Here is a 72,089-nt window from a genome sequence, read left to right on the forward strand (position 1 = left end):
GAAAACTAGTGCCACTTAATCTTAGTATATAAAGATCTACAGTAGATCAGAGCTGCTCCTCCTGTGTATGTGGTATTCTACAGTAAGTCTGTCTCTTTCAATGAGTCCTCTGCAACTCAACTCGATTGAGAAAAAACTATCATAAAACCCTGCACAGGCCACAATATGTCTGCCAGTAACTCATTGCAAAGAAGCCATTAATAGTGCTCTGTTTTATGCAAATAAGTGAGGCTGGCATCTGGTATTAGTATCCTTCATTGAACTTTTGTATTGTAATCCTCCTCTAAGTATTTAGGTTATCACTTTGATTTTGAATAAACAATGGAGACTTCTGTGAAGCAACATTCTGACCTGTTAAAGGGCCATCCTATTGAGTTGCCAGATGTATTTGTCATGTCACACTGTGTGTAGCCAGGTATTTACCTCTCCTCTCTATAACTTTCCCATCATTCCACCATACTGCCTAATCAGCCTTGATTGCCTTTAATTAGCATCTAGTAATTAATTTTGTTTTCTGCAAATTATTTGTATGACTGCTCCCAGTGGGTGGCCTGTTCATCTCGTTAGGGCCAATTAGCTGCAATTAACAAACACTAATGACATGGCTTTTTTCATTCCAAAACAAACAGTGCAGTGCACCCTGCCAGATTCCAGTGCTTGCACGGAGACCTCTTGTGTGTTGGAGTGGTGCAGGGGAGGGGGGGCAAGCTTACTGGGATAGGCACTCTAATCAACACCTCACATGGAGATAGGAGAAGACACTCATCCGTCCAACTCGCACTTTAGGATGCCAAGAAGATCATTGCTTTCCCCTCTGGCCTTTTGCGACAGTCATTTACGTCAATGAGGTGTAATACCTTCAAGCACACTTTCCAATGGCAAGAGATACAAAAAGAAAACAATACATGTTTTAATATAATACTTTTCCCTGGCAGAGATGTACTGTTGCTGATGCCACTGTTTATAGTTTGTATGAAGTTGGGTGTGGATGAGTAAAATAAAATGTTTAACTCAATTTTAAATAGAAGATGCAATATCACATCATTGTATGACATTGTTTTTCCTGTCAATGTCATCATGTTTTGCCAATACCATTCATCTATGCACTGTTAACATTCTAGAGTGCATTGAGGTGCTGGCTATTGTGATTACATAACATGTTCAAACTATTCAAACCAAGCTTGTGGTGCATTTTCAAACAACATGTTGGTGATATAGGACTTTATCAACCAGCTGGTAATTATACATTTAATAAGAAATGTGTATCCAATAAATACAAATAGTTTGCAAATCTGTATAAATTGTATTTATCCAAACTGAGTACTTAGGTATTTCGCTTTATGCAAGCATTATGCTCAGTTTTGCAACGTTGGCCAGTTGACAAATACATTGCTATTTTTCAATGAGACCCCTTTTATTGGAAAATTCAAGAAAAAATTACTACTGTTCATGTTCACATCAATAGGAGAAAATTAGGGAGATTTTCAGATGGGAGGTTCAATGAATCCCTTATCGCCCTTCCATATTTCTGTTTGTTTTTCTTATTATTTAATTAATTAGGGGCCAACTATTAGGGGCATGCACACACATTGTAACCAATCATCAACACAGCGCACTCTTTTTTTTATCCACTCTTCTAAATGGGTTTCCAGAGAATGTGCCTATAGGCTACCAGAACATCTAATGGTGTCTAGAGTTGATTTCGTGATGTGGCCTGACAAAAAATAAAATCTGACGTAAGATTTGATAGCGTCGGGGAGCTTAGATATCAGGGATTTAGAGAGCATGGGAGCCTGCATATGGAAATGCGCTGCTATCTCCCTCCCCAGTGCGCCAACACGGTGCGATAACATCTAGGAGAGACGGCCCTATCGCCACAGATTATAACCATTAGTGTTCCTTGTCCTTACAAACGGAATGAGGAATAATGCCGGAGCACAACATTAATCTATGTGAAAAAAGCTAGTGTTGGGCATGTTCATCTGTCCTCTCCCCATATAGGCTACTGCAAGGAGAGGCCTGCTACTGATAATTCGTCAGCTGCCACATACAGTCCTATTCTATATAGCCAACACAAGCTGGACTTCTGTAAAAAGGAAATCATTTATTCATATGGAATCATTATTGACCCTCAAGCAAGCTATATAATTGAGAGCAAGGCTGGCTGATCCTGCGAAAAGAGAAAAAAAATAAAACAATTAATATTGTAATGAGGTTGGTGGAGGGTGAATTTCTTCCTATTCGTACAATATTGTTATATATTCACAGTTAGGACATGTTGTCACGCTGAACAACTATTCAGGGCTGTTTTCCAGAATCACAATCATGAGAAATATTGAGATAAACAAGCTTTTTTATTTATTTATTTTTATTTTGCAATAACTTAAACTAAAAGTCTGTTTTTACATGATTAATTTAGTTGAAACATTAAAGTTATTCTACTATGTTTCTCTTCTTTTTTTTGTTTAAAGTAAAGAGGGTTAAAACTATTCTATGCGAATCCTACAGGCTTAGGCTTACTCCGTTTTGCATCTTTGCACTAATTACACTTATTATTGTTATTTTATTATACTATTGTCATTTTATTTTAGGATATTTTATGTATTTTTATTTCATAAACATAGTATTTTCCTTTTTCTTTACATAACACTGGAGTACATGTGGTGTTGGAGAGAAATGAAGAGGCATGCTCATAGGTCCCTCGTGGAGCTGACGTCACGGGCTCCTTAATAGCCAATAGGCTGCGCTTAAAGAGGTGCGCTCATTACGGCGTTTGTCTCAGACTGGAGAGCTCATCATAGGGAAAATGGGACACAAATGACAAGGCTCATCGGTATTTTTCCTCCACTTTACGCAGCACTCAGGATGTATCGTTCGCCACTGAATTGATGTGTATAGCCCCTTAAGAGTTGGCACATTTATTTTCTTCGGTGCCTACCCCACAACATCGCACACTAAAGGATCATCTTGAAGAGCCGGCTGTCATCTCCCAGTCTATCATTTTCTGCCAGACATGTTGTGTGTTCTTTTAGGAGCTGTGGTAGACAGATGTGGATTGTTGTCTCGTGGAAGAGAAGAGCTGCCTTCAGTCTCCCGGATGCTGATGTAGGCTAATTTGTTCAGATTAATCTGGATATATTTTTGGATTTCCTGGATACCATACCGCAGCAAGCCAATAACGCAGAGGAAGAGTTTGTTTGTATCCCAAGCACTGGGGCTAAGGAATAACTGCGGACAATGCTTCACTGCTCCAACTGTGAAAAGCCTATTATCGATAGGTTCTTGCTCAAAGTTCTGGACAGACCGTGGCACATCAAATGTGTCCAGTGCTGCGAATGCAAATGCTCTTTGACAGAGAAGTGTTTCTCACGAGAAGGGAAGCTGTATTGTAAGAATGACTTTTTCAGGTGAGCATCCAACGTGTTTGTGGTTTGGTATTTAGCCTTCGATAGAACATATTAAACTGTTGTCAAATGTTTAGGCCTATTCCTTTTTTTCCTTCCAAAAGGGAATTTGCCAGTCCAAGGCAAGTTCCAAAAAAGGCAAAGGCTCGACAAATGGATGCTGACCACCGATGCGGATGGGGCCTATAATAAAACTATAGTGGACCATGTTCTGTCAGGGGTTCAATACACCTTCTTTGTTTACAACGTGGGCGCTGCCAACAATTCTGTGCAAATGTCTCAGCAGTCAGTTTTTTATGTCTTATTATGTCTATATTTTTTTTTGTGTCACTTTTTTTCCTGAATTAAATCTAAATCCAAACAAAATAGTGGGAAAAAGATTTATTCAATTATTCGTTAGAAAACAGCCCAATGTTCCTATAGCAGAAAAGCAGCTACACCACAAACAAGGCCACTGCACGTGTGATTGCTATGATGTAGACTGCTTGCACTCCTAGTGACATTACATATTGTGATACTTTATACTTTATTTGTTTCACTTTTAGCCTGCCATTACATTTTTCTTTAGGTTATGCTATTAGACATTCGATATTAGGCCTATGTCTGCACAGCAGCTTTGAACAAATGTTTTTAATTATTTGATTTTGACAATGTTAATTGTAAGAGCCTACTAGCCTGAGGTATGCGAACCCATCACAAATGTACGTATCTACAGTATCAATCTAAAAAAGGCATCATCATGCTACATATGCACTACTTCTGCACTTTGCCCTGACTGTCACTCTCCTTCTTCAACAGGAGATTTGGGACCAAGTGCGACGGCTGCGACCAGGGGATTCTACCCAGTGATCTAGTGCGCAGGGCCAAGAGCAAAGTCTTTCACCTCAACTGCTTCACCTGCGTGATGTGCAACAAGAAGCTGTCCACCGGGGAGGAACTGTACATCCTGGACGAATTCAAGTTCGTCTGTAAAGAGGACTATCAGAACAACAACGGCAAAGACACGATCCTCCTCTCAGGTGATTATAGCTTCATCAGACACATTTACACAAAGTGTGTTTGCTATTTAAAAGAAGTATAACATTATTAATACCTTTAACTTTAAGGTATTAATAATTGTTTAAAGGTAAAGGAGCCTATATTATAAAAATAATAATAATGATGAAGACTATTATTATTATTATTATTATTATTATTATTATTATTATTATTATTATTATTATTATTATTATTATTATTATTATTATTATTATTATTATTATTATTATTATTATTATTATTATTATTAGTATTGTTGTTATATATAAATCATATCAAATTTAGTTTTTATTTCATTTTATTTTCAAAAATAACCATTTGCGTCAGTGGGCTTCAAACACTTTGCCAAAGTGCACTCCCAACCCAGCCTAGGCCTGCATATTTGTATAGCACAAATTTGCAATTGTAGCCTATTTGGGATTCAAGTGTACTATTCAGAATATCAACAATACATTTCTGACATAAATGTGCCTTTATAATTATATTAATATCTTGCTTTCAAAAAGTATTGATATTTTTTAAAGGAGTTTTGCCGGTTTGATTTGAAATGTGTTAATACGCGCCACGTGTATGCTATAACAATAATCACGTCTTTATTCACTGGACAGTGACGACGTGCAGCGACCCCAGTCTGTCTCCGGACTCTGTGGACCCGCAGGACGACGGGAAGGACTCGGAGACGGGACACCTGTCGGACAAGGATGCGGGAAGCAACGAGAACGAGGAGCAGAGCACCGTGGGCAAACGGCGCGGCCCTCGGACCACCATCAAAGCCAAGCAGCTGGAGGTCCTGAAGGCGGCTTTCACGGCCACGCCGAAGCCCACCAGACACATCCGGGAGCAGCTGTCAGGGGACACCGGCCTCAGCATGCGAGTCATCCAGGTAAAAAGGCAAAAAAAAATTGGTCGAAGAAAACGTAAAATAAATAAAAAAGGAGAAAAACAGGTCAGGGAAAGGAGTGAGGAGAGCCGATTATTTGCTTCCTAAAAGACTTGAAAAGCTTTCATATGGAAAGAAAAAAAAATTGTGTCTGTGGACTCTAGCATTTTGGACATCCTTCGGGAATATATCCTTAATGCTCTGCTTATTTAAAAAAATATATTATCATATTGTTATTCAGATAAGGTTTCTCCCCCATAATCTTTTCTCCCATTGCGCTCCTAAAAGCCTTAAAAGCAGGACCCACTTAGCACTGACGTCCTGATGTACATTTCTTTTCTTAAAAAGCTCCCCTGGTGAAAACATTTCCTGGTGGATTGACGCATCGTTTCCGAATTCGAAATGCATTAGAAGTAGCTAAATAGTGTCTCGGTGGGCTCATTAGTCATCCCTTCACTTTAAATGGCCAACATTAGCCTTTTTACGCATTTGCAAAAAATCCTTATTCCAACTTCCTGACAGTCTATTTCTATTTTTCTATTTTTGTAGCAAGTGTAATCGACAAAATAACCTTCTTACAGTGATTTTACATAATTTAGGCCTACCTCTTATTTAGCTCTTTATCGACATATTCCATTTTTACGCATCAGAAATGTTGCAGTGATAGCATGACCATGTGCGTCATGCAGGTGTAGCATGACGTCTTTGCTTGTGGTGTGTCTGCACTGCATTTAGTATCGTGTCATTCTTATCTGCTCAGTTTTGATTTATTTGAATTATTAATATTTTTAGGTTTGGTTCCAAAACCGGAGGTCTAAAGAGAGACGCATGAAGCAGCTGAGCACGCTGGGCGGCCGGAGACACGTGTTTTTCCGCGGGCCGAGGAGGATGAGAGCGCTGGAGGAGAGACTGGAAGCAGAAGAGCTGGGACACTTCTCCTATTATGGAGGTGAGATGCATTGTCTTTCAGTATAGGGGCTGCTGCTTTTTTCTAAATATTCACAGTACATAGGCCTATCTCTTTGATGAAGTGGCTTATTTGTGTAAAGTAAATATGCCATTTCTGGTTGATGTGTACACTATATATATATTAAAATGTATTTCCCATGTATTGAGTTGGTTTCTAAATGTGTTGATATGACTCCATAGAGAAAAAAAAACCTCAAAAACAAAATGAAATTCTTACTTTTTTTCCTACATATTTTTCCATTGACTTGTGTGTGTGAATTGTTCTTTGATCTGTGCATTTACCAAGCTATTGTCTTATGAATGCAGAGTATCCCAGTGAATACTACGGCTCAGGAGGGAACTATGAGTACTACCAGGGCCCTCCCCCATCGTCCCATGCCCAGCAGACTCCAGCAGACTTGGGTTACGTGCCCTCTTCTATGGACCACAACAACCACCATCATCCAGGGCACCACTGTCCAGGAGAGGTGCAGTGTTTCCCTGACTCTCACCCCCATCACCACCATTCAAACTCTCCCAGTCCGGAGCCCAACACAATGCACAGCAGCATCTCCAGTGAGATGTGTGGCCCAGGGACGCCCTACAACACTGACAACGGATACACAAACCAACTGTCACAACCCAGCTCCGAAATGAGCGAAGGCACTGTCTGGTAAATCCAGCCCACACATAACACCCAACTACTAAGGCACACTTGGATTTTGGAAGGCAAAATGCTGGTTTATTTGATTTATTTTTTTAATTTTCAAATGTACATTTATTTATTTATGTATGTATGTATGTATTTATGTATGTATGTATTTATTTATTTATTTGCTTGCACTTCTGTTCATCTTTATTTAACTATTTATAAATCTCTATATTTGTAAAATTGTTTGGTATAATTGTTTATTATTATTGACTAGCCAATCAATAGATTGTTTTAAATAGTCCATGTGAACTTTGACTCATGAATACAATTCACACAATGCTGGGCCTCACCGATCAAGCAATAAACAAACACATTTATAGGCTGTTTTTTTAAGTGTTTACAAAACCTTCTCTGCCCCATGTTCAAAATAATTGTCTCTTAAGTATTAATGTGAAGGTGCATGATAGCATTTAAAAAGAAAAATGATTGGTTTACACATACACACACACTACACGCTCATGCGTTATCCAAGATTTGTATCATTTAATAACATATTATGATTGTGAAGTTCAATACATTTGACCAAAAACCTCTCTCAGGATCGCGGACACATTGTTTCTGTTTGTTTTTATTGGTCAAATTTTTTTTTTCTTTTTGATGATTAATTTATTGCCAACACTTATTTGCCTTCAAAAGGATATCTTTATAAATCGGAAAATTTTATATGTGACAGAAAAAAGGATTTTAAGTTCAACATGAGTCCAACCGTATATATATATATATATATAAATAGTAAATAATGGACAACTGTACAGAACAGTCGACTGTTTACATAAAAGCTCCAGTATTCAGGGGTTTGAATATCAGCATTCATACCGTTTCACGCAAAACAAACCAAACTTTTGTAGCTGTTCTATTTATGTGGTCACTCACTGTGCTCATTTGTACGATGTTCCCATTAAAAAGAGAAAAAAAATACCAATAAACTGTTTGCCAAATGAATGCACAGCAAAATCCTGCACCTTTTCCGCTGTCAGACGCAGCATTTACTGAAGTGTTCATTGGTCGTGGTCATTTTGCAGCTCAGTACACAAACTGGTTTCGTCTGTAGAATTATTTACATTGATGGGTCCATACAATGCCAGCAGCGACAGCAATGTTTTATTCAGAGATATATACTGATTGTTCCAATTAGGTTCACACTACTGACGTTAACGACAATTCACTGTATAATAAAATACATAGTGATCAATACTATTTATTATCACTTGGCAAAAGGAAACACATGTGTATTTCAACAGCAATGCACCATTTGACAGTGTTGTTGGTTCCATATACCTACTCAAATGTCATCCTCCTCCAAACTGATAACAATTTACAAGGGATATCTAAATAAATAGACATACCGGGAATACCTACCTTTACTTATGTTTAATTAAACTAAACCTACATACTGTACCTAACTATCCTACATTCATTGAGTGTAACAGAAACTTAAATTTGTCATGTCTTGTATTTTGCTCCATAGACTAATAGTATTTGTCAGTAGGCTACTCTGCAACTGCACGGTGGAGCTTTGACTATACATATAATCATAATGACAGCTTGATATTGATAGATTTAGTTGACTATAATTGGTTGTTGTTTAGAATAGGGGGTTTTATATACTCACTATCTTGTTTCCAAAAATATTTTGAAGCTATATATTTCTGGATTGAAGACGGCCCTTCATCTGGTAACTCTCACACCACAAACATCTTGACAAGGAGATTTAAGGCTTTTACAATGCCGTTTTATGGAGAGGTTTTGCAGGCTCTCTTTTTTCTCTTTTAAAAAAAAAAAAAAGGTTTCTGGCTATCTGTCTACTGCAGCAGCACAGTCAACAAAACCAGGGCAGCTCATTGCGGTTGTATACTGACAGTGTTGGCTTAAACCAGACAAAACATCTCGCCAGGCAATCAATACACTTTCAGATCCAGGGGCAATTGGTCAGCATTCTTTTTCGGATCACTCTGCAAATGATAGTGATCAGTTGAGTTAATTAACTGGCCGTACTGTATGTCTGCTCAGTGGTGTGACGCCACCACTGAATTTTAAGAACCAAAATGCAATTTAAAATGTATCCCCCTTGTTTTTTCTGTTGACCTCCAAATGAGTTCATGGGAATGTTCTCCAGACACTGGTGCAAAACCAAAACAAACTAATACTATTACCGGAGGCATTTCAGAGACATGTTGTTTAATTGGAAAGTTATCAATGCATATAATATACTGATCGGTGTGTGTGTGTGTGTGTGTGTGTGTGTGTGTGTGTGTGTTTATGTAATGCAAAGGGACTTCTTGTCTGTTTGGTAATTGTTCATTTGCTGGGTATTCTCAAAATAACTGCAGCAGGGACACAATTGGACGTGTTAAAGGTAGAGTCAGCGATTCTGGAGAATGCCTGTTCGTCAAAATCAGTGAATATCTCCTCAAGATCCGCTGCCTGTCCGTGCTGAAAAAAAATCTGGTGTTGATACACAGTCTAGGCTCTGTAAACAGGCATGTTGCTAGCTACATTGGGCCCGCTTTATTTACATACCCTTTGTTTACATCCCTGTATACAGAGCTTAGGCTTACATTAACACTGGATTTTTTTAAGCATCGTACAGGTAGCGGATCGTGATATTCACTGATTTTGAAACAAAGTGATTTTGACAACAAGCCTTCTCCAGAATCGCTGACTCCACCTTTAATCGGTTTGTTAATTGTTCATTTGCACACAATTGGATGTGTTAATAATACGCTTGAGGCTGAAATTTTAGTCAAATATTTTGAGTCTGCTCCGTGGGTATAGTGAAGAAGAAAACGAAAAAGACAGAGTCGGGGAAAGGTGAGAGTATAGCACAAAGGAGGGCAGGACAAACGCTGAATATCGAACTAGCGAAGCAGTGAAGCGGGAGGCTGAGGGAGCAGATCAGTACTGGAGCTGTTTGGGGGGAGGGGCAGCAGGGACAAGGAGGGTCACACACACACACACACATGCACACGCACACACACACACACACACACACACACACACACACGCACACACACCATAAACCGCATGAAAACATGGATGTGTGGCTCTGTAAATCTTGCAGTAGGTTTCTGTATAGGGATGTTGTTATGACTCAGTTTGGATGTGACACCTCATCACCTGGTCACGAAATCTGAACTGGATTAAAGGAGGCTAAGCATGGGTGGGGCTGATGTTGGACAAGCAGGCTGATAGCTATCAATGTAGCCTACATACTTCAAAAGCACACTTTTCTGCAAGCCCTCACACGCCCCGGAACACCAGACAAACACCTAAGAACTCATGTTAAAGGAAATCCCATAAAAACACCAAAACAAACAAGGTTGATACACTAAGGCTATATAAAGACTCCTATTGAAGACATAGTCTGTATACAACATTTTTAAGGTAATACAGTGAGTCATTTCCTGAAAAAGTTGGATACTGTAGTTCTTAGGTAAACATTTCTCAGGGCAGGGTAAAAAAGGTGATTTTGTTTGGAAGTTTGCAAGTGCTATAATATTTAAAATTCTATTTAAAAAATAATGTCATTATAATAATGTCAAATATATACATATTTATATACAGTTATTACAAAAATACATTTAACATTTTAAAAGTGTCTTGTGTATTTTGAAAAGCCTATGTGTAAAGCCTACAATGTTCAATGCTGCGAGATAATGGTATGCTGTTAATCAAACTAATCCCTGTTTATCTGAACAAAATGCCCTGATTAAGAGAGAGATTTGCAAGTCAAACACGAGGCCAGCAAATCAATTTAAATCTAGCTGACAGTGATTATAGCCACCGTTGGATAAACCATGCACAATAATGCTTATTTGTCCTCTGACGAGTGATTTGTACATATAGTGCATAACTAATTGAACTGTTTCCAAAAGTCTGGAGCTTTTAGTCCATATTTCACACCCAGATTATGTGAAATATTGTCAAACAAGTGATTGGTCATCAAGCTATAGCGGAGTGATAATCAGCAAAATATAACAACTCTCAGTTTGTAAGACCCTTTTCCCAAAATACAGTTTTCATTTTTTATTTTGTCAAGTTCAAATGTCACGTTGCTCACTTGGTTTGGAACAGTGATCACATAACATCACCTCTTTATACTGTATGACTCTGTATGACCTTTTTGTCTGCCTCACATTATGATGTGGAAAAATGCCAACTATCTCACAGAGGGGAGTCCATTAGGGCACCAAACTAATGGTCTTTTTTTCAATTGAATGAAAAAATAAAGAATGATATCTGGTGCCCCATTCTCTATGGGAATCCTTATGAGCTTAAACACCACACAACTGAGAAGATGAAGATCTAAAACTGGACAAAAGTTAATCTTGAATGTACTAAGTAAATACAGTTATTGGGCAAATACAATGTCTGGATAATACTTCATTGTAATTTGAGATATAAATCCTTTTTCATGTTCTAATCTAAATCTCATGTGAACTTAAATTTGGCCTCTTCGTCGTCGCTGTTCCCTTTTTAGCCACTTGTACAATCTGGCCCAAATTCGCTAATTTGTCGTCCCTTTCTTCCACTATTTTGCTCTAGGCTTGGTCTTCTGCACTTCTCTGCATGAAAATCATTCACACATACAATTTTATAATCAATGCCCACAGTAATAGGATTCCTCTGGCCACGGGCAATTAATACAGTTTTTTTTTTTTTCTTCTTTTTTTTTTCTTCTCCTTGCGCTGATCTCAAAGCTACGAGACATTGGCTTCTCCTCATTTACATATTTATTGCATTGGACTCAAATCTGGGCGAGTGATTGATGTGGAGCCTGCCTCCTGAATTTTTAGCGGCCCATTATTATGAGAGAGAGAGAGGGAGGGTATGGCTACGGCAAGTCAGTGTACTTTTGATTAAAGTTGAAGAGGACAGGATCGTGAGTGTCCCCCGCCTACTTTCCTATTTTTCCTGCAGAGCTTAATCCGCAAGGCCAAGTGCTGAGAAGATTTCAGCGTGTTATAGATATTGACAAGTCATTCACTCACAAAGGCCCAGGCAGACACGCTCATTAAGATTATATGCAGTGTTTCTCTGGCGGTTCTTTTCTAAGGGAGTGTGTGTGATGAGAATATAGTACATGCAGGGGTTAGGGTTTAGCCATTTGATTTGACACATTTTGCAGTTATTCTACGATCTGACAGAATGTGTTGTATGTGTCACACAGTGATCTACATAGCAACATGGCATGGGCGTATACGACGTTTCAACATTGGGGGGGTGACACATTAAGCAGGCGATTCCTGGATTTTGGTGAATTTTTATGCCATCATTTGTGTCTTTTCTGCATCAATTTATGTTGAAAATGTCTATATATATCACATGTCTTTTGGGAGTTTCCTTTTTCTTGTTTAGAAATCATGGACAGTAGATCTCAACTACAAATATAAGAGACCACTGTGGGAGGTCGGCATGGAGATGGTATGGTCCACTTTAGGGGTGTCTGAAGTCGTTGAGAAGTATACAGTAACAGGTAAGAAGGACATACATGTGTTGATGCCCTGAACTGTTATTTCTACCTCTTTTGGGGAGAAGGGGGTTGTCTTTCATATTTTCTTTTGAGGGGGACAAATTTAACTCTTCTCAATATTGAGGGGGACATATGCATCCCCCAAAGAAATATAATCTATTGGATTTATATAGCGCTTTATTTCTCTGTGACGCTTTACAAGGTTCCAGGTTCAATTCGTTCACACACAGTCATACCGGTGGTGGTAAACTACGATAAAAGCCACAGCTGCCCTGGGGCAGACTGACGGATATATATGCCTATGCAAATCAAACGTAAGATCCAAAAATCACCATTCAAAATAGGAGGTATTTGGTCCTATACCCCATTGCTTTCCCACTATGCCATACAGGCTTCCAAGCTGAAGTCCTCCTACGCTGCACCTTGTGAGTTGTATTTGCACTTTTATAGGGACACTGAGACAAAGACGTGACACAGAAGGTTGCTGCTTCTCTCATTCGCAACCAAGCGCGTAATGTTCCAGTGTGGAAAAAAGCCCCGCTCTGCAAAATGTGTGTGTGCATATGTGTGTGTAATGGGACAGGCGTCCAAGGTGGAGGGGGGTTGGTGGGGTGAAGGAAGGGGGCTCATCAGCTATAACATGTCTGCCACACCTCCTCTGCTTTGTAGGCTACTCCAATGTTCTTTTTCATGGAGCCACTAGGATGAATGAATACATTTCAATACTGTCAATTCTGATCCAGGGTTTGACCAAGTGTTGCAGGTCAAAGCTAACTCTTCTTCAGTATCAAAATGCTTTAAGTTAGTTTTTGTTGTAAGCAGCTTTTTACAGCATTAAAGGTGGAGACAGCGATTCTGAAAAACGCTTGTTATCAAAATCACTGTATGTCAAAATCGGTAAATATCTCCTCAAGATCTGCTACTGTGTGTGCACTGAAAAAAATAATCTGGTCTTGATATACAGCCTAGGCTCTGTAAACTGATATGTAAACAATGGGTATTTAAAACAAAGGGGGCCAACCGTCGCTAGCATCATGCTAGTTTAAAGAACCTATAGCTGTGTAATTTTACAAGGAAGTTGGCTTTACTTGATTAACTAAGCTGACTTGATCAATGTTTTCTTACGTTAAAAACAGGTATGTAGTTTTTGTCTACATAATAATTTCATGCAAAACATTGCCTTACTTTTTAAAGTAAATCAAGCACTATCATTTTATCAGTGTTTGGCTGGAATGTAGACTATATGATCGATACTTTTCCATCTCCAAAGCAATTTGTCACTTTAATTTAAATTTTTCCCTTCCGTTTCCTGCTGCCTCCACCAAATTCCTGAAGTTGGCACAGCTTCTTGAGAACTTAGAAACATCTTTATCAATCTGATTTAAATGTTGGAAAACCTGGGTGTTGTCGAGAACAATGATTTCCCCGGTTGGCTGCCTTTGTCCTTCAGAGCCAGAGGACACTGGTCCCAAATAAACCCTTCCACAGGCCCTGTGAGAAGCAGTAAACCAGTATTTCCATAGGGAGTTGGCTTTCCACGCTCCACTGATGTGACCGTAATGCATGCATTTTAATGTGGCAAGCCTCTCAGAATGGACCACTGCTGGACTGATGTTTGCATTTGGCTAAACTCTTTTTCGTCAGCAACTCTATGCATACCAAAACTCATAATCAGTATACTGTGCATGTATGTTCAGCAGACTGCATTTTCCTCTGTGTATTCTTCTCTTGATACCAACAGGCAATCAGTATTCTTATCTTGACATGCTATATGGGAAAGGCGTTCAACTTTGCACCATAATAGTAGCCTACATGATTGTCCGCCACTGCGTTAAAGGGGATGTTCTGTTTGTGTTTTAAATTGGAACACCCATATTTAATTGCTGTATTTAAAACTCGACCCAGCAGCAGCTACCGTCCCTTCTTTCAGGGAGGAAGCAAAGCTGAATTCACAGCAACACGAGTATTTTCCACATACCACATATTACAAACAGGAAATGATTTGGCCTACGGTCATTTAAGAATAGTTAACACAATATTTCAACATTTTAAATGCTCTCCACTTCCATTTACAGTACAGTATTTTAAATAGAAGCCAACGCAAAACCAACAAATGCCTTATTAAAGCTAAAGCGCTGAGCATTGAGCTAAAAGCTACCGTCAGCATGCTCACAATGTCGACGCTAGCAAGTTGTAGTTGCAATGTTTACTATGCTCACCGTTCAAGTTTAGCAAGCTAGCAGGCCAACACTTGTCAAATTAGTAGTAGCCTACAACCGAGGCCAATGGGAATGTCAACGGCTCAAAACTTACTGAAATACAGAGTTAACAGTCGACAGTGACTTCTTGCTCACCCCTGGCCTTGCCCACTCTTCCAGGGTGTCATGTCGACCTGTCACTGCACCTATAATAATTTCCATATATTTCCATAGTCAATGACCTCACCGTAATAATAGTGATATATGGCCAAAGACGTAGCAGCAGCACCTTGGTTGCTGACCTTTCCCACAATCCCACACCGGGCAACCTTCACCGACACACCCCACTCCTCCCCTTCTGCCACCAGCCCTTATCTGGAAAGGGGGGGACTCACTCCATACCCTACACCTGCCCCCCCATCCCCATCCCCATCCCCATCCCCGCATCTCGTGGTTGGCTTGATGTGAGCGGCTCGCCACACTCCAGTGGCTCCATGAATGTTAATGCGGGGATGGGGGGAGGGAGGGAGGGATGGGATATAGTGGCAGGGCACAGGGAGCAGCTTCACCTGGCCTGCATGCACAGCTATAAGGAACCATTTTGCATATTATTATTCATATTGACTAAACCATGTTACTCCTTTGTTACAGTAATATTAGGGACAAATCAAGTGTAAGGACAAATAGCAACCTTGTTATAGCCTACTCAGTTTCTCTGTTTATTATTAAAATATAAGCTGTAGATTTCGTGAATTTTTATTCTGATGAGCTCAGCAATTCTAAAGAATCCTTGTTATCAAAATCACTTTTTGTCAAAATCAGTCAATGTCTCCTCACGACCAGCTACCTGTCCGTACTGTGTGTGCGTTTAAGGAAGTCTGGTGTTAATACACAGCTTAGGCTCTGTAAACTGGTATGTAAACAAAGGGGCCCACAATAGCTAGCAACATACCAGTTTACGGAGCCTATAACACTGGATTTTTGTGTGCACACACAGTACAGACAGGTGATTGTGGGGAGATATTCACTGATTTTGACAAAAAGTGATGTTGACATCAAGCCTTCTCCCTCGAATCGCTGACTCCACCTTGAAGTCTTCCATTTTGTCATTATTATTCCTCCTCTTCTTATGAATTAGCCCCCCCATCTCTCTCTCTCTCTCTCTCTCTCTCTCTCTCTCTCTCTCTCTCTCTCTCTCTCTCTCTCTCTCTCTCTCTCTCTCTCTCTCCGTGTTCAGTTAGTCAGCCAGTGTTTACCAAGCCCTGACAGAATGAGAATGTATGCATTATGTGGTGATGATCGTGGGGTGTTGTAATCTTTGACCCTTGTGGCACGTTTCAAACGCAGATTGAAGATTAAGCCTCTCATGCAGCTGTCTGACAGGCTGCCTTCCTGCCCCTGGAGAGATTGGGCTGCCCGGCTATAACTCTGCAGGCTCAGCCTCTCCCGGCATTAAAGCTACAATACGTCACTTAGTTTCAGTTTTTGATCTATCGATGGCAATTGCTTTTCATAAATTCTGCGTGGCCTCCATTATTTAAGTCTATCAAACATTGTAAATCACAAAAGCCTAAAATGCATGGTGGAAATCTCACCCAGAAGCTACCAGCGCCATAAACCTAAATGCAAACAAAGCCAACGGTGTGACAACAGGGTTTTACCTACACCATTAGAGGTTCAGCTGAGACACAGCTAGACTCTGGCCCGTGCACTGTTTGATTCAACCACATGGTAGCCTTGTTCTGGGTACTAAATTTAATGGAAATTGACTGGGTTTAAAACATAGACTATACCCTTTTGCTTTGCCATGTCAAGTTAGTGTTGCGAAGACATTGGATTATGTGGATTTACGTGTGCAACATGGTTGAAAATAGTATTAGTAAGTATTTCTCACTATATATTCACCAATTTGTAACTTTTGATTCAATGGCTTGCATTGAGTTTGGTAAACTATATCTTTTTTGTTTTAGGTATGTTTGAATCTGTCCGTCTACTTACTAAAATAGTACACATTTAATAAGTCAATTAGAATACAATTACATGTTGAAAGCAAATGTAATATATTATAAATTTGTACATCAAATAAAGGACCTGTGGAAAATACACATACTAACTATATTTAAAGGTAGTGAAGCTACAGCTTCAGTTAGATACAAATTAGATATATCTCACTATTTATGCTATAAAAAAGACATATATTCTTTACAAATTATAAAACAATTTGCTTTTGTGTAGAATAAACAGTGCAAGCTTGAGCTAAGTGCACACTAAGCAGTGATGTCAAAATAGTGCACTGCAATCATATCAATAACTTTGTTTAATGAAAAAATTACATACGTAAGGTTATAGGGGAGAACGGGGTAATTTGTCACATGGGTTGGATGTCACATTCGTTATATCTCGCCACCAGAGCGCGCTAGCTCTGAAATGTTGATATAAAAAAGGTCCAGAATTGGGATCAGAGGTCACATACATAGACTTCCTTGGAGGAAGACAGCTGCATTTCAGGTGAGAGGATGTTTTGTGTTTTTCATGTCAAATTCAAAATATTTTGCTTCTCAGTATTTTTCTTCTAGGCTTTTACACAATGGGTTTATAACAAAACACTTGTTACCCTCAGAAAGTGTGAAGGGTAAACTATAGTTTAGATTGTGGTTAGCAAGCTAATTAGTTGTCAGATGGTTGTTGGCCTTGATGCTAGCAAGAAATTCAAGTTGGGGTTGGTCGTCAAATTTTTTGGGGGGTTGGTTGTCACATGTTATCTCAAGGCTGCAGCCAGAAAAGGAACCCAATAACGAAAGAAATTGTCAAGCTGTATCCTCACTGACACCCCAGAGAAGGAAAGAATAGAGCAGGAAAAGGCAGCTAGCAAGCAAAAGAAAAAAGGGCAACAAAATCAAAACAACCCAGTGCATCCCAAACTAGACCAGCTGCCAAGGCTACAGAACGTTATGTAGGCCTATTTGTCAACTTCACAATGCAATTAAACATTCAAATTTGGTTCTGCCTCCTTGCCTTCTTTTTAAGATTTTTCCCATTAAGATAACATTGTGACAAACAACCCCATAGTGTGTGACAACCGACCCCTTGATGGGGTTGGTTGTCACAATGTGTCAGAGTGTCTTTGATGGTAAATTACTTCTTCATTACAATAAGTTGGAAAAAAAGAGAGACACACATTTATAGCCAACACCTTAAGCTTCAATTTAATGTAGGAATGGCTATTGACAGATGTTTTGGTGATGAGCAATTCTCACTAGAGTAAAAAGTGTGCCTACTTACCCCGTTCTCCCCTACTCATTGAGAAAATATGGTATAAAAACTAATAATGTAGGTATGCAAATGTGTACTTATAATTTATATTGTATAATTAATTTAAGACTGGCTTCACTTGACAATTGACAATATTTTGGGGTCAACTATAAATCCATGTGTATGCTCATGTTAGACATCAGGCATTCTGCATGTGAGGCTGCCTTGAGGTAACAGATGCATGCTTGTGACCAAGACATCATCTGTTTCTACCCAAGACTGATAGAAAGAATTCTACCAAAGGTCACCCAACAAACTCAATACAAAGTGAAAGTGTGTGTCTGGGCGGCTATACACTTTCCAATATGGTTGAAATGCAAAAAAGGCAGGCAGAGGCAGGCAGACAGGCGGGGATGAGATGAGATGAGCTCTTCAGAATACTCTGCCTGGAAAGAGAGAGAGCGAGAACAGCTGGGGCCTGGCTGGCTGGCGCTCCCTCTGTGTCGGTGTACTCTTTGTCACGGGCAAAAGACTCTTGTTTTCAGGCTGTAATCAGACAGCCCTGGGGCTCTGTAAGGACCCTGTTCGCTTTTCATCTCAACTGTTGCACACACCCTGCTAATTGGAAATCCGGCAACTGGGTCACAGGCATTGTCTCTAAAGTGCCGTCAAGTCATTGAGACGCGTGAATGTGGAATTATGGCTGCCTCAGATGCATGATTGGGTCTCCCCTCATGTCTGCGCTATCTTAATGCCTCCATTTCAATCTCATTGCTAGACACTTATTTTCTCCTTTTTGACATTCGTATTTCTTGCCATTGCCTACTCCCTCCATTTCTTTGTCACAGAAACCAGCAGTCGCCGTGTCTTGGCAATCGGAAACCAAAAAACTATATTTCAGCTTAGCCTCTCTACTGAAACCTTAAAAGTTGTGTTACTTTTGACCAACAAGAAGGAAACAACAAGATTTTTGAACTAAGCAGAAATCAATTCTTCTGATTTACATTGTAAATAGAGAAAGGCAATCTCCTGCAAGTTTCACCAAACAAACACTCTCCTGTTCCCTCCACGCCAGTGTCTTGAGAAAAGAACCTGATTCTGCACTTTGTCAGTGATTAAAAGAATTAGCCAGCCTAGCATGCCACCACAAATGAGCAAAAGCCCTCTGGGAGAACAAGAGAGACCAAGCAAGGCACATTTCCAATTATACTGCCAAATGACTCATTTTCTTATTGGGCCGCCTATAATTGTGGTGGGTATTGGGTGCATGCAACTCAATTTGTCTTACATATTTGTTGGTAGGACGGTAAAAGAGTTGACAGAGCCAAGGGGATGATATGGAAGAAATGAATGAGACTAAATAACAAAAAAAAGGAGGATGAGAGAGATCCCTCAATATTTGTTTGATCTGCTTCATCCCCTTTAATACTGTTGAAGTTTTAAAGCCAGGAAGAAAATGCCACTTTAATCATCTGTGGATTGAGGAATGGGGAAGACTATCATTTTGGAATAATCAGAAAATGTCTCTCCAGAGTAATAGCCTTTGTTCTGACTGCTGAAATTAATGAGGCTTTCCAGTCATGTTGTTATCCGTCGAGAGAATCGTCAATATATCAAAAATAATTAACAAATTAAAATAATGCAAATTCTTGGAAACTGGAGTTTTGCAAAAATACAAAATGGACCTTTAACTTTCTCCTTTTTTTTAATAAAACAAAAAAGAGATTGAAAATAGGGATTAGAAGTTTTTGCACAGGCACGCTTCACATTAGGTCGGGTAAGCTTTATTACATTTTCAGACACATTTTTTTAGAGCTCATCACTGTAAATTCTTCATCCTTTGTTTAGGAAACAAGCAGTAACTTTAAAAGCAACTGGGCAACATGTCAGTACAAGCAAAGACAAGGCACAGCATGGACCCTGAAGCCATTTAACACAGCTAGTTCTGCAGAGCATATGACACAATGACCTACAGGCCTGATTTGAACATTATGTTGCTGTTTCATTATATGCAATATTATTATGCTGTCTTTTCTTAGAAAAACAAAACAAAACAGTTGCCACTATTTGCCTGTCTATTTGTAACAAATTCAAGTGAAGAAAAACTGAGATTCAAACATTGTTAAACAAGTTAACATTACAAATCAGTAACAATTCATGTACATAAATACAAGTTAATATGGATTACAGTTCAAATAAGACAGCATTTCTGACAAGTAACATGTGATTCCGGTTAACAATAGCCTTGAATGCTATTTAATGATTTAGACATCTAATTGTTGTAAATTCCAAAAATATTTATTTTGTTAAAAAAAATAAAAATAAAATAAAATCCCCTCAACTTTCAACAAACAAAAAAGCTATTATCCACTCTGTGTGTAGTACCATTATCAACTCTCATTTAAACTATTATCATCTGTGTGTGTGTGTGTGTGTGTGTGTGTGTGCGTGTGACTGTTGTTATAACACTTTGTGCGTGTACCTGTGTAGATGAAACAGTGCAGGTTTAAGACTGGGTGCAGTGAGGGAACAGTAAAGCAGTTAAAGTGCATCTAGAGCAGCATGTGTGTGTACTGTGTGTGAGTGAGAACAGAAGGGACAGCTGTGTGTTTTGTTGTGTGGCGAGCTGCCCATTGCTCACTGCAGGGTGACTGTGAAACGGTCAGGGTCTAAAAGGGGACCTGGTCCCCCTGCTCCCTGCTGGGCTCCCCGTGTCCAAAATCTGTTGTAGTGTTCCCCTTCTTTGTTCAGTAACTAAGTGCCCCCTACTTAGCCGTGTAAAAACCCCTTTCTTTTTTTTTGGTGATGGCCCCCCGCCCCCTAGCAATGTGTTGTCATTGTCAAGTTGGTCATCAAAACACTTGCAAATCGTAACAAGCATATGTCACAAACCAAGGTGCGTTTCAAATAAGACAACAGTATTCTGAATGTTTTGTTGTGCACGCTCCAGTTCAAAAAAAAAAAAAGGTGCCCACTGATTATCCTAGAAGCATAAACTGTGTGAACTCCAAAACATATTATTATTACATATTAAATCAGTAATTGAATTCTTTAGTCGTTTTTCAATTGCACTTGAATACAAAAACACATGGAAACAACACCAGTATACATTGTAAGACAATTTACAAAATGGTATAACTTTGTCAGTCAACTGAACTCTTGTTTGAGTGAGAATCATTGCCAACAATTCATCAGTAACCTGGCAGCTAGCCTAGGGCTCCTCAACGTTGGCTCCTCCAGCCTTACATCTTCCAGCCCTGGGGTCTTAGACTGGAGCGAGGTGTGGTTGACCCAGGATCCTTTGGCCTCGGCTATGGGCTTAAGCTATGCCTCAGCCGGGCACATAGGAGAGGCCAGACACCCACCACCACCACCACCTCCACCAATTAGGAGGGGGTGGACGTCTCCATAGTGGACAAGATACGCACCACCTCTGTTCTCTGTGTGGGCGAGATGTGCTGGGTCATGTGCACGATCGAATCCATGGCAACCTCTGGATTGGCTTGAACAAGGCTGAAAGATAAAAGAGGAAAGCGACGTAAGATGTAAGACATGTTTTGGTCAGGTGTGCATGTGGAGGTAATGACGAGTGAATAGGAGTCACACTGTAGGATACGTAAAAGCTATAGTGCGTAACTTTTTTCCTAAAAATGTATTTCGGTTACATTCAAGCCTTCGCCAAAAGGGTTGACAAAGTTGATTAAGCCTATCAGGTCCACAAAACTCTTTCTGTATTTCTCAGTATGGCAGCGTTTACAAACTGGTGTCGCTCCCCAGGCACTGGCGCAGGAAGCTCAGAAAAATCTCAAGAAGCGGACAATCGTTTTTTCAGCTGTTGTTTCTACTACTTAGATCACCAATAATTTCTCAAAATTCCTCATGGGGGCAACAGAAGTTACGCACTATAGCTTTAACTCATTGGGCCGGCATTGTTTAAGGATAGTCACCTGCGTATCTGCTTGAGGATGTGATCTCTGCGGATGTACTTGATGTTCTCGTCAATGATAGACCTGGCGCCCTCTTCTTCGGCTAGCTGCCTCTCCAGCCATCCCACCAGCTCTTCGTTGTTATCCCACAGATAGGCCTGATAAAGGGAGAAAAGAGGAATCATTGTGAGCAAGAGTCAAAGTAGTTATGGATGAATAATGCCCCTAAATCACACGTTTCCTTAGGGAGAGTGCAAACAAATGGAATTGGTAATAAAACAAACAAGATGAAATATATAAAATATCATGACTAAGCAAATAAATATCAACAACACCAAAAGAGATGGACAAGCACACAGTAAGGGGGGGGGGGGGGGCTCATGTCTTGTTGACTGGACCCAGATAGGACAAAAATTAGTATTCATGAGTTCTGGCATCTCTGATCCCAAACAAAGCCAGGCTGGAGGGGCTTAGCGAAGATTTGGGGGGCTGCGGGGTTTAATGGGCTCCTGCCTTTTTTTTATGAACAGTCCTGCTTGAGGTCCACAAGAACATTTAATGCCCTTATTAATCATTTTTAATCTGTTTGCTTTTAATTAAGAAACAGCGTGTTGCTCTCCCTATCTGTGTGTGCCAGGGCTGTGATTAATTGTGGCTTAAGACAGCCAGTCCTGATTGGGATAATATATTAGCTAACAAGAGGGCCACTTCTTAGGAGATCTCAAACACCGGACCGGGCTCCCTGTCACCCCCGCAGGCCTGAGACTAGGGCCGGAAGGAGCAGCATTTATGCATCTCTGAGGGATGTTCATTTTCATTTTAACTACCGGTTATCAGTCCATCTGTATGCAATCACAATGATTTAATAGGAATGCTTGCTACTTGTTTATCTGGTGCACCTTGTGGGGGAAGGAATAGGAGTTATAGCCTCTGGAATAATTCTCATGGCCAAAAATCTGAGGTGTTTACCTGGATAGTAAACCTTCGATTTATTTTTCTCAAGAATTAGCATAAATGACTGGATATGATGACATGGTATAAAGTGACAGTTCATAATGAAATCTAAAAATAAGGCTTTGGAAAGGAGACACATTTCCATGTGGTTTTGAGGCAGTGGATATATGACACACACATTAAAAAGCCTTGTCGGTGTGCCCATCAAGATTAGGCTGCACTGTCATACTTATGTTTGTCATAGGGACAAAGAAAGTACTCAGTAAATTACATTTTAATTAGCATAATAGCATGTATAAAACCTGTGCTAGCATATGAGCATCACTATGCATGTTGCTTTAAAAAATGTACCTAAATGTTCAATCCAAAGTTTTTACTATTAACTTCCATTTTAATGAGATGTTAAGTGGTTATTCTCATTTTCCTCTCACTGCGGTCACTGAATGCTGAAACTCTCAAAGCCTACATGTACAGTATGTGGTGGGTGTTTACCTTGACAGCGCCCTCGGCCTCCACAAACCAGCGGCGCAGCATTGCCTGGACCTGTCCGTCTGTCAGCTCGTTGTTTGCTGCATGGATCTTTCTCTTCACTGTCTCTTCCAGCAGCAGACGTCGCAGACGCCAGTAAAAGAACTGACGCGACGTTTGCCATTCAAGGATATCCTGAGAGAGGCAAGACACAAAAAAGGAATAATTATGTAGATGCAGCTACTTTTATAAGAAGCAGCAACTCAATCTCCTCAATATGACATGTTACTCAGTGTCAACATATACTGTACACTTGATACGTTGTGAATTTAAAAAAGGGAATGTGAATTCTCTTTGGGGGTCCAACTGAGGCAGAACTCATTAAGAAAATCAGTCTAGCTGGTAAAAAGGTGTGATCTGCACACTTGGCTTGATCTGAGAAAAAGCAGTTTATTTCCTGCAACAGAGGACATAATCCCAGGCCAGACATGCAAAGATTGTTAAAAACGATTTACATCATATGAATCAGGCTGCTTTATTACACATCATCACACTCAATTTAAAAAGTGAATTCAGCTTTATGAAAAATCTAGTTGAACTATAAGCCTTGAACTAATTGTGTTGAAGATTTCATTCTTAATAAAATAGAAACACATGGAACGCAGATTAATGTGTTTTATACAAATGTGTATAAATTATAATTATTCATCTCCGTGGACATGTGAGTGTAATTTTAGAAACTACTACCACAGATTGTTCTGCTGATGTAGTTCAGTTGAACATGCCGCCCAGTCCCGTTAGTAGTCTAGTACTTTCCTGCCTATACATACTGCATGTACAAAATACCCTGACTTCCATCCATCTGTGAACAAGCCTTCTGGCCATGTGAATAAAGTGAGTGTGTGTCTGTAATGTGAAAGATTGGAGCGCGGAAGGCACAGAATGAGATGGGGTCTGCCCGAGGCTGCTCCGTGCTTTCTAAAAGGTGATTGACCAGGGTCATCAGAAGATAATTATGAGGACAAGTCTCACAAGCCTGCTGAGACCAAACATTATTCACTAGGCCGGTGCAGCAGCAGCAGCTACACCGATACTCTCCTGTGGGCTTTTAGGCTTACTCACATACGGCACACTCGCATTGTAACAATACATGCACACAAGACAGCATTATAAATAAAATAAAAGCAGTAAAAGCAGCAAAAAAAAAAGTGAAAAGTGAAGCTACTTACAGTTATAACGCCCTTCTCTTGCATGCGACCAGGTGTGTCGTGGAGGTCTGCAAACTGCACAGCCACCTGGTGGTAGATGGGCAGGAGGAACTCCTCACGCTCCTTCAGTTTGCCCTCCAGTTCTTTACGATCAGGGGGACTGAGCTCTGGGGTTCCTGTTGGGAGATTCAAAGCAATGCATTTTAACACAGCTGGCAAATTGTTTGCACAAATACACAGTAGCGTCGAGATCCTTCATCGAACCTGCGGCATATGCTACATACACTCCTGATCTAGTTGTAAACCGTTTTATATCATATACATCTTTATGCCAGGCAGGTGGTAACTCGCTCAAAGTAGTTTAGGTGAATAAAAATTAAGTTGACATGCATATGCCTGATTAATGTTCCCTGACCTGTAGCTGTAATGTGCGATTGCCATCTACTGTACATTTACAATACAAATTCCAAAACTATTGCACACATTTCTTTTGTTAGCTCTAATTTTCTGTTATCAATCAGTCAGACTGGCTCCGGTGGCAAGGCTGACAATAACCATGTTAGCCAAGGCTAGCTGCAAATTATCATTAGAATCTGCAAGGATTGGTGAGTAAGAAATGAATTTACTGTCATATCAAAAGCATTGCACAACAAACAGATCACACATATCCTAACAACAGGAAGGACCAGAGAAACTTAAATCCCTTTAATATGTTGCTATGTTGTGCTACAGCGACAATAGTGCTTAGGAAGAGGAAAAAAAACAGTATACCAAGGACTTAGTACCAGTATCAGTTTACCAAGAAATGAGTTTGGGTGTGAAGGCCAACAATTCTATCCTCGCACATTATTCCTGTAGTTGGCCTTCCCCTCATAGTCCCATTACTACCAAGTAAGTATGTCATCAGTTTTAACATGAGCATGCAGCTGTGAATGAACCCACACTAACCGCCTTTTGTGGAAGAGCTTCCCCCAAACCCCTGGCGGCTGTCACCAAAGACTGATTTCTGTCAATTCCAATTTGTAAACTTTCACAAACCCCCTCCCAAGTAACTGTCCATTCCAACAGTTAGCCCCAAAGCACCCAGGCCCCTGCACTGCATCGGACCACGATTGCTCTGAGCCCTGCAGGAAAATCAATAGGCTATGGAGGAGAAAACGGGAGAGCTGGCGATTGATCTGAGCAGGCTGTGATTGACACGTCTCCCCAGGGGAGTGCATTGAAGATGATACAATCAACACCAAATAAAGAACGACAGCGAAAGGCACACATGCTCCCACCTGATATATATAACGCTCCACACTTAAAAATGAGGACAGGGCCGTGGGGGACAAAGACACCCGTTAAAGAGTTTATAATTAGAAACTGAAGTGGAAAAGACTCACCCAATCTCTCAGCCAAGCCCATGTACACCGGATCTACTCTTCTCATGGTCTTCACCAGGTCCTTCTTCCGGAACTTGATCTCCACTGTTCCCTCCGGCTCCAACACCCCACCACTGGAGACAAGAATGATTACAGTGAAGAAAAGGCGTGTAGAGAGCCCAAAATAACAATAACCCAAAATGTCATTTACATTTTTTTTTTATAAAACTAAATTGTAACAACAGGCTGATAATGTAACAAATGCTGAGCCCGCAAATGTCATCTTTAAAAAAAATAAAAATAAAAATTTAACAATTGGTCGATAATGTAACACAATTCTGAGCCTAAAACGTAATAACTGTATGCCCAAATGTAAGAACTTATTACATTTTGAATCGGTTATTGCATTATGGAGGGAGCAAAATGTAAAATGTATTCCTAAAAAGAGTACCGGTAATAATGTTATTACATTATCGAGTGAGTCAATGCATTAAGAATTAAAGGGCTCCTTGCTTCAATGTAAAGTATAGTATTATCCGCAAACGTTGTTACATTTCGGGATCTTACAAGGCAGTTTGATAGAGTTGACACTCCTGTTTTTTTCCGCCCTACTCACCGGCTGTCCTTGTCGGCGTACATCTCCATGTGCCGTGGGTTGATGGTGGGGTCTATAACCACCCAGGAGCCTCCCCTCAGCTCCGCCTGGGGGGGGATATACACCAGTACGGGCTGCTTGTACTCCCTCAGCCCGTCCACAATGTAGGCCCCAAACTTCAACACCTGGTCGTACATATCTATAGAGGGAGCGTTTGATGAGATACAGAACAGGTTTCAATCCAAAAATTGACCGATTACCAAGGGATCAGAAGTCACCTTTCATTCCTCCAGAAAAGCCCCTCCAGTTGGCGAACACCATGAGAGGTAGGCCCTCCCTGTTCAGGTCCTTAATGGCTTGAGCCGTTTTGAAAGCAGAATCTGGGAACCACACCTGTCCGGCCTGCTGGATGATCTAAAATATACAAAATCAGAAAATTATTATTAGGACCTAGGGGGTCAGGGAAATGTCTAAATATTTGGCTTTACGCTGGAGTCTGGGTGTTTGTGGATGGAGCGACCCCTTACCTTGGCCTCAGAGTCCAGATTAGCTGGATCGGCCGGGATGGACAGCTCCACTGACCTGGTTTCCACGGCGACCACCCCAGTAGGTATCCCACCCAGTCTGTGGAGAGAGTGGCCGTTCAGTGCTAATGTCTAGGAAATACCTTGACTACATTTATGGTTCATTTCTAAATTCCCTATTGGCAGCGTGTCATCCGGGGACACTTACCTGGCTCTGCCCACCACCACACTCTGAGCCCACGGCTGCATGATCTCCATGAATGAGCCGTTGTCAAAGAAGCCACTCTGCCAGGAACCCTTTGGTGCTGTTTATTTTTTTTTCAAGCAAAGAAATAGCAAAAACAGTGAAGTTAATTAAAGCCAATTAAAAATGCAACAGGATACATTTTTTCCCGAGAACATTCTCTGCTTCCGCAAAGTTTTTTTTCAGATGCCTGGCTTTCTAACCCGGGCAATCCGAAGTTGTGTGTTTTTTTCCCCCTCAGATTCTGTTATCTTGGCAGCAACCATGATGGATGACCATATAAGGAAGCTTACTCGGCTATTTTTCTGCCTCGCGCACACTGAGGAACATGGCCATCCTGTGAGGTTACCATTCAATTAAGCCTCACCGCTCACCACTACCAGAGACGTTGATGTCACACGCTGTAATTACAGTGATGTGGAACCTGCTCAGTCCTGACCCGCAGTGTAAAACACACTGGATTCATTTCGATGCTGTCTTGGGCCTGGTTGCTGCAGCATAATGTTACATTTTCACTGTTTCTTTTAGTTTCCAAATAGCCTCCCTCCAGTGATGAATGATTCCAACCTTTAACCCAGAGGATATCAGGCTGAAATGATAAATCTTTATAATTACTTTAAATAACACATACAAAAGCGGGGTTTGACTCTTTAAAACTGCTGATAAAGCATTTTGGATGAAAATGGTTAGTGGAAAAGAGTGTTGATAACCGAAATGATGAATAGATTATCAAGATGCCATCAAGTGGTAAGTACTTGAATGTGAGGGGACTGGGGTAATGAAAAGTTTTTTGAGATATATATAGCCTACTGCAGTATATACAGAATATACTACCTACTTAATATTTAATAAAAGACAGAACAACCACCAAAACAGTATCTACCAAAACTACAGTCACCAACACTATTCTTTACTTTCCAAAAAGGTATGATACAGTCAGATTTAGTTAAGAAATAAACAGGTTTCAATGAAAAGGTTTCTCTGGACACCCAGTAGTAGGCACTCACTCTGGCTGGGACGTCCTGCTAACATCCAGCGAGGGTCATAGGGAGCCTTCGTAGGCACAAAGTCCACCAGACGATCTATTGGATCCTTCGCATCGAGGATGGGCACCGGACTAGATTTACACTGAAGAAAAGAAATGTCTTTATTTTACAGCAAAAAATAACCATAAAGTTTGAGACATTTGTACATGTTTACTTATGACACTGATGCAGCTAAAGCATTACCATGGGCATGTAGGATAGCCACTGCAGAAGATCGTAGACTCCCTCAAAGTCATCACAAACAGTAGAGTGGGTCACACCATTGTTGTGCATGATTTGGATTCCACCGAGTTGGTTGTTGGATGTGTACACTTCTCGGCCCAGCACCTGAAGTGGGACAAAATGTGAAAGTGTGGCTATTAAACCCGGGAGTAAAAATCTAAATTTTCCCAGTCCCAGACTGCCTGATTTTTTTTAGGCCTGTACCATGGAATGCATAGTAAATATAAGGAGCTTTGAGGGTTAATCACACTAGATCATGTACAGCAAAACAATCTACAGAAACCCTGCTCTTTAAAACCTGCATGAAATCTGGATCTAGAGTGTTCTGCCCAATTGAATTTAGCTTGGATTTAACCTTTGAAAGCCTCCTCTCTTTTGGCAACATAGTTAATCCAACAGCAGGTCTTGACACAGGGCTAGCAGGGTCTGGGGGAGCCCCGGATCAATGAGATCACACACAGATACAGTCATGCCGGGTAGCAGCAGGCCAGGCCAGGGATCCTACATTACACGGCCCCCACTGCCTCGTCAATACAAGTGATCAGCAGCCAGAAATCTCTCTACCACGGTGGTCACAGGTGTCTGGGCAGCACCTGCCACTCTGTTAGAGACGGTGTGAATTAACCACACGTGCCCTTTCTCATCCAAAGCACTCGATTCACTCAACTGGCTTATGTCCCTATGTGTTGACTGGGGAGTCTAACCCCCCCCATCCATGAGTTGTGTGAGAGGCTGTTAGGGTTGAGCGGTATGTTTGAAATCATCTATCACGGAATAGGTCATTTCTTTCTTGGTATATATCACAATATATATATATATTTTTTTTAATTCATGCATTTTCAAGCTTTATGGTACGCACTCTATCCACTACGCCACCGGAGCGCCCCGAAGAAAATAAACAATGTCAAAATAAACTTTAGTTAGCTTTAGCTATAGTTTTCATTTTGCGCTATACGCATCTTTTGGCTTTCATAGTAGGCTACTGTTTTGCGAGCTCCTTCCTTAGGAGGCAGAAGAGGTTACCATTTTTTTGTCTCTTTGGTATAAACAGTATGGCCAAATCTGTACAGGTAGATACATTTCTACTGTTGCACAATGTATATACCACCCAACCCAAGAGGCCGTCGTATAAAGGGTGAGATGGAAGCCACCAAGCTAGTTTTACCTTCAGAGCTGCCCTGATGCCAACCTTAGGCCATAAAACCTCACTCCCAGCCCACCCTATTTTCATAAGCGGCCCCTAGAACAGGTGGCAGGGCCCTGACATTGCTCCATAAAAATCAGAGAGGAGCTCAATCCCTACCCTCGGCTCGCACCTTTTCAGCCATCATTTACTTTCTTTATCACCGTTAATGGTTATGAATCTGGCCACAAATCTAGGGCGCTCTCCTAAAGCTGTCAGGAGAGCCCGCGGCCCCGAGAAACATTGCAGTCACCTTGACATACACAAAAAAGCGCCCTGTGCCTGTGGCCATCGCCGGCTTCATTAAGATTCCACAGCAGAGGGACGTGGAGGGGATATAGGAGGGAGATGATTGGGAGGAAGAAAACGAGTGGGCCAAACCGGATGTTACAGCTCACTGGGGTATTTACGCTAGTAGTTACTATCCACTCCCCGTGAAAATATGAGAGCTTTCCAGCAGCTAATGAAATGATGATCTCTGGGTGGCAGCCTCCTGCTCTCCATTAAGTTTCAGTTAATAGCCAAGAAACCACATGACGAACGAGCAGAAAAAAAAAATGGCCCTATTCCTTGCCTGTGTCGCTCTTTGTTTAAATAGACACAATCGATTGTAAACAAAAGAATATATTTGCAATACATCACCTACCTACACATTGTTGGTGCTTGTCGGTAACCATTTCTATGGGTCCGCTCGCACAAATAGAGCGACATATTGGAGGCCATCTAAAAACAATTGAGCTCCCAGCAAATAGGTATACCATCATGGGGCCATTTGCATGATTTGTCGATGTTGCGATCCGTCATCTAATTTGAAATGGGAGTCGTCTTAATGCACTGACAAGGACAGAGAATGGAAAGCAAGACGAGGGGGAGGTGGCGAAGCGTGCAGGCACACGCACACTCACACACACACAACTAGCAATGCGGGAAACAATCTGCCTCAGCAAAACTTTTCATTTTGATTAAAAACAAATGATATGGGTGTCCTGCACTGCAGCCTCAGGCATGTCACTCCATTTCTATGCAAATACGACTTCATGGTTCGCTTTCAATTATTCCACTGTGAGTGGCAGGCAGGCCTGTGTCTAGGACGGGAGAGAGAGAGAATCCTGGTAGAACAGAACGAGGCAGGAGGACGCCTGATCGCCCAGCTGGAGCAGCACAAAAATTCACAGCAGTTTTCTAATTTACTTTCTTTGATATATAAAAAACACACATAATTCTACCTTGTCATTTAAGATTTCAGAAGAAGAAAGAAAAACACACTATACAGTGTAAGTTACACACCGAGCAAACAGCTTCTCTCCAGATACGTTTGCTCTTTTTGCTTTATTATCGGGAAAAAAGATTAATGAATATTTATTAATTAAAAAAGCTGGCAAATTCATTCTGTCAATGTAACAATAACGCATTTGGTGCTAATTCAGTGTTACAGGAGGAGCACAGTGAACACAATCACACAACAGCATCATGTTTTCTGCACAAATATAAACGTCTGTGTTGTTCTAAAATGTGAATAACATTGTACATCACTTTACCTTGTTGAGTGCCCCAGCTCCAGTAAGGATAATGTGAGAGTTGTCCACTTGAATGGTCCTCTGTCCAAGCCTCACCAGATAGGCCCCAATCCCAATGGCTCTGCATGTGACCTATAGTCCAAAGCAATCACGTTAAGGCGTCAAATTCGTGTTAAGTAACCCGATGACAAGGAGGAGGCTACGTGTACGCATGTGTTTTAGTGTGGACAAGTGTGCCCACTTCAGTCCTACCAGGTTCATGGTGATGATCTCATCATAAGCCAGAGAGGACTCTCCAGCGATCATTCCCGACCCTTTCAGGTTCTCCACACCCAGCCCTTCATCTTTTCCTATGATGTCAGTGATCTTGTACCTGCATGACAACACATATATTGACTCAAAGCCAGACGTGAGCCCACAATAGCTTTGCCTTCCACAGTCAGCTCGGTTGTAATCTCACGGGCTTTAAACCGTGGACTCATGTTGATAATACGGCATCATTCATTTCCTCACGTCCAAAGTAAAGAGCTAATACGTGATGACAGCAACGTACCTGGATTCTCCCCCATCCTCCACATGCTCGCAGTGCACAGAGTTCAGGGCTGAAACCTTCTTGTAATCCTGAGGTGTGAGGTAGAGATACTTGAAGCCCTGCAGGGGAATGTAGCAATCAATGTTTAGTTGATGGTTGACAATGACACAGATGCAGAAAACAAAGAGATTACTCTTTAGAAGAAAGACAGAAAATAAACAAAAAAAATTGAATAAGGATCAGATAACATTTTAAAGAATGTCAGTGATAGGTACACTAACATAGGACTGACGGATTTATCTGTTTGCTGATTAATGGTATTTTGAGATAACTGGCATCGTACGATACCTGTGATCACATGGTTGATTAAGAAAATATACAAAACATGTCTGCATGCAGCCTAGTTAGTTAGTGTGGCTGCTGTGGGCCATTTTTACCATTTTTAACCCATCTATGTACCTTGCATTTTGTGTATTTTAACAATTACAGTTTGCTGGACAGAAATTCACAAGTTCTCGTATGGCAGATATTTGACAGAGCCAACACCAGGGAAGGCCAAGTGCAAAAAGAATATGCACATTTTTACATCTATTTAATTAATGTTCATTTAAGTTAATTTTTGTTTCTCATTTGTTATCATTATTAAGTTGTTGTATTTTAGCAAATGCAAACAAATAATTCAAATAAAATAACACAGCCACCCCGTGGATTTGTCAACTAATGCAATCTATTTTGAGGAATAGAAATGTTGGGATTACTAGTAAAATGAACTCAAAATGAATGATGTAGAGGATTTATACAAAATGATTGGTATCAAAATGTAAAATGGTTTCGTAAGGGGAAGCCCCACAGGTCCAGTGTTATCAATGAAATGTTACAATGACTTTTTTTCTGGCTGACCTTATAGGGGTCGGCTGGGTCTTGCCAGGCTACGTGGAACATGTGTCTGATCTCCTCTGCCAGCCCGATGCGCGCTCCACTGTTGGCGGCGATGTAGATGCGAGGGATGCCGCTCTCTCGTGCCATCTCCGAGGCTCGCAGGAACAACACGTCCTCCTGGGGCCCGAAGGAGCCGATCTTATGTGTGATGTCATTGCTTATGACGATGATCTCCCGTCCCAATGGATATTCTGGCGTTCGCAGGGTCATCCGCCATGCCACCATACCAATCTGGGTAGAAAGGAGAAAGGCGCTTTAACACTAGAAATACTGAAAACCACTATTATGTGCAATGAATATAAATAGTCCTTTACTTTTGATGATTTTTGAGGGTTTACTTTTGCTTAAAGGGTGTATTAAAAGGCTGATTAAGAACGTATTTTATATTTGATATAAATAAAAATTATTAGACATATGTAGTAGACATCAATGACACATTAAGCATAGCCTTATTACAATAAACTATTGAACATACACCCAGGAAAGCAGCCAAAGGAACACAGAGACACCTACAGCATGAAAGGGAAATTGCACATTTCCAAAAGAGCAGATGGACCAAACGAAGAAAAAGATCACGTCACAGTAAATGGATATTATTTATTTAATTTTCTATTGTCTGATTTTACGTGTGAAATTAAAATCAAACTGACCTCATTGCAGCCGGGCAGTCGGTTCATCTGCACCAGCTGATCTTGTGCGTCCAGTACCAGCTCTGTGAAGGTGAGCAGCTCATTGGGCAGAGGGCATTTGGGTATGTGGGCAAAGGTCTGGGTAGAGTGCCACAGCTTCTTCAGAGCCTGGGGAAAGAAATTAAATGGACAGAATAAAGTTAATCATGTATGTCTCAGCATAAGCTAAGCAATGATTTTAGTTATTCGACTTTGTGGCTGTACCTGTCTGAACATTTCTGGAAAGTCATAGACATAAGTGGTGCCCAGACTCTGTGCCTGGAAGCGCTTGGACTGCAGCAGGTCCTTAGTGACATAGGGCGTGTTGATGAGCATGCCATGCAGCGGACCCTGCTTGTCTCCGTAAGCTTGGAACATGATCTGAACGAGGAGAAACAAAAGAAAAACAACTTTAAAGATACACTCACCCCTTCTCAACAACCATGGCTGCTAGGATTTTAAGAAGCTGATGATATTGAGAACTGTTGTAGCCCCAGCTACAACATGCACAAATACAAAGCATGTGATGCAACAAACCCTTGCTCTAAATAATACTTTCACTTATGACCTACATTGATACAATGTTGTCAGTGCAAGTATGTGTTATGAAGGCCCTCCCCATGCCAGATGATTGGATGAATAACAACAACACCCTAAAAAAAGCAAATCTCTGTATGCCAAAAGCATTGCAGCCACAGGGTCCAAGACCTAAACTGAGAACCTCCGCAGACTGAGTACTGGGTTTCTTTTAATCTCAAGTGCCATGTTAAGAATCTGCAAATATAAACTTAATTCAAAACCTCTCAAATGCACTAGTATGAGGCTAATAACAGAAACAAATAATAAGAGAAATTACATTTGAAATGCGTAAAAGGATAATCATTCACTTATGGACGGATGTGAGGTTGGACAGATGGATGAAATGTAACTTACCTGATCAGCTGTGAGGAGAAAGGATAAAACTAAAATAATTGTCCACCAGGCTAAAAGGCATGACCCCATACTGGATCTCTACTCAATACATATTTAAGATATAATTTTAATATTCTACAGCATACAAATTGCATTTTATGAGCTGAGGTTTCCAGGATGAAGCTGAAATCCCCTTTACCCTGAAGCGGACAATATAAGCGGATGAGATGGAAGATGATTGAGTGCCCCACCTGTCGGTCTTTGGGCCCCACCTGTCCCGTTCGGGCGTCAGTGACCTCCTTGTACAGGCTGATGTCCAGGTAATAGCCTGACTCGTTGGTGAGGAAGAGGCGGATGGGGATTTGCTTTCCCGTGGGAGTCAGGCGGATGTTGATCTTCAGCTCGGCCTGCAGCACACGCAGCTTCCACAGACGGCTGCCGTAACGCATCACCATGGAGCGCACAGACTCCTCGATCTGAAGGCAGAGGAGAAAGAGTAGAGAAGCACAGCCATTAAAAACAATGCGAGTTGTGTGGTCTGGCAGTGTATCAGAGGTCCATTCAAAAAGTACATTTTCATATATTCTAGATTAATTACACAGTGTGAAATATGCCAGGCCTTTCTTTTGTTTTTATTTAGATGATGATCAGGGTTTACAGCTCATGGAATAAAAAAATCCAGTATCTCAAGATATAAGAATAAAACCAATCAAAAAAAGTATTTAAAATACAGAAATGTCAACCTTATGAAAAGTCTGCTTATTCTAGATTAATTTCACTTTTTGAATTAAATTACAGAAAAACATTCAATTTTCATTGATATTCTTGATGCACCTGTATGTGTGTGCAATAGTTTGACAAACCTTGGATGGGTCCATGATGACTGTGGGCACAAAGTTGAGGAAGATGTGGTTACAGTCAGTTCGTACAGTCGTGTTGTTGAAAGCCACTTCCAGCTCATCCATGGCTTCCAGCAGCAGACGCTCGGCCTCATTGTGAAGGTATTCAAAAGAGGCCTCCTATTCAAGAAGAGAACGGGAAAAAAATGGTCAATGGGGATCGATCCACAATCGAAATCTTTTGCTGGAGAACAACTTAAAGAAAGGGTGTGCAGTGAATCCCTATTTGTCCAGAGCCTCACCTTTGTGACCAGATCAGAGTGGCGGATAATGGCGCGCACAAAGAAGCGGTAGTCTGTCACCTCGGCGCCCGCCTCCACACGCGCTGCCCCCAGGTAGAGGTGCATCTTGTGGTTGGCACATGGGATGGCAGTGAGGGCAAAGTTGCGCATGCGGTTGAGCTCCAACTGGAAAGCTAGTGCCGGCTCCAAATGACGATAGATCCTGTCCTCCTCAAACTATTCAGCACAACAGGCAGGACACAATCACAAAACAGACACGCGACAACAGGACAACATTTTGAAAGGACATGTTCAAGGACTTTCCTAGAAAACTTTTCCTACCAACGCAGGTTTCCCTACCATCATCTTTTCCCATTAACCGAAGTAGTTCAAATTGGCAATTTCAGGAGCGCAGCGTTGATATAAAAGTGGAAAGATGCCTGTGAGCCACATAGTTTATTAAAGTAAATTAAGTCATGGGCAATCTCGATCTAAGAAAGGCTTCTAATGGGTGTCGTTTCTCTTAAATGGGAGACGTAATTAAAGAGTTCATTACTTTAATGAGTTTTGGTGGTGTTATTCTAGTGAAACTATCGGGGGGAACGGAGAGGGAGAGCCATCACTGATTGTGATGGGAGTCAAACTCACCAACACCAAGGGGGAGGAAAGTTGATTTTTACAGCCACACAACACAACTGTTTTGAATGGTTTTCCTGGCAAAGTTAAGTTACATTTTTTTTTTTTTTTTTTAAACGTGTGATATAATTTCAAACATTACATAAATCTGATGCATTTACATTATGTTTAACGTTTCAATAGACATGGTCCTTTCTACATAAGCGAACACTTATTTGAACTTACAGAAAATGTTGATAACTTAAACATGGTAAGTACCCACCTTGTCTCTGGCACGGAAAGTGAAAAATTTGGGGAACTCCCTCTGTGGAGAAGATAGTAAGATGGAACAAGAGACAAACAGAAATCAACAAAATCTCAATAGAAAAAAAACATGGTTGTAAGTATAGCATAGCATGTTAATACCAAATCATTTAGAAATGCACAAACTATATAACTAATACACAGCATAAGCTATTCTGGGCTTTGCTAGAATTGCTGCACCAGTTAGTATGGAGCATTATGTGATGATCAGGACCTTGTCCTAAATGCAGCAAGCTGTATGCTCCTTTAATGCCATCATTTATCCATCATGGAATCACTGTGTATTCACTCCGACAGCAAAAATCGCATAATAATGGTAATAGCAATTGCCGTATAAATAGCACCACTCTTCACTAATGAATAAAACATTTTGTCTTTTTCAGGGACATTGGATTCTCGAAATAATTCCCGGTAGCCCTGTTTGACGCTATCAGATGAAGTGTCCCACTTGCCAAAACAATGCCAGACCGATTGGAGATGCTCTCATCACCCTGTCGACTACTACACAACAACAAGAGAACTGCAACGGTACACACAAACTGGAAACCTCCTGTGCCACGATTTGACACTGTGATTACACATCATATTCACCCTCTGTAATATAATGAAAAAAACATTTTAGGGTGAGCATGCAGAATGGAGCTACAGAAAAAAAAAAAAAAAAAAAAAAACTCCATGTAACAAGGGCCACATAATGACGGTGACACCACACCACGCATGATTAGCCCTCCTCATAGTCTACGGTGCCGTCAAAAGCGAAATCAATGCCTATTGTTAGAATGACAGCGGAGGCCCAAGAACGGGGCATTTCTCAAAATCTAATCCTGTTCTAAATCCCTGTCATTATCGACATCACCTGAATGCTAGTGGGTGTTCTGTTGATAATGGGTCGACCCTGAAATGATAAATGCGGCCCTGTGTACTAACAGCACAATGGACGGAGCGTATCACACAACTGCCATGATTGTGGGGTTCAATTCCTACTTGCCGTTTTAAGGTGACAATATCTATGCAATGAGGTCATGCTTCTGGTTCTTTAATGACGTCTTTAAACTGCGGCTCAAAAACAAACTAATCCAAACCTTTATTGATTCAGAACAATAGTGGGTTAGGCTTCCTTTATTTACACTGGTGCAACAAGGTACAATAAGCTAGCACTAGAAAAAAAAGGAGATACAGGACCCTATGGCTTGTCACTGCTGTATGAAATCCATGCAGTGATATCAGTACACTGTTGTTTAATGTCATTCATCTACCTCTTGTGCTTTAAACAAGATATTTGTACTATCTAGACATTTGAAGAACACCTACTCGAAAGGCCATGTTTGTTTTTAACCTAATGCATGGATTCTGATAGAGGCACCAGTCCTCATTCCCTTCGTAGTCCTCTACTTACATGAAACCTTTGGTCCACCTCACAGTTGACTTGCTTCCTGAAATCCTGTCATCACAAATGCAGCAAAAGCAAGGCATGCAGAAAGAGACAATCAGGATCATAAGCTTAACGCCAATTATTACAGTCACCACAATAGTGTCATTGGATATATACCCAAATTAATCAAGTATTAGTTATTTCAAAGGGAAATATGGACAACAATTCATTTCTAAATTGTGGGTACATGCTATCATTCAGAATGTAATTGGTGGCGTGCAGGACAGCTGATTATAGTGAAAGGTAGGTCAATGATTAAGTATTAATTAGGGCTCTTACCTTCTGAGCCACAAGGAAAGTCAGCCTACGGATGCTGTGTTCAATCAGCAGAGATTTCTGGATTGAGAAAAAAGAAAAATGCAAGAATGAGATGATCCTTCTCAAACACATCTCAAAACAAACCACTCCCTCAGCTGAAACATACCCTTGCGTTCTAACACCCACACTTCCATACTATGTAGTATAGTGAAGATTGAGATTTTCCAAATACATGCTGTCAAATGCAGTATGCCAAAAAATACCCGGATGCCCCTAATACTATAATAATAATCCAATTGCATGTTGCAGTGGGCAAACCAGTATGTGGTATAGTAAAAAGAAAATGCATGTGATTTGGAACACAAAAGGCCATATTGTAGACCGTGACCCACCTTTGACTGAGTGAACTCTCTGAAGCTGGCTGCCAGGCCTTCGTCATCAATGTCGCTGTCGGTCTTTATAGCAACATTCAGGATATGGATGGGCTCATCCAGGATACTCTGGATGACAAAACAAAATATATACATTTAATTATCTGGGGACTGGACATATTCAAGCGGGTCAATGACCGGGCCCGTGACCATCAGAAGTCTGTTCTTTTTCACCTTGTTGTCCTCTTCCCCATACAGGACAGGATTACCCCCTTCTGGAAAGGTTGGGCTTGGGGGAGGGGAGTCAGAGAAGCAGCTTAACACGTCTTTTATGTTCCTGTGGGAGAAATAGAACAAAAAAAGCACTTGCCATTAAACCCACTAGCAATGTTATTATCTCTGCGATTCTGGAGAATGCTTGTTGTCAAAATCATTTGTCAAAATCAGCTAATATCTAATCACGAGCCGCTACCTGTCCGTACTGTGTGTGCGCTGAAAAAGAAAATCCAGTGTTAATACTTAGCCTAGGCTCTGTAAACGTGCATGTTGCTAGCTACGCTGGGCCCATTTGTTTACTTTCCCTTTGTTTACATACCAGTCTACAGAGCCAACGCAGTATACAGACAGGTAGTAAAACATGAGGAGATAAGTCACTGATTTTGACAACAAGCGTTCTCCAGAATCGCTGACTGCACCTTTAAGAATTATTTCACCACAAAAGGACTGACCTGGTGAACTCTTGGAAGGAGCGGAAAGAGACCATGGCTCCCATGCGCTGACAAGGCGGTGTGAAAGATGTGTCCAGCAGAACGTCACTGACGCTGGCTACGTGCACCATGCCGTAGTGGTTCAGATTGGACGAGAATGACATCCTAAAAGGTATCGAAAGAGAGCAATTACAATGGGAATCTGCTATACAACAATAATGAGTGTGTGAAGATGTCCCCCCCCCCCCATCCACCTTTAAGAACCTCACAACAGTTTCAATCCCTTGTTTTGTTTCGGTAATTTGAGATGTCGGTATTTAATTTAAGAAATACATAAATAATAATATGTAAACAAACCCCTAAAAGCTTTGTGTTAATTGTAGGGAACTTTAAGTTTAAAAACTGAATGAGGTTCCAATAAAAAAAATATAAAAAAAGAAGTGACAGATTTAAACCATTACCTGTTACCACATTAAAACCAGATTTATAGTTTGTAAGACATTTTTGAAAGAACACGTTATTCAAATAAAAGCAAAGGAAGTATTCCTTTCACAGGAACGCAGAAACATAAAACCACCAAAAAGACACCTTTAATATGAGGGCTACAGACTAACTTTTTCATTGGTTGCACCGGTGCGCCTAACTTTTTTCATCTAGGTGCAACAGCATATATGTTGGTTGCACCCATTATTACATTGAATATGACTTGATACATTTCAGGTGCACTGGTGCGACCAGTGAAAATATCTAGGCACACTCCACGGATATGTAGGTGCATGTGCAACCAAAACAGGTGCACTCTGGAGCCCTGTCATGTTTCATTGTGTAGGGTGTTAAGTCCTTTGATTGGAAGAGGCTTTCCCAGATGTGACACCCACTAAAAGCACTTGAGTTCCAAACCTCTCATCAGATTCTGAATCGCCAGCAAGTTTGTCCTCAGCATTATCATCCTTAGATGTACTATCTTGTTCGTTTGGTTCTTGGGGTATGGTATCCAATAATTTATAGTCCATGGTTTTTATATAGTCCAGCACTGGAGCAGATATTTTCCTGGCAGGACAGTTAGCAGGTTTCAGTTTTATTCCCCCAGCAATGTAACTGTGCTGATCTTACACCACATTTATTCATGTGTTGCTCCATCTCTCCAAAATATTCACGCACATACACACACACAAACTCTAACACTCTTTCACAAAGACACGCACACACATTTTCACAAAGACACAAAAACACACACACACACATACACACATTTAAAGAGTGGAAAATGTTTGACACAAAGGCTGAAAGCCAAAGGCCATGCTGGTGTAAGTAAAATGAAGATACACAGCATTGCTAGATCAGTTGCCATTTGGGAAATTTCAACAACATAGCAAACAATGTGCTGACTTAATTATCGGGTGAAATAATTATAACCGGGATTATTGATTTGACCAAACAGCTAGAAAGAATACAGTCACTGGTAATCACTTCAATAAAAAGAATGTTTACAATACCTGTTTAGAGTGGGGATGTTCCCTCTGCAATCAAACAACATTGATTACTAAGTGGTTAGTGGCAGCCATCAGGAGAGGAAGGAAGTCCATGTGTATCAATTTGTGGGTGTGTGTGTAGTTGTGTGTGTACTTGTGATTGCGTGATATTGTGATAAAGCCTTGAATGCATGTATCAGTATCTAAATGAATGCAGTGTAAAAATATATATACATCTACTGTATGTATGAAAATTTAAAATATGTTTCACAGTTTACTTCCTGAACGCTCCACTTTTAAACATGCAATCATCAGGTCATGCAACAATTACAGAGGATCATTTTACATTGTCATGCTGTGTTAAGTTCACTGTGATGAGCCAAACATGATGGTTAATGCACACACATACAAATCAGAAGCATGCAATGAAATGTGCATTCAAAAAGGACACAGAGGAGAATTACTAGTACTGCAAAGCGACGAAAAGCAAATGCACCAAAACATTAACACAATGACACAACTAAACACAGTCACACAGGTAGGATGCAGAACCAGGGAGACCACAGCACTTTGTCTGTGACAAGCTTTTTTCAAATGCTGAGCATGTACAGGGTAAAAACCCAGAGTTCCTCTAAAGATTCTTTCTGATTCTCTGAAGTGTTGTGTGGCATGAAAAGCACCCATTCATTTCCCTAGGACTTACATGGAAGGGCAACTGCCATGAGAAACTGGCTCATGGCATTCACTTGTGACTAACCAAGAAAAGTATTTCAAGTCTTGCAGAAATACCTTCTTTAGCACACGAGGAGAATTTACATGGAGAATGTGATGGAAAAAGTATTTTCAGTGGGTTTTTTCCAGTCTGCTTCTATAGTCTGCTTCTAATAATGATCCCCATTGATTACCGTCTTGTGACACGTCGTTTTTTGGTTATGGAGTCGTGAACTCTGACTGTTTTCTTGTCTTGATCTGACATGTGTCTCCTCAGTCTGAAGTCCCCACCTTTGTGCTGTGAGGTGGGGTTATTTTGTTTTCCAGTACATGGATCATTGATTTAACACCTGTATAAATATCCTTGCTGGCAACAGAAGGTTGTCAGTCTCTGAACCAACTTTAGGTGAAGGAGTTGACCCTGTCTCGGCCGAACAGTACACCTTTGACTCTGTTTGTTTTATCCATTTCTATTAAATTCTTAAACTTTGTTGAGTTTTTGTTTCTTATTCTTTTACAAGTTGTAGATACATCAATTTTCTACGACAGAGAACAACTATGAACAACGACAGATAGCTGGGAAGGCAGGAGAGGAATCGAGGCATCGTGGAGGATGTAAGATTGTGAAGTAAAGCTCTTTGCTGTTATAGTCATTTTAAAATGAACCTCTCATCAGCGCCTTATATTTTTATAGTATAATAGTTATTATGGCACAACAAGTAAGTTATTTCCAGGCATTGGAGTGTTAAGTTTTGTGTAACCACCTCCACTTGTGAATAATACAGTGTTCTATGTGTGTAAGGGAGATACAAAGACATAGAGCCAGCAAATGATGCTTGGAGCACCCAATAATGTAAAAAAAAATCCCAATAATTTAATAACTCCTGAAATTTTAATAGATATGGGACTTAACTTGATCGAAAATGTTATAAAACCCAATTATTTGATAATGTATTCAATAAAGCAATTACATGTCCTGACTGATGATAAATAAAAAAGTAAGTATTACATCAACAGTTTGGAAAAAATGGTCAATATGATAAATCACCAATTGTGTAATGATATAATTGGGTTTTACTACAAATTCATTCAAATGAAGTGCCACATTTCATTTTCAGGAGTTATTACATCATCGGAAAATGATTACATATTTGGTGCTACATTGTTGATAATTCTAAGGATAAAGGCAGTCAGAAGGAACAACACAAGATAGTTGCAGGTGCAGCCGCCGAGTATATACTAAAGTAACATAAAACTGTGACCTGCTAAAGCCAACTTGCCAGGATCACTGCCAGTAAAAGAAAATTCGACATCTATCCCAATAATAAACATTGATTCCTGTCCAAAGTGCCGTTGTAAAGGGGAGGGAGTAGCGGGAAAGATGATGCACAGCACTTGAGGGGTTGCGGCCATTTTGGGGGCATCATAATACCTGTTGGGGTGCGAGGTGGGAAGCATGAACTGGAACTCTACTATGCATGTGTTGTCCCTCAGCTGTCGATGCTGAACGCTGTTGAGCTCGTACGCAATGTACGCTCTGCGAACGTACACCTGTGGTTATCGGAGAAAAAGTCAAAGAAGATATGAGTTTGGTATGCGAATCACCTGCATTTTAACATTCAGTAAAAGTAATCTAAGGCGTATTGTGGTTTGGGATCATTATTCCTCTCACCTCGAGGGCAGCCATCCTGACTACCTGATTACTGTGGTAGAAGAAATTGGGCAAAACGTCAAAGATGGACGTTTCTGAAAGGATCAGTTTCTGGAAAAAAAAAAAAGGATAATTAGAAAATTTAGAACAATATTTTTACAATCAGAGCATTATATTTGAGTGTTAGCCTCAGTTGCTCCTAGTTTACTGCCTACCTGCAGGTTCTCAATGCAGAATTGGTGGCCGTACATGTCGATGGCAGAGAGGAAGATGGACTCCACCTGGTTGTGTCTCAGCTCATAAGACGGGAGGTGGGAAGCTATCAACACCTGGTCAAAGAGGATGAATGAAAGTCCTTTACTCTTGACTCATTATTTATTATAAGGGAATGATTTGTCATAGCACACCTTTCTCAATACAGTTGTCAAAGTATCCATCTCTATCACCGATACAAATTCAAAAAGAGTAGATAGTGACATCTGCTGGGGAAATTCTCACCATAGATCATGGTTAAAACATTGGTCCAATGTTGAAGATTAGAAACGGATGCATCCCTGTGCTTATCCACATTTAAATATAATGTGTTACTAATTTTCATAGAATGTGTTAACTAAATGTTCATAACTTTATGTCTGCATAAAGGACAAATATGCACTTCAACTAATAGTGGGGATGAAATCGTATGTGGCACTTTCTTGTTTTGCGTTAACATGAAATCATGATTCTTAATAAAACATTTAGAAAAAAATTGTAAACAAACTTTAGGACTCGGTAACTGACCTGTCTGGCACGCAGGGCCACTTTGGCATTAGTAGTCTTGCTGAGCTGGGTGAGTTCAGTCAAGATGGCCATCAGTTCATCTGTCAGTGTGAGATCACGGCCACACAGCTTGTCCTACACACAGGAGATGATAACATTACATAAGACAACATCAGAAGCCGGCTATCTTATAAAACCTTTAATGAATGAAGAGAATAAGAAACTCAAACGCTGGGGTATAACATTACTCCTTGTGACTGTCCTCACTAAGCCATAAGTATATTAGTATCATCACAACTTAAAGAGCAAAGCAAGTAAGCATTCAAAATCAAGACTCTTAAACCGTTCTGACTCAGCAAGGATAGACACTCACAATCAGCATAGTGACCAGCAGGTTCTTCTTGGTGACTTGAGCATGGGAGAAGATATAGTTGAGCACATTGGCCATGTCGCCTTTGTTCTCCTCGCGCAGTGCAAACACACACTTATCATAGTGTCCTGTTGAGTAAAAACCAACACATAAGAGCTTTGGTGAATACTGCAAAGGGAACCTCAGAGTCACAGATGCTGATGGGTTTATTGTGTAAAAGCTCCACCAGGTGGACATAATGAGTAAGTGCAATTTTTTTTTTTAAACGCAAACGTAAGAGCAACATTTCTCTTGAATGTGTGACAAACACATCTTCACTATGAACTTGTGTAACCAATAACTTGTGTGTCTGCTGTTCCTCACCATTCTGAAACTGGATCTCTACTTTCAGATACTGTCTGAGCAAGTCCATCACCACCGCCTTCATGTGACCACGGATTGCACTGCGATACCTGTGTGAGAAAAAAAAAACAGCGTAGTAAGAATAATGACACTGATTGGGCACATGAAACAGAAACCAGATCCATCAATCTATCTCAAAAATTTAACATTTGTGCATTCAGTGCAAAACAAAGTGATCCATGTGTGAATGTATTATATAGAGATGTATTATATTGAGATATTATAGTATCATACTGACTTCTGCACCAGCTGAACAATGCTTTGTGTGTTCATAAAGAAGACTTCTCTCTCTGACTTCTTATTCAGAGTGGCAGCATGGCTGTCCAGGATGTTTGCAATCTGGAAACAAAAGGGGATAAACAATGTTAGTATTTTATACCAACAGCGCTGGAGACTCATTGAATCCTAGTGGTACCGATGACCCCACAGTTATACACTCAGATCCTAACTGGGTTTAACACCCACATTATTATACCGGTCTTTCTTTGCTTTTCATAAATGATGCGTGAATTTAAAAATCATAACATTTAAAGGAATATGAAAGAGTTAAAAAGGTTTTACTTGTAATCACAAATCAAAGCTGGTGAATTGTTTCAATTATGAAGCTAGTGTTGAAATAACATGTTTTCTCATTGTAGTCTAAATAAGACAGAATAGATATTAGAAACTCAGAATGAACCCAACTGCTATATGTATAAACACAATCCCTATTGCATACGTACACACACACACACACACGCTGCTTACCCTTTTACTTAGACAGAAATGTGTTCACTCTGACGATATTTTGAAATATTTTGTATGCAAAAGGTCAAGAAAGTCAAACTGAGCTGATGTGTTGATGATGATCTCACTAGCCCAGTATTAGAATAGTGATATACTGTATATCTATACATAACTAATCTCTTTCTCCAGAAACAACCAGAATTCCCGTGGAACACATTTTTTTAATGAAATATAAAGACAGAATTAAAAAAAAAAAAACACTATTGTGCTAAACAACACTTCTTCTGTTAGCGTTTAAGCAGAAATGTGGGGATGTAGTTTGCATGGTGCTATACATGTGTTGGTGGGGTACCTGCTGGCTGGGAAACTGGCAGAGCACAGAGGTGATGTTGCTGGCGTACTGGGCCATCTCCTTCTTAATGGACTTCTCCACCGCGGGGGGAATGCGGCCGGACACACTGGTCATGATGTCCTGAAGCTCCAGCAGAGGCAACGAGGGGTCGCGCATTGTTTTCATCAACCTCTCCACCCACTCTCTCAACTATAGGCAGAATACAGGAGGCGTATATTTAGGGAACTGCTTACTGTTGAAAGATACTTGGCATCAGCATGGACCCAGGTGTGAATGCATTCCTACCTTAGCAGTAAAGAAAGGCTCGGGGAGACAGTAGCCATGCATTATGTGAACAAGATGATCCAGTGTATTGTGGAAGACTCTGTGTAGCTTCTCCCCTCTCAGAGCCACCGCCTGGATAGAAGGCAGGGCCCCTGTGTACAGCTCTGCCTACAAGATCAACACAAACACTTATGACGCACATTTTACAACATTGTTTTTCATTTTCATTGTCAATAGTTAAGTTCCAGTAGGAAATTAGTAAACCACCCTTTCTAAATGCAAGTTAAATAAACCTGCAGTAACCCTGAATAATGTCTGCACAAGAGTCCAACATGTGTAGTTTGCACTGTTTACTGTTCATTATTACCTAACCAGAAGTGCAACATTCATTGGGAGTAGGCTATTTCTCCACCATAAAGTCTGCCTCCAGACTTTCAGATTTGATTACATTTTTTATTAGTTTTTCTAAAAGTGACTGTCGTAAATAAACATAAACACACAAATAACTAACAAATAATTACACATTGTGTTCTTTTCTAGCAGGTGTATGTAAAATCCCTACTTTGCACACATCCTATAATCAATATGCTAACTGCATTAGCCAGACCCACAGTACCTGTTGCACCCTGCTTGGGTCATCCAGTTGCAGCTTGGCTATGACACAGCCAGGCTCCAGCGTTGCTCCAGCCCTCTTCACAAAGTGAATGCAACCAGACTCCCCAGCTGTAAGGGTCATCACCATCTTCATCACCTGGAATTCACATGAACAGACTTTCCATCAATACAACCCTCAAAACAAAATAAAACTAATTTCAACTGATTCCATGTTTCTTGCAAAGAACACACACACATAAGCCATGCCATACTGTACCTCTATTTCAGCGTAGCACTGGCCAGAAAAGACATGGCCGCCATCCTCCACTGTGTACTGGATGAGTTTTCCCGCTGAAGGCGATCGCAGCAGCGAAGGATCATTCTCCCTTTCGAAAACACAAGTCTTGTTGCCGATTGTGATGCGATACCTGTGGTGGGAAAATAGATCACTAGTCTGGGAGGAGCTATAGGGTTCCAGATTGCAGAAAAAACAAATATGAACATTCATTTATTCGAATGTCACTGCTGAGTCAGTACAGGAGGGCAAAGAAGTGATTGTTACTCCCCAGACTATATATGACCACTCTTACAGGGCTGGACCCCAGTCAAATTCATTATTTATGTTTTTAATTATGCCTGTTTTGCTTGTCTTCATGTTGTGTTGTCTTATAATTGTTGGAGCTTGTGATTCAAGACAGATTTCAGTGCCAATGGAAAATAAAGTGTCATTTTATCTCATCTATACATCACAAATCACAAGTAAAAGGATCCCTTTCTCTGTCACTCTCCCTGAGATTTCTAAATGTTTTATTCCTGTTAAAGTTTTTTTTTACTGGGAGTTTTTTCTCAGTCGAGCTAAGGGTCTAAGGGCAGAGGGTGTCATACTGTACTGGATGTGAAGCCCACTCAGGCAAATCTCTATTTGTGATATTGGGCTATAAAAATAAAGCCGATTTTGATTTGAAAAAAAATAATTTCTAAAGCTAACCTGGCCACCTCTTCCTTCATGTAGGTAGTGTAGCTGCTTCCATCGTAGGAGAGCAGAAGCCCTCCGTCACTGAGCCGATGGATTTCCACCTCGGCAGAAGACTTGTTCATGATGACCACGTAGGAGTTGGGAGACTGGCGCGTCACCGTCAGCACGTACTTGATGCCTTCGTAGATCAGCTCCACCACAACAGTGTTGAGGAGTGTGTGTGCCGGCAGCACCTGGCCCCTGGTCGGAGTAGAGTAGAGAATGTCTTGTGTTTTCTATTGAAACAATGCAAACGCTTTGTTCTATTTTTACTGCTTAAAAAAAAAAAAAAGGATTACCGTGACCCGCCATGTTTTTTTTTTTTTTTTACCTTTCCAGAGAATGCAGAAAGTTGGACACACTGTTCCTCAGTTTGACGTCTGCCACGTGAAGCGCCCCGCTCACAATTCCCAGCATGGTGTCTGGACGCTCGGCCTGCACACAACACACACTTTTTACGTCTTATCCAGAAATAACATTCGAGCCCAAATTCAAAACTGCATAGTGCCAGAAGGACAAACTACAAGGTCTTGCTATTATCTCAACACTTGAATGGATTGTGGTACTGATATTATGGCTCAGTATCTCAAAAACATAATGTGTTTTCATTTTAAGTTTCCTCAAAGAGCATGCAGTAGTCACAATAATAGCATGTGTGTGTGCATACCTGCATCTTCTCAGAGATAAGCCTGTCCAGCCAGCCAGTGTCAATGGTGTTGTGTTGAAACATCTCAGTCTCCAGCAGCTTAATGAGGTATTCTACTGTGGTCCTGAAGTCTCCTCTGATAGACAATTCCTTCAGAGCCACCACCATGTTGCTAGGAAAAGATTAAGGTAAGATAATTACAAATAAAAAAAGGATTTATAATACAGAAACGTCAACGTTCTGAAATGTATGTTTATTGTAGTTTCATTTCACTTTGTCTGATTAAAGGATCAGTAAGCGGAATGGTCAGTTTAGCTAACTTCCTGTCAGTGACTGCAGTTAGCAGTCCCCTCCCTCGTCACCACATTAATGCACTGCGGTCTTCAAGCAGCGAGTTATCTAGCATCATCTCAGATCCATAAGTGTGATAAAACATGATAAAAACCATCAAAACCGACATTGGGAAGGATTTACACCTGCTCGGCCATTGTAGGCGAATAAACATTCACCACTCTGTCGCTCTGCCCGTGCACCGGCAGTGAGACGGGTGCCGGTTTGTAGCGTTCTCTCTTCTGATTGGATATCAGTAGTGGGATCCCGAAAAGTTTATTTGCCGATTATATGCAGAGCGGGTGACTGAGAGATCGGCTTTACGAAACGTGCACACTATATAAGTGAACACTGTATGAATAAAGAGCGATTTAACACTTAAATGAACATAAATAAATCTTCTTACTCCACCTTTAATCTAGAATATATGAAAGTTTCACTTTTTGAATTAATTTACATGAAAAACATTAAATTTCCATTAATATTCAGTTTATTTGTATAATAACATTTGCAATAGCCTACATTGTAGTGGTTACAGGCTCATTCAGATTAATTTTGCTATTAAAAATACATCTGAAAATAACAATACATTAATAATTTACTAAAGTTATGTTATGTTCACTTGAGAATGTAAAAATAATAGCAAGTTTGTCTCGTTTTATCAATGGTCTTTAATGATGAAACTAGTGATCAGTTAAATAAATCAATATTAATCAAACCTAGTCAAATTATCACTCTATAACATCTACTACTAATAAATCAATTATTATTGAGCTTATAAATCTGATAATATGACCACAAATAGCGAAAGTTAATGAATGATTGACGTGTCAGAGGTTGACATACCACAAAATATTCACACAAATGAATGACGGAAACAAAATAACAATGAACAGTTCAAATCAGTAGATATACATTTCCAAGTTAACAGTCTTTTCAGCCATGATTGTTAAGCTAAGCTAACTGCCCAATGGTCAAATATGATACCAGAATGTGTTGGAAGATCTGGTGGCAGCAGGAAAACCAGTTGAAGGTTGCAGAGTTTGGGTTTTCCGTTGGTCCTTTGGTTCTTCAGTAGCAGCGTGCTAACTGGCGTTGTTGTCTCTGGGCTACGGTTGTAGCTCTTAACTTGGTAGTTCTTCTTCTTCTTCTTAAGGGTCTGGCCTTGGTGGGAGCTTGGTTCGTTCCCTGGTTCTGTTGGTTCCTCCTGGGTTGCTTAGTGCAGGTTGGATGCTGGTTCCTGGAGAGGCTGTTGTCCTGGAGAGCTACCCCCGGCAGGGGTGGTAAGCAAGGAATAGCAAACCTCCTTGTTGGAGGCCAAGCGTGAGAGTCCCACCACCTTGGACGGTGGGGTGAGGAGAAGAGTGAGCAGCAGGGCCTTCGCAGTGGAGAGTCCCCCTTCCAGTGTGGTGGTTTGGAGAGAAGCCCGCACCTCGGACGGTGCTTGAAGAGAAGAGTCCACCTTGAATGGTGGTTGAAGAGAAGACTAGTACCTCCACCTCTCTTGGTGGGTTGAGGAGAAGAGTAGACTGAGACTGGGAAGGAACACCTAGCTTATATCAAAAACCATATGAGACTTCTTGACCAATGGCAGAAGGGGAGGGGGGGGCTCATTCCAGCTTGGCTGACAAGACACCCCCACCTGAGTTCAAAAGGTGTGAAGACAATGCCTTGGTTTCAGGCAGGCAGGAAGAGGGTTTGTGTGGGCTCTTGATTAAACAGAGTGATTAAATCATTGTGGCTCCTCTGATTAGACAGAGCTCAATCTTGTTACACAAACCAAACCAGTGGGTAACTTATCTGAAGCCCAGAAGAATGTCTGGGGGGTTTTGACAAAACACTCTCCCTGCGTTCCAATACCCGTTCAACATGCCCTCGTTCACTTTCCCTAGGCACTTGCCCTCGGGGGAATCCCCGCCGCCATCATAAGTGTCGTTCCAATTGTCTGGAAACTGAAGTGAACTTCGTGAGATAGACCCTCGGAGGGCTGAGTGATCAAGTGAACATCCATGGTCACTCCGAGGTGGATATCACCCACAGTGCATTGCAGTTCATCTTCTTCTTCTTCTCCTTTTATTTTCCGGTAGACTGTATGCTTTTAGGGACATCGCGGCCACCCGCAGGACAAATATATAAATAAATATATTCCAAAACGCCTCAATTAGACTATCCTATTTACATAGGAACAATCCAGTGAATGTATTGCAGTTTACACATTGCTGCTAAAACACCGATGGCTGCCAATTATAGGACTATTTAAAACAAATGTTTTTGGTTGAAACTAACCATAAGGAAATACGTCGGAGCAAACAATTTACATGTGTAAGTAACAATATCTTGATAATCTGAGTAACCGTGTCGAAATTCAATGTTTGTTATGCTATGGAAATGGCTTTCTGTAATATACCTTAGCAGAATGTTGTAATTCTGTATTATTTGCATTCAGAACTAACTATGTAACTGACGGTCCATTGCGACTACAAAGGCAAGTGGGTTCCATTTAAATTCCCCGCTCCTCCCCCGCCCAGTCTCCCTCCAAGCTCCAAGTTCCCTCCGTGCAACGTATGCTGGTACGTCATACCAAGGGCTGAGGGGAGGTGAACGAGGGGAAGTGCAACTACTAATGGAATGCAGCTTCTGTATTCCTGTGACAACTATCCGTATTTAAAATCACAAAATCTATATTCACTACACATTATTGATTGTTGATTGAGCTTTCTGACATGGCATGTTTTTTTTAAACCTCTTTGTGTACTCACGAGATGGCTTCTTCTCGATTCTCTCCCCAAGAGAAACAGTGTCCGAACTGGGAGTCGGCGAACTCATGCAGCCCTCCAGCTGCTGCCACGCTGAAGTAGCCCCACACGTTCTTATTACTGCGGAAGTTCAACTCCTGCACTGTCCCCGAGCTCGGTTTGAAACCCTGCAGTCACACCACACACACACACCACATTTCATTTCGTCATGAACTCAACTGAAAGCCCAAAACATCCTATGTGAAATTAGGAGAAGGGTGTATAAGGGTAATAAACAATGGCCTCTATGTATGGTACAACAGAATGACACATTTATATTTTCAACAGAAACAGAGATCACACCTTTGTTGTAAACCTCAGCTGAAGATGTGTTATGTGCAACCAGAGAGCATGGCTTACCTCATCAGGATTTTCACTGGTGATACGTGCTGCGATGACATGGCCTCGAGGGGAGGGGGCTGTTGACAGACCCTCAAAGTCAATGGGAGAGTCTCCCCAGGGCTGGACCCCATAAAGCATCCTGATGTCTTTGATTCTTTGCAGAGGAATCCCCATAGCAATCTGACGGGAGATAATGGTATTAGTAGAACACACAATAAGTGTATGAAATGACACACATAGAAAATGAAAAAGGTGCACTATGTCACTTTTGGGGTATCAGAGAAGTGAACATTTGTAATGTATATTCTCATAACTGAATAAAAAACACTATCCTCACTGAAAAATTGCACCCGTGGAACACTTTTTGAGGTTAGAAAGCTTCCTGAAATCGTGTTGTGTACAGCAGCAGGGCTCAAAGTTTTGTTTACAAACAAATTCTAGTCTTATGTTTGGTACGAGGTGCCTCAAATTTAGTTTTGAATTATGACAATAGAATTATTCAATAATATTTTTAACTTAGAACTACATATAGAGAAAACAGGTTTATTTAAGATTACTGCAGGCTCTGCAAATGTAAATAAATCACCCTTCCCTTGAAACTGCGCCTTTAAGGAACAAGCTCATAGCCATAACCCACCAACACAGTTGTTAACAACAATGTATTTAATCTGAATGAACAATGTACGTTTTCCCCGGTATTTATATTTTCTGAGAGTTGTAAACATCATGTTTTCCGCTTTCCAAACCAAAACATAAACAAAATCCATTTTGAGAGATAATGAACTATGTTAGTGCCAGGAAAAAGATAACCTCGTCCCCTGTGCCAGACAAAGAGTGTCCCTCCCACAGTACCACCCAGTACACTGTGGTCCCAAAGCTTTCCTAGCAACGCTGCCCTTCAGCTTGACTGACACTGACCTGATTTACACACAATCCCAAACAGCGCGGAAGAGAGACCGCGTGACCTAATGCTGCTTCAACCACTGGATCTACGAGACCGTCTCTGCGTATCGCCTCCTTCCTTTGTAGTCGGTTGCCACGGAGACAGGGGGCCCCATCTATTGCTAAGCGGTGAAGCGTACTAACCGTGTTTGCTGCACAGGACAGTGGGATGCTTCAAACGTACAGTGTGCTATTTCTAACGCTGCAGGCCTGTGTGTGTGTGTGCGTGAGAGAGACTGACCTGCAGTTGGGCAGCTGGCAAGTTGACGTCGGCCACCATCTCGGTACACGGGTGTTCCACCTGCAAACGAGGGTTGAGCTCCAGAAAGTAGAAGCTGCCGTCCTGGCTGTATAGATACTCCACCGTACCTGCACTGACGTACCCCACCATCTTAGCTAGCTTTACAGCACACTGAGGAGAGAGGGGGGAAAAAAAACAACTCTATTCATATAGAATTTGTCCAGTTAATCTGAATGTACTTTGTTCTTCCATCTTATTTATGTAATTTATCAGCTGTATATTTAAAGGTGGAGTAAGCCATTCCAAAGAGCGCATGTTGAAATTTGAACTGACCAACAAAACCAATACACCCCTCCCTTCCTGCTCCTTCAGAGGCCTTGGCAACAGTAGTCCTCGCTAACTACCTGTGCAATAGCATTGTTCTTACTAACGTCACAAACGCTGCCCGTAGCTGATTGGTTGGACGCGTTGATGGTCTCTGTCCGACTCCCCTTGTTTACATACCCGTTTACGGAGTTTAGGCTGTCTTTTAACACCAGACTTTCTTTCAGCGCAAACAAACTACGGACAGGTAGCAGACGGTGAGAAGATATTTGCTGATTTTACCAAAAGGGTTATGGTTTAGAATAGCCGACTCCACCTTTAAAGTAAAAAAAACGCAAAAAGGGCTGTACCCTTTCCATTTCCTCAAACACATCAGATGTGGCGATGGTGGCAGGAGCCTCCTCTATAATCTTCTGGTGTCGTCGCTGAACGGAACAGTCTCTGCCAAACAGGGAAATGGCATTGCCGTATTGATCGGCCAAGAGCTGGACCTCTAAGTGGCGCGCGTGCTTGGCTAGCTGCATGACAAAGATAGGTGATCCGGGAACTTCTTGTTGGACCTAGGGAACCAAGGAGAAAGGTAATGATTGCAGTCATAAAATGCACAGAAAACTACATTTCCTTCCTGCTGCCAAATGTTTCCATTACCTGTCTGAAGAGGTTAGGGAAATCGTCGGCACAGTTGACTTTACGAATGCCTTTTCCTCCACCTCCCTCCGAGGCCTTCACCATCACAGGGTATCCGATCTTCTCTGCAGCCTGGCAGTAGAAAACATAAGGGCTTTTTCAGCACATATATACACGCAAGGATTTCACTGTAGACTAAAGCACATGCATTATTCATTTGGCATTGTGAACTTTCAGTGAACCCGCTTACTTTCAGGCCATCCTCTACATCCACGATGCAGCCAAGCTCGTACACGTCAGAAGGGACGTTGATGATCCTCGCCTTTTGATTGCTCTCCGTCCATTCTACCGTCAAGCCTGAGAGAGGAAAACAGATAACATATTGAGCTTACAGACATCCTAATGACATATTGAAATGTTGTCATTTTATTTTCTGAAATCTCAGAGATCTGACTTGAAAAACCACACATTTGGAGAAATATTGCTCAAACCAAACATCTACTACATAAAATTTTAAATCTGGGGGAATTCAAGAAGCATTCATTGTATCGTCGAAACATTGCTTTTATTTGTTCAAAGCAGGTCATCCAGTCAACCAGATTATCTTTGTATACCATAACATACTGTGACCTACCTTCACCGCTCCAGGGCAGGGTTGGAATGCCGGCAGTCTGAGCCACGATAGACGAGGCGATCTTGTCCCCTAGAGCCCACATAGCCTGACTTGGGGGACCTGAGAAAAGAGTGAGTTATTTAAAAAAATAAGTTTAGTTTATTGAGTTAAAGATTCAAAAAAATGATATCCAAAGTGAAAAAGCTTTTCTTACCCATGAAAGCGATGCCATTCTTGTGAAGCAGCTCAGGGAGTTTGGGGTTCTCTGAGGCATGACCCCACCCAGCCCACACTGCCTGTAAGGAGGGAGAGGATGACGATAAATCAGTCAATCAAGGGTGAGATTATTAAACACTGTGGGAAGACACATTAGGCGTGGGGTGGTACCTGAACAGGGATGCGTTTAGCAATGTCCAGAATGAGCTCGACATTGGCATAGTTGTTGTTATTAGTCCCTCCTGGCACTGGCACGTAATGATCTGCCATTTTGATGTACTCTGAAAGAGACAACCACAGCAAAATGTATTTATTTTCCCCCACGTCATCTTGCTGCAACAATATCCCTCGCATTCACAGAGTCTGGAGCTTTACAGGGCACCACGTTGTTTTGCACGGTCAAAGATATCCCGCTGGAGCTCACCTGCATTGGCCTTGAGGTCCTCTGGGGTCACCATGACAACAAAGCGGATTGCCCTTTCGTTACGGAACATCTCGTAGGACCAGCGGCGGATGGAGCGCATGCATTTGACCGCTGCGATGCCGTTGTTGGCGATAAGCACCTTGAGGAGCAAAATTGTTTAAGTTTCCAATGTTGATTTGCTGAGTGAAAGTACTTCAATATTAATGGTTAACCTCAGCTACTGCTGTGTCTATATGCATAATGACTCTTTACTGTAGGTGTCATTACAGCAGTGTGATGCAAACACACATAATCACATAATTTTTTGAGAATTTGTATTCACTGGCTTGAGTTGATAAATGAAAGATGTTCCAAAATGATTGCGATTACATTATCTATTCCGCTGGTAGCGCTTTAAGCATCGTTTAAAGAATGCGCTAGTTAAGAATCATCACCTTCTCGATAACCTTGTTGCCACCAAAGCGGGTGACAAATTCGGCGGGAGAAGCCACGGTGAAGTCCCTCTGGAGATCGATGCGCCGGCGATCTCGGCCCTGCTTGACCAGGTGCAGCCCTGACATGCTTGGCCTGTCGTAAACAATAGATACGTTGTTATGGTCCTTCTTATCAGCCCTAGTTTGAGACAGAAGCAAAGGATTACACTTTATAGACTGTGGGCGAGTTACAGCTTCACCTTCATCTATGACACAACAACAACAACTTTTGAAGCAAACCTGAAAACTCGCCTTATCCGATAGGAGTGATTGTAATGATTTGGGAAGAAGAGTTAAAAAGTGATAGTGCGTATAACTTCTGTCACCCCCATGAGGAATTCTATGTAATTACAACAACACTGTCAGCGCATCTACATGAGGTAAGCCTTTGTTGATCATGCATGGATTGTAGTCCTTCTGCTGTATGCCCAGGTTTTTTCTTGGCAGTAGAATAAAAACAACTGAAACATTACTCGGACACTTCTTGGAAAGCCAGTTTCTGGGGGTGGAGGGGTGGGGTGGGAAACCAGTTTGTAAACGCTGACATACTGGAGATACACAGAGAGAGAGTTTTGTGGAACTGATAGGCTTAATGAACTTTGTGTCAACTCCTTGGCCGGCTTGAATGTAGCCCCACTAAAGCTTCAAACAGCAAAAGCAAAATTGTCAACAGTGATATAAGCACACTGTCTGTTTAGTATAACCACTGACAGCAGAACATTCCATGCACAACAGGACATTTTACTATCCCCAAACATGTTGACATGCTTAGGCAGGTGCCTTAAACACTGCAAAGCTGTTTGAAAACATGCTGAAAATCTCTACGGGGAATGGGTAGTGCAGGGGGCAGGGATAGCCTGGAGGGTGTGGCAGAGTCTGGGCTCCTTTAGCTGGCTGGCTTCTGTGGACTGACACTGCATTATTGCACCAGTGTGGTTGTAACGGGCATGTGGCACATTAATCCTTACTGAATGGGGGCTCCGGTTTCAATCCAGCTGTGGAGCTGCAAGAATGTAGTCTGTCCTATGACATAGACTACTAGGGGGGATGGTGAAGTCAGTCAGACAACCCCATCTAGTACGTCCAGTTTTAAAACAATGTTGTTGCTCCTCTTTCAGTAATTCACCCCCTTCTATTTTTCTCTCTTGTCTTTGTGAAACTCTCAGTCAACATATCTGCATGATCCGTAACCTTGCACTGTGTGTGCTGAAAAGAAATGCCAGTGTTAATAGACAGCATAGGCTCTGTAAACTGGTATGTAAACTAAGGGTACGTAAACAAAGGGGGCACATCGTAGCTAGCAACATACCCACTTAAAGAGCCAAAGATGTGTTTTAACACAAGATTATTTTGAAGCGCACACACACAACATGGACAGGTAGCGGATCGTGAGGAGATAAATTTCACCGATTTTGACAACAATGTATTTTGTCAACAACCGTTCTCCAGAATAGCCGACTCCACCTTTAAAACCAGACTGGACAAAGCAGTTATTGAGACAAGGATCCTGATGTCTGTATACTGTAGATAATGCAATTCTGAAATTGCAGATGGCATACAAAACTCAAACAAAACAACGTTCACAGCTTAACATATGAAAACGTGTTTAAAAGCAGTTTTTAACCCGTTTCGGCCAACTGGAAAGTAAGCGGGTAATAATGGGGAAGATATTCTATATAGGCACTAGCAGTTACCTATATGGGCATGACTATCTCATTTGAATTTCAAACCCAACTCCTCTGTGAGGCTTTAGAAGAAACTGTAATGCACAAGCCCCCCTGTGTGTGTAAGTGGTCTAGTGAGCCCAGCCCAGTTGAAAGACGTGGGTGAGGCTGGCACAGAGACTAAAGACTGCTGCAAGCTTTAAACAAACGTTCTGTCAGTACTGAATGGCTCCTTTCAAACCATCGGTCGGTTTGGAGAATATCTGGGTGTGTGAACTGTGCACATCTTTCCAGCTATCCCAGACCAACATTCTGAAGTTGTGTGCTCACTTTTCCAGCCTTTCACAACCGACGACATACACAGAGAAACTCTTGAGCAGCGTGCAGCTAGCTAAACCACATTTTTTCACGTGTGCTGTGAAAAGGGGCCCTTCAGCGGAGTGGGACACAGTCTGAACATTTTGAACCCACAGGTCTGCTCCAATAGAGCACTCATAAGAACAGACTGTGAAGTTGCAGAAATCCCCTTTTGTATCTCACATATGCATTAGCCATAAGATACAATGTAACTCAAGGCGTCACTAGGGGTGCAAGTACATACGTTAAAAATAAAAATCGGAAATAATTAAATTATACAGATATCACTACTCTAATCTTCCCTATAGAACTAGTAACATTTCCAAGTAAGGAAAATATTTTAAGCTTCCAAAACTAAGCTTCGCTGAATGTTATGTTAGCAAAAATAAACAACAGATATGTGTAACACATGCGGTCATGGAGTGGACCGGTCATTTTACTGAACATCTGGTAGATGCTGTTGACAGTAAAAGAAGTACAGAAAAATTGAACTGCAAAGAAAAGATTTGTTGCATCCACGCATGTAGCTAATATAATAGTCATAATATTCAGGAAAACACTATTAATGAAAATTGAGAGAGTAGAGGTGATGCAAAAAAATCAGGTTTGTATTCTTACCTTAGATTGATCAAGGCGCCATCACTTGAGTCAAATCCCATGTCATAGTTGCTGTCTGAGCTAGTGGAAGACAGCGGGGACAGCGAGCGAGGAGTTTCCTTCTCCTCCAGCTGCAGGTCAGGCTTGACTTGGATCTCATCCTCAGAGTTCTCCTCAGAGATGGATCCCACAAGGAAGTTGGAGTGCAGCGCCTCGATGGCTGGGTTCTTCTTGGCAGCGCCGTCCTGTTGTGCCATGGCTGGGCGACACGGACAGGCTCCAAACACTGGCAAAGAGCAAAAAAAAAAACAGTGGCACCCAGGCAACAGTTATGAACCAGACACAGAGTTCAAATATCAGGGAGCAGTGGTGTGACACAAGAGTAAGCCTTGGCGGGACATGGAAGGCTGTTTGTCATATTGCAAAAGTGGATTACACAAACTCTTGATAGTGTCTTGATAAAAGCAAACTGATATTGCTTCATGTGTTGCATCAGTAGTACATTGTGTGCAGTGCTGGCATTTGACAAAGTGCCAATACTGAATATGCCAGTCATAATTCAAAAAGGATTACATAATGGAATTTGCATGTAATACATCATGCAGTTACCAGTTGTTTTAATGTTGTTTCATGTCCTCATGTATAATTGTTGGGGGCTTGTACTGCAAGAACATTTTCCAAGCAAACAGACAATAGACTATTATCTTATCGTATTCATTCAAACACAACCACATTAAGTACTGATTCAGCCCTAAATGAAATAACATTATACATGTGAAAAGAATACATTCATTAACACTTTCACCCTATAACATGTGTAACAACTGTAAACAATGAAATGTCCTGTCTGTATGTGAGATACGCTTTGTGTGTCCCTAAAGCCAATGCAATAGCCGAGACAAGTGGTGACTAAACTAAAGGTTAATTCAATTGAAAAAAATGAAATAAAAAATTACCAAATATTGTCCTTTACAACGTTGAATAACACCACTAGCACTATGAAAACAATAGCATGTCGTCTAACTGCCCTGGTATCTGACCTGTCTCGGTTCCCTCACGTTTCTCCAACTGAAACTTTCAAGCAGCTCGTGCGCGTAGAATGTGCAGACAGACAGCCAGGTGAGCCACGGCACGCCTTACCTGTCCACAGGTGCTTGCGGGACCAGAAAAACAAGCCGAGCACCGCAGTAGTCAGACACGCCGTTAACGTGAGCCAGGGGAACATACCAAGAACGGCATTCAGTTTTCGTTAACTGAACCAAAACGTCTGACTCGAAACATTTTATTCATGACATAGGCCTACTCGGTGAACCGCTTTCTCGCTAAAGCTGGCTTTAAGTTAACTAATTAACGCTGCCTAGCTGTCAAGTCCCAGCTAGCTTCCTAACCTAACTCAAGAGCAGCCACAGATAACCACAGGCGTAGATGCTAACAGCGTATGGTATTAGCTAGCTTACCAGTGCAGCACAAGCTAATACAATTATAACTTGCCAGTAGACGAATGGCAATGATACAGAGTCCCTGCTGAATGTACTGTATGTGTTGATGATGCTACTGTATTTATATAGGGAGCACCTGTGTAGACCAGTGCCCAGAGATAAACATCTCAAAACTGACAAAACCTACCGGTGGAGAAGAGCCGAAGCGTAATCCTGACAATAAAGTTGAATCCAAGGGCATCTGTGAATTAATAATTTAGTCTGTCAGACATCTCTGTTTCCAGTGATGATGAGAAAAATCACATCCTGATGAGGTCACACAGCACCGGGCGATGCTTTAACGGCAGAGAGTGGGGTGATGTGATGTGACGCTGCGCTTGGCAGGTTACTACTGTACATTGACCTCTGACCGCAGCTTCCGCTATTGAACTAGACTAGATAGAAAAGACGTCAGGTCTAAATTGGTCGCAGCTTTTTTACAGTCTGACCGCAACAAATTGAAATTAAATAAAAGTAGTTTGAATATGTATGCTTTTAAATGACGTCATTGTGTTTGTAGATGAAAGTAATACAACCTGAACCTACCCATTTAAAACACAATTAAAATGCCCACAATGCCACAATCACGTAGGCTGATATTATTGTAATTTACTTTTATGTATAAAAAATAAAATAAAAACATCCTGCAAGTGTGGTAGCAATTGTAAAGTTCCCATTGAGGTGCATACATTTTTATTTGTTTTTTTTGTGTTGAAAAAAATGAAAAAAACTATTTAGGCCTACAATGTGTGAACAGCAAAACTACACAAACAAGTCAGAAAGATAACCGATAAATGTTGATGATAAACATTGCAATGATAATATCAATGGGCTGTACACTATTACAATTCCATAGCTCCTACCAATTAACACACACTTTTATTATTTTACTGAATATATTTATTTGGTGATAGTATAGTGCCAGCTTTAAATTAGTTCAATTTTAGGAATATATGTTACTTGTATCACTGTTGTGTTATTTAGTTTGTGTCTCCTTTTTGCCGTGAGAGATGTGACTTTGTTTGTCCTGATATATCCCATTTAATTGAATAAAACACTATATTGAGTGATCTTAGTGTTACATAGGGGCCCTGCAAACAAATTAGCCCACACTTAAATTGAATAATGTTGATAATTGCCCAGCATAATAATCAATTGTTATATTAAACAACAGAGGTGCATGTGTGTAGCCTACTGGTAATAAAACATTACTTGTACAGTAAGTACTTTCTATCTATTTCACCTAGCTCTAGGAAGGTGTCGGTTGCAGATAACCAATCAGGGCTTTTGTGGGCGGGTTTAGCAGGGTTTTACAGGAGGGTGCGTCGCTAAAGAGGTGGAGAATCACACATGTACTGAAGCAGGCTGCAGCACCACGACAATGCATATACCCGGAACAGGGACCCTTTACGTGTATCTTGCAGAACAGCAGCACCTCGAGTAAACGCTGTAAGTTTCAAACACAGTAAACGTGACAAAATATGCATCTTTCTGCACCGGTTGGATTCCATTAATCACCCCATGTGCTGCCAAAGATTATAAGTGCGACGAGATAAGTCACCCACATGTAATTCTTCGCTGCTGTGTGCAGGGAAACCGGCAATCACATATGCAGTGCACCTGTAATCCACTAGATGGCTGCAGAGATCATAAATGTGCTGTCTTCTAGTACAGAAAAACTTAGACAATGTCATTATACACAACACAAGCAGCACTTGTTGTTGGTGCTCTTGTTGAAATGAAGATGCAATGACTACAGAATTGCAGAATATAGTATTTTACCCTCTATTAAGTTTCTGTTGGCAAACTAAAATAATTATCTCATACACTCAACATTGCATATATTCTCTCACATGTCCAATGATTAACTGATTTGTCTTTTCTATAGCATCAGTGGTGAGTTTATTTTGCTATTCAAATAGGAAAAATTATTTATCATTTATTTCCTACACTCTGAAAAGGTATTCTATATTCCCGCTATTTGGCCTTCTGAGCTAACAGTAAGTGTAGTCCTATATATTATTCATGCCAGCTTAAAATCGTTGAGTGTTCGAATTTGTCTTAGCAAAAAAAGTCGACAGTAACAGCAAGCGAGATGTGTTTGCTCGGGCTACAGGCTATTTGCATTCACATTTACTTTGCAAATATGTACTTATGTCTTAATTTGCAGGATGTTCCCATGTTATAGTTATCAAAAATAACAAAGAAACATTGGGTTTGTAAATTATATGTCAGTGTCCCCTACCCCTTTGTTGTGTGTTAACTGCATATTTTACACAAAGTTGTCTGTCCGCTCCCCATATGGTTAGGCGAGTGGATCCATGCCATAAGTGTCGACACACCTTTTTGTGTCCACAGTCTAACCAAAGCCCCCGCAAGATCCACTCAAGTGCTTTTATACATGATAACATGAGCTGTTTGGATGATATCCCTGTTAAGAGCATTATTAATATTGCATGCTGCAGATGATCCTTCGTGCCTTCGAACCATCTGTGTTGACATTTTTATCCTAGCACTTCCTTTCAGAGAGCATTTAGAGCACCAGAATGCTGAGTATTCCTCGAGCATCCAGGGATACATATGTTGGTCTAGATTCACCAGATTGCGATGACGCTTTGTCACGCAAAGTAGAATGATTAATTTAGAAAAAGCCCATCTGAGCGTTACAGACCCGTAAAAGTGAATCGATCAATTATACAGAGGGTACACCATGTGGCTTAAACAATAACTTATCTGTGTGAATAGTCTTTAAGTTAGTGTTCTGAATGCTATGCAATGTGAGATAACCGCTTTGAGTCCCACATCTATAATATAGCTTGCCAGTCAACTTTAGAGGCCTAAAGAATAGGAATATTAGTGGGTGAGGCAGGATGCAATTGACAAACCCCCAGAACTGTGCAGTGCTGCTGTCTGCAAAGCTTTGCTTTTTTTTTTTTTTTTTTTTTTTTGCCAGTGGAGATGTTCTTTCAGTTCAACGCTATACGCTCAGCCAAGGAGAAAATGCACACAAAAGAGGTTTGAGAGGAGCCCGGCACAAGGGGGAAGGTGAGGGGGTGGTTGGCTTACAGATCAATATTTCTCCAGAAAAATGCACCAGTAGCTTAAGTGAAAAAAGTAAAAGTTTCTCTATGGAGTGTCATGCCATGGTCTTTTATATCACAACTGAGAAACAAACTCAAATTGATTTTCAGACGATAGGTGTCTTTGTCGTTCTTTAAAAAAAAAAAATCACAATACAAAATTCTACTCGGTTGAACCCACGGATTTAACTTCACCCTTGTGTGGTGTTCGGGTCTGTGGGACCCATTTTAATTTTTATCAAAAGAAAAATTATACTATTAATTATAATTTCAAACTGAGACTCATTGGCCTTGGCTCATTTACTGCGAAGAACATATATCAGAAAAAAAATTTGGTCAACACACACTGTACACCCCCCCTACACATTTATATTACATTCAGGATGTTCGGGTCTACTGGACCCAGGGCTAATAAAAGTAGGACAATTGTAGGTTTCGGAAGAGAGATAAGCTTTTAAAGATGATGTAGAGTTAGAGGTGTCAGAATGTGAGGATCACTCACTCTCTCATGAACATTACTCATCATAAACTGTTTATCAGGGGTCGGGTCTCGGGGGCAGCTCAAGCAGGGGACCCCAAACTTCTCCTTCTCGGGCCACATTGACCAGCTCTGACTGGGGGATCCAGAGGTGTTCCCAGGTCAGTGTGGAGATATAATCTCTTCACCTAGTCCTGGGTCTTCCCAAAGGCCTCCCTCCAGCTAGACGTGACGGGAACACCTCCCCAAGGAGGCGCCCAGGGGGCATCCTTACCAGATGCCCGAACCACCTCAACTGGCTCATTTTTACACATAAGAGAAGCATCTCCACTCCAAATCTCAGGATGACTGAGCTTCTCACCTTATCTCTAAGGGAGACGCCAGCCACCCTCCTGAGAAAACCAATTTCGGCCACTTCCCGCGATCTAGTTCTTTGGGTCATGACCCAGCCTTTATGACCATAGTGAGAGTAGGAATCAAGATAGATCTGTAGATCGAGAGCTTTGCCTTCCAACTCAACTCTCTTTTTGTCACAACGTTGCGCTAAACAAGTGCAATACCGCCCCCGCTGCTCCGATTCTTCTGCCAAACTTAGGCCATTGTCCCCTCCCTCACAAACAAGACCCCAAGGTACTTGAACCCCTTCACTTGGGGTAAAGACTATTCCCTATTTGAGTAGACAATCCATCGGTTTCCTACTGAAAACCATGGCCTCAGATTTAGAGGTGCTGATCCTAGAGTGTGATGCCATCTGCTTCACACTCGCCTGTGAACCAATCCAGTGAGAGCTGAAGGTCACAGACCGATGATGTCATCAGGACACATCATCTGCATAAAGCAGTTATGATATCAAAGTGACGATCACATTTCTGAAATTTCAGAGTCTGACAGTGACTCTGAAAAGAGGATAAGATTGAGCATCAGCTAGTTCCAAAACGAAGACACAGGACCAGCCTTCAGCAGCCAGCCCTAGAACCAGCCTATTAGCTTTGTAGTGCATACTGACCTGAATGGGTTACATTTCCAATGAAGTTCAAATAAATTAAAATCAATAAGTATGAAAAACCCTGCTTCATCTGTAAATGTGTTGAATTCATCCCCTTCACATCTTTTTTATAATTTTTTTTCTTGTTTTATTAAATTTTATTCAAAAACTGAGTAAAAACGAGTGGTACTTTAATCCATAAATGTGATCTAACAAAGGTAAAGGGCAAATATTAACCATATATGCTGTTTACATTTCCTGCAAATAGGTTGAAGTAAACAACTGTTGAGTATTTTAACATAAAATGTTTGATTGTGTTGAATTAAAACCTCCTAAAATGCAGTGGGTCCACCAGACCCACGAACACTGGCTGTGTAACAACAATATGAACACCACACAAGGGTTAAGAAGTGTAGTAATTCAATATGAGCAATGCAATTTTTGTCTCCACAATTAATAGAATGTAAATCGAAATTAAAAAGTCTTACTAGCAAAAAACTGCAAGCTGTATCAGGCTATATGTTCTTTTATTTTGCATTACAAATACATAGTCTTACATTCAAGATTTATTAAGATATTGTGCATTTTTTGCTTTGGAAACTCATGCATTGCAGGTCCTATTTCTATACGGCAAAAGCATCACCATTGTTGCATAATGGCCACCCTATTTCACCAAGTCATTTGCTCATAGAAGCCAAAAAGGTTCTCTCCTCCTGATTGGCTTCTTCTTGGGCAACCCACAAAACATGCTACAAAGTGTCTCTTTCTACAGACACAGACACTTTACCCTGTTGTATCACATTGTGCCATAACAAACATTACACTCTGCTCAAGAGTAAATAAAGTGGGAACCATTTTTTATTTTTTTTGCAGACACTTTCAGGCATCTATGCAACTATTCCCTTACACTATTTGCATGAATGTGTAAACGCTGTAGTGTATGCCGGTGTATGCACAACTGATGCCCAGGCTTATACATTTTGATTTGACTATATGAGTCATTATGTCATTTATGTATTCCGAAAAGTGTTTTTCAGTGCAGCTTGAGGGAGGGGGATTAGCAACTCAAGTGTAGCTCTGCTGTCACATGCAGAGCTGTTTTGGGAATTGCCCTTAGCAAGCAGTGATGTGCACCCATGCATATGCAATGAAGTGCAGAGGACCGCAGACTCACCCATACACCTTTAATGCTCACCCACCATTGCCATGGCCGAGGGCATGGCAGCAGCAGCTGTTGCACTGAACCCGGCTTTGTGAATGGTGTAACAAGACAAACAATACAATGTGGCAGCAGTTCAGAAAAAAATATTAAATTATTTAGTGTCAGTGTTTGTTTAATTTGCCTATTTCAAAAACATGAACAATAGTGCTTCCATCAGTGCCAAGATGTGTCAGCTTTATAGCTAGCTTTGCCCTACATTGCATCTGACTGTCAATGCCATTGAGGTGTCATAACAATGCCTCATGTAGAGTGTGTAGTGGTAAAAAGGGCTGCAAAGGCCAAGGCACTACTACAGTTGTCCAACTGGAGTTTATATTTCCGTGCGTTCTAATTACCTTTCATAACTATGCACTATACTTAGTTGGCTTGTGTGAAGAAATCAATCATGAAATACATACTATAGATTAGACTTTTCAATCTCCCGATTAGACAGCTGCAGAAATGTGACATCCAAACCGATTCTTCTGATAAAAAACAACAGGATTTTTAACATGCTATGTCACATCAAATTTGCTCCAGAGCCACATGATATAAACTAAAATCAAGACAACCGCATGAAATGTGAACAACTTCTTTATTTAAAGTGTGAAAAAAAATACATAAAAACAGTTTACCCTGAATCATTTGTCAGATTACCATATTTCTGAAGAAATCCTTCTCAAGTGCAGGTAATACATAAATAAATACATTTCCTGAGTTTTCCCTCCCAAGTCCATGGTGCTTTTGGTACATCAACAGAATGTGAAACATTGAACTGGTGGGAAAATGACTCTTCTCATAGCATTGGCAGGTTGAACAGTGATCAGTTACAGTATTCAGTCTCAAAAAGGCTTTGATAAATCATGTTTCTCCATTATTTCATCTTTATTGCTTATTGTATTCATATAGAACTTCCAGTTAGCATTAGTATGGAGTTTTGTCCAAATCAGAAGACACTGATATCTACAGCAGGTTGAAACTGCGCTCATTTATTTAACATAGTTTGTGTTTGAAGGTTACCTAGAATTAAAATCTCAAAAGATATTTTAATGAATGTTATTAATTATGATCTTGCATCTTAATGTTATTATTGTTATGTTTGTTAATGATAACAAATGTTATCACCAAATCAGTGTATATTAGAGGTGACACCGAGGTGTATTGATGCTATAAAGACGAGTTTGATAGCAGCGACGCATGCAGTTTCTGACATAAAAAATACAGGTGATTTTATTGTGCAATTCTTGTATATGTACAGTACACAGGAGAGTTTATTGTGGAGCAAGTGGTTTGTCAGGTCACCCTTAACAGTGACTTTTAGTGGAGAGTTCTTCGGATTGGCCTTGATTTTGTGACTGTTTGTCAGACACTGGACTTGACTCTCGGCTCTCTGATTGAGAGTTTGAACCATGAGGCGATGTGGTTGGCAGCAGGTTTTGGCTCGAGGTGACGGAGGTGGGGATCTGATAAGGACTGAATCGCAGCCAAGGCTGAGGGTTGCGGAAACAGTGGTTTCTGGCCAGTGTCGAGGTCGCAGAACAGGTGGGGAGAGCTGGACCAATGGTAGCTGGAGCTGCCATGTAGTGGTATGGATAGGACAACAGCCCTCCCAAGGGTGACAGTGAGATTCCCTGTGTGAAAAAGTAAAAGTGTTAATAGTAGTAAATAGCAAATGCTTTTCTCTATACAATGACATTAACATGCTAACTGCAATATTTTTTAAGTTAAACATGACATGCTGAGGTTTTTCAGTTGAAAAACAAGATTAAGCATATTTGAGAGGTAGTGAGCAAAGTTGAAGGTTGGCACTTTTGACCCCCTTTGCATGCAGGAAAAAAAATGTATACTCGGCAGGCAGATCAGACCTGCAAAAATGACAGTTTATCATTGGTTCAAAGAAAATCAGTAAAGGCATGGTGAAAGAATGTGTTAGGAGCATGAAACTTAATCGGAAGATGTAGGCTATTTGTTCTGGGCCAAACCCGACAGGAAGGCCGCTATTTTGTATTTAGTTCACAAAATCGCCATTTTCAGATGTTTCATAAGGCTCCTAGAGATTTCACGCTAGCTACGTCAAACCACTTCTAAAAATAGTTGTTAAAAAGTTGTTATAACTCCACTATACTCTGGAATGCTGCAGAGTATAGTGTAGTATCTGCTCAAAATTGTGTATCATTGGTTACACTCAAGGCTTGCGAAAAGTCATACACTAATATTGAGCAATAGGGAGAGCGTCACCTGCTGGGTAATGGTAATATTGCATGTTAGTAAATTACCCACAACTCCTACAGACTCGATCAGATCAAACTCAAAGGTGCACAGGGAGTTGTAAAGATAGCACGATAATAACATGGGAAGCTCGTTCGATTGGCTCAAATGCCTTCACCGGGCTTGGTGTTATTCGCCACGAAACATGAAGTTGCTGTAGCTTCATTCTGCATAGTCTGATCTTCTCACAACTTCACCTGCATAATACGAGCCCCGGCCCAAAGGACAGCCACGCATCCATATTAAGCATAGTCATAGCGCCGCCTGTCGGTGACGTACATTACAACGCTGCGCTCTCCGAAGAGGATACTGTGGTGCGCGCTGCTTCCCGCGGTCGTCTCGAAGGACCGAGACCGGCCGGGGCGGTGAGAGGGCCGGGTCATCGCTCCTCACAGCTTTAATTTGTTATTATAAATGAATTGTTGCATTTTTTCAAATGCATTAAAAAACTAAACAACAACTGTGTAATATTGACATTCTGTATCGGCCATGACCGACAGACCTACTCTCTAAATATTGACATCGACATCGGCCATTGAAAAACCCATATTGGTCAATCATTAATCCTCTGATTACCAGTACATGTTCACTGTAGGTGTATCCAAGTAAATGTTATATTTGATAAAGTGTATTAAAGGTCAGCGATTTTTGAGTATGCTTGCATGATCTGCTACTATACTGTGTGTGTGCTAAAAATAAATCCAGTGTTAAAACGAGCATGTTGCTATAGGACCCCCTTTGTTAACATGCCATTTGTTTACATACCAGTTTACAGAGAATAGGCTGATTTAATAGGGTGCTGGTTCTGAAGCTTACCTGAGATGCCAGCATTTGCTGCGACAGGTGAAACATGAAGGGAGATGGAGAGGTGAGGCTTTGAGAAGAAAGGCCTCCATTGTCTAGGCTATTTATTCCAGGCAGAGATGACAACAGATGTCCCATACCCGTGGTGGGAAAGTCCTCTGGCTTTACTGACAAATGTCCAGGATGGAACAACAATGGTGCCCCGAGTTTAAGAAAACGTTGGCTGTGTGCATTTGAGAACTCCAAAGTCTGAAGGTGTGCGTTGCTGAGGGATGGAGGGCTCTGCGTTTTCAACATCACGGGTAGGACCCCATCTCGGATTTCACCTATGTGCTTTTTTGAAGAATCAGTCTCCATAGAGTACACATCATCCGATGTAACTAAAATAGTTCTTTCTTTAGTTGTGTCCTGATGGTCATCACTCTTACTAGAGGCAGTAGACACGTGCTCAGTCCGGGAACCGCTGGCTGCAGCCATGTCCTCATCATCTGAATCACTTCTAATATTCTTGTCATCTGTGGAGAAAAGAAAAATATATTCATATACAGTGAATTTGTAATTAAAGTAACAAGGGCATATGTCTGCCTTGTTAGTGCTGTATAGGACAGAGGTTATAGACTATTTGGATAGAGAGAGCTGACCTAGTGCAAACATCCTGAGGCATGAACGAGACGTGTGACTAACAGCAAGGCGCCAGAAACCAACAGTGGATTCATTTAAGCAAACTATTTCTGTCACGGCAGTTTGAGTCACACAATAAATTGAGGTCGAGATCTTGCATCTGAAAAAAACTTCCCTCTGTGTTTGTGTGTTGCCGTTGTCCCCTGTGCTTGGGCCGTTAAGGTGTGTATTATGTAACAACATTGTCCCTGTCCGGTTAGATTAAGGACAATAGGAAGACTCAAGGACACCTCACCCAATCCCACACTCTTAAAACATATTCTGTATTTTCAGCGTCTCATTAGTGAAAGTGTATTATTGACCTTGAGAACATGGCCAACAAACAACTTTGCTCAAGGTCCACTAACTAGCTGAGAAGTCCAGGGGCATGTAGTTGAAAGCTAGTATCTAATGTAGATGCTAAAGAAAACATTTATATCTTTCCATGTTTAATGCATATAGGCCTAATGACAATATATTTGAAACACCAATCTCATGTGCTCAGAATACAAGAACCAACTGGCATGAGTTAACATGGCAAAGAGGCCTTTCTCACAGATGACATTATTAACATGCCACACCAAAAGCAGGTGTAAATTACTGAAGGTAAATATTGGCTGTATTGCATTTAGCTGCAGGGTCTTGGGGTTGTAAATGATGTGGGTGGATGGATGGATAAGTTACTGATTGAAAACTCTGAATTCAGCAATTATGCTTAGTATTGAAGAACATAGGAACACTGCCATGAAGGCTGTTGATTGACACAACAGATCATGACTATGTTAACCCACCTGGACAGGCTGGTGAGGTCATCAGAGGGCTGCTGATTGTCTCTCGAGGGGAATAAAACAGATCCCTGGTACTGGGTCGCTCACAAGAGTCATCAGAATCGGCACAGTCCAGGTCCGCTTTGCTTTGGTCCACATGCAGGGAAGAAATGGTCAGCTGCTTAACCCTGCAGATCACACATTGAGATTAGGTCCACATGCACACCCATATCATATGGGGGTGTGTCCTATTAAGAGTTCTGAGAGCAAATCAAATACCTCTTTTCTCGTTTCCCATTTCCGGCATCTCTGAATCCTTTGGCGAAGGGATTGTTGTCGATTTTCAGCTGTGTTATCTCATTGATAAAAGAGAAAAAGGAAGTTAATTGTGCAATCGTGACAGTGCAAGTATCACACATATCTACTGATATTTTTAGGCCATTATAGCCATGAAGTGTTGCTCTCAGTTACCGAAACCATAACAACAGGTGCCCAACTCTTATTGATCTCTAACTTTTCATACAAAGAGGCAAAAATCCACATCACTGCATGCAAAATGGTTGCCTGCCGCCAAAGGGCACACCACTAGATAATGTGGGTGTGGGTCGTTGGGTTACCTTTTCATTCTGATAGGCAGTGACAGCGATGAACTCCGTCTCCGGGAAAACGTATGTCCGGAAGGTGCTGTATGGCAGCTTCATGATGTCATTGGCTCTCACAATATGAAACCTGGGTTGGTATTTATGCATTGAATTCAAAATTGTCTGGAAAAGAATAAGACGAAAGTTGACAATGAGTGCTTTTGGCTTGACTAGAATGACACAGAAGTAACATGATACAGTGTGTACAAAGAATTCAGATCCCACCATCCCGAAATACCACACTTTTAAAATACCAAAGTACTAGTAAAAGTCCTGCATTGAAAATGTTATAGTGTTTTAGTAAAAGTACTAAGTATAATCAGAAAAATGTACTTGTATTGAAAGTAAATGTACTAAGAGCAGAACATGTGTCCATTATATGTTATATTATTATTACTCATTAATGTTAAAGAAGAATATGAAAAAGAAAACTGAAAGTAATGATTATTTTCTTTATTCATTAAAATAACTGCAGCAAATCCTCACATTTGAGAAGCGTGAACTGAAATCTTGCACATTTGTCAAAACACAGTAGCCACTAGACAATTCATTTTCTTTCAAATGACCAATCAATTGTCTACTTTTGGGAAGTTTAATGATAATCAACCTTCATTTTGTTTATCTCTTCATATACTGCATTTTGTGTGAAAAATGTCTAAAGTCACTACAAACTAAATTGATCAAATAATTGCAGTGTAGTACAATTTAAATTGCCCTCTGTAGTGAAGTCAATGTATAAAGTAACATGAGAAGATAATAATAACATCAAGTAAAGCAGAAGGAAATAGGTTACTTCAGTACATACTACTTGATTAAATGTAGTTAGTTACTTTCCACCACTCCTACAGTCAAATATCCATCATATCCACTGCAGCCAATTTAGAAAAAGGCTAACCAAAACAAGTCCTATGCACAGAAACAAATGTAATTTAAATCAAACGTACAAATCCGTGCTTATCCGACATGTTGTTGGTGAGTTTGAGTTTATGGAAAGCAACGGGCTTGCTCATCCACTGCTCTCCTTTGGACGGGCTATCCGGGTGGATGTACATGCGCTTTGGCATCTCCGGGTCCGCTTTCCCAGCCGCCATCCAGCGGGTGTTGTGGAACTTGTAGCGGCACTCGTCCACAACGACTATGTCCATCAGCAGGATGTACTTTGCGTTTACATCCAGCCCGTCTATTCGCACCTTGAATGGCGGAAACATCCTCCTGCGTGGGACAGATCATTTACACACGCACATGGCTTTTTAATTGATGTTTTAGCAAGTGAGGAACTTTGATTTTGCCTTTCGATATTAAGGCTGAGATTGGGGCATTTAGAAGTATAAGGGTTAGGGTAAGAGGGTTGGGCGTGACAACTTGACATGTTTCATTATGGTGACAAGTTTTTTGTTTTTGTTTTTCTTATTTTTTTTCTTCAAGAAAGCTCGAATTCCCATCACATAATAAATAAGGTAATATCATATTGGACCTATGATCCCACATTGGCATTAGCATTTTCACGTATATTAAAAAGAAACAAACATGCTCGGTTTACGCACCTTCCGGATTTTGTAATAACCATCTCGGTTCCCTTGTTGTGAAATTCATTCCACAACTTCTGTGAGTCCAGTGTGACTTTCGGGTCATCACGATCCTGCCCTTCCCGTGGCTGCGGGCTCTTGAAGGCGGACCATGGGTCAACTGGCTGACGCTGGCGTCCCAGAGCTGCGTGCAGCCCTTCATCACAGACGGTGCGCTCCGGCAAAGTCAGCGCAGGGAATAGTGAATTATGCGCGGCAGT

General features: G+C 41.0%; 3 protein-coding genes across 8 annotated transcripts in view; 1 reads left to right on the top strand and 2 right to left on the bottom strand.

The window, feature by feature from the left end:
* Nucleotides 1-3,237: 3,237 nt before the first annotated feature.
* LOC307261104 (LIM/homeobox protein Lhx1-like) lies at nt 3,238-6,947 on the top strand (the record flags this gene model as incomplete). The annotated part of the gene is made up of 5 exons (XM_080041551.1): nt 3,238-3,407; nt 4,203-4,423; nt 5,051-5,325; nt 6,115-6,271; nt 6,598-6,947. The coding sequence occupies 5 exons, from the start codon at nt 3,238-3,240 to the stop codon at nt 6,945-6,947; spliced, it is 1,173 nt and encodes a 390-aa protein (XP_079897677.1).
* A 12,697-nt stretch (nt 6,948-19,644) lies between these two features.
* acaca (acetyl-CoA carboxylase alpha) lies at nt 19,645-59,713 on the bottom strand. 6 transcript variants are annotated; one of them, XM_080041083.1, is made up of 55 exons: nt 59,568-59,713; nt 57,963-58,227; nt 55,285-55,417; nt 54,851-54,989; nt 54,598-54,707; nt 54,425-54,506; nt 54,232-54,330; nt 53,848-53,954; nt 53,619-53,729; nt 53,321-53,530; nt 52,647-52,817; nt 51,482-51,643; nt 51,086-51,249; nt 48,018-48,168; nt 47,682-47,785; nt 47,324-47,551; nt 46,613-46,763; nt 46,358-46,492; nt 45,763-45,909; nt 45,478-45,666; nt 44,638-44,738; nt 44,361-44,449; nt 44,001-44,125; nt 43,649-43,762; nt 43,084-43,197; nt 42,890-42,979; nt 42,650-42,768; nt 40,531-40,554; nt 39,935-40,084; nt 39,056-39,199; nt 38,562-38,664; nt 38,349-38,456; nt 37,978-38,034; nt 37,663-37,707; nt 36,226-36,267; nt 35,349-35,564; nt 35,071-35,226; nt 34,459-34,683; nt 33,521-33,676; nt 33,278-33,424; nt 32,589-32,858; nt 31,710-31,807; nt 31,409-31,529; nt 31,178-31,288; nt 28,418-28,561; nt 28,196-28,316; nt 27,153-27,249; nt 26,948-27,044; nt 26,699-26,834; nt 26,442-26,619; nt 25,847-25,959; nt 24,483-24,637; nt 23,278-23,448; nt 21,853-21,989; nt 19,645-21,418 (listed from the first exon to the last, which is right to left on the bottom strand). In XM_080041083.1, the coding sequence occupies exons 2-55, from the start codon at nt 58,196-58,198 to the stop codon at nt 21,292-21,294; spliced, it is 7,230 nt and encodes a 2,409-aa protein (XP_079897209.1). In that variant the 5' UTR covers nt 58,199-58,227; nt 59,568-59,713; the 3' UTR covers nt 19,645-21,291. The 6 variants fall into 6 exon arrangements, with proteins under 6 accessions (XP_079897209.1, XP_079897207.1, XP_079897208.1 ...); XM_080041081.1 differs by having other exon boundaries at nt 55,285-55,462; XM_080041082.1 differs by lacking the exon at nt 59,568-59,713 and adding an exon at nt 58,898-59,000 and having other exon boundaries at nt 55,285-55,462.
* A 6,754-nt stretch (nt 59,714-66,467) lies between these two features.
* LOC307261037 (T-box transcription factor TBX2b-like) overlaps nt 66,468-72,089 on the bottom strand; it is a gene marked incomplete at both ends in the record, with an annotated part of 5,682 nt that continues 60 nt past the window's right edge. Inside the window, 7 exons of the mRNA XM_080041474.1 lie at nt 66,468-66,794; nt 68,248-68,750; nt 69,687-69,850; nt 69,942-70,018; nt 70,280-70,426; nt 71,248-71,515; nt 71,848-72,089. The exon at nt 71,848-72,089 is cut by the window's right edge and continues 60 nt beyond it. Of these exons, the coding sequence (XP_079897600.1) occupies nt 66,468-66,794; nt 68,248-68,750; nt 69,687-69,850; nt 69,942-70,018; nt 70,280-70,426; nt 71,248-71,515; nt 71,848-72,089 (1,728 nt within the window). The remainder of the gene's footprint in view (nt 66,795-68,247; nt 68,751-69,686; nt 69,851-69,941; nt 70,019-70,279; nt 70,427-71,247; nt 71,516-71,847) is intronic.

The sequence above is a fragment of the Ammodytes marinus genome (assembly GCF_949987685.1).
Source record: "Ammodytes marinus genome assembly, chromosome: 14".
NCBI classification, from domain to species: Eukaryota; Metazoa; Chordata; class Actinopteri; order Uranoscopiformes; family Ammodytidae; genus Ammodytes; species Ammodytes marinus.

Coding starts and splice junctions, on each gene's coding strand:
- acaca (XM_080041081.1), bottom strand. CDS start 58,198: ATGGCACAACAGGACGGCGCTGCCAAGAAGAACCCAGCCATCGAGGCG. Junction 51,250..51,481: donor CCAGTGAAAATCCTGATGAG/GTAAGCCATGCT, acceptor GTGTGACTGCAG/GGTTTCAAACCGAGCTCGGG. Junction 47,552..47,681: donor TTTCTGCATTCTCTGGAAAG/GTAAAAAAAAAA, acceptor TACTCCGACCAG/GGGCCAGGTGCTGCCGGCAC.